Here is a 61078-nt window from a genome sequence, read left to right on the forward strand (position 1 = left end):
GCCTATATCTGAGCGTAATTATCTGCATTGTTTTCCGTTATTAATATGGAATCCTATAAAATATTGTACGACGCAAAAAACAAATATATATAGATCGTGATAGAACTAGAAATTCTTTGTGTCTATTTTAGCATTATTGAAAATATGAAACCGACTAATACAGAGAGTCTGCTCCGTGTATACATGTTCATGTGTAGGTGGCTTTTATGTCCCAGTGGGGGGTGGGGATGGGGATGGGGGAGGCAGGGTGGATTCCTTCCCTCCCCAGAAGGCTTGGATTGTTCGGATTTTCTGTCAGAACATTTAAGATTAATGGCTTACTCCGTTAATGACTGCCGGCGTCAAACGTAGGTGCTGCCATGATTTGTGAGGTGCGGAGAGCATTCTGATGTTCACGGACAATACAAGAAGCGCGGAGCTGCTGCACACAGAGTGATATCAAAATATTATGCAGAATGCAGAAATAAACAAATAGAGAGTGTAAATAAAACTCTCCCGTTGGAATTAGGCGTTTCATACGGACTTTTTGGATCGATCAAACAGACGGTGGCCTCTTTTGATTAAACCCCAAATTGTCATTGGGCAGAGGTAATCATGTGACGAGCATTTCGGTCTAATTTCAACCTTGTCTCCATCAATGCAATAGTTTAACAGCAGCACCATCCCAATTCAGCTGTAAACATCGAATTGGATAAATGAGGTTTTAAATATTTCTATTTCTGCAATAAATTTAAGGTAATTGGGGACTTTAAAAATCTGTAACGGTGAGGAGATGAATTACGAATTTGAGCAGGAGAGCGGTTTTATCAACAGTCAACCGTCGCTTGCTGAGTGCCTGACGTCTTTCCCCCCTGTCAGTGATTCATTTCAGAGTTCATCAATCAAGAGCTCGACGCTTTCACTCTCCACGCTCATTCCTCCTCCTTTTGAGCAGACCATTCCCAGCTTAAACGCCGGCAGTCATCCCGGCCACGACCGGCCCAAACACAGCCTCAATGGCTGCAGCCCCTTGCCGGCCGCATCCCTTCCCCCGGAGTATCCATGGATGAAAGAGAAAAAAACCACCAAGAAAAATCCCATTTCCGTCTCTGCTGCAGCGGCCGTCGAGTCCGGACCGGTTTGCTTTTCTCTAAAAGGTAGGAGAAGCGTTGTATACAGTGAATTCTATGACTGACACTATATGTTTAGAATGCTCGTGCAACTGTTACAATTAAATGGCTGTTCACCATTTTATGACAAATAATAAGAACACAATAAGAAAATCATGTTATCTTCTGTACAGTATTTCCTGGTAGTATAGTTCCAGAGGTTTGGCATGTGACGGTAATCTAGAGTCATAAATTTCTATCAGTGAAGCTGCCGCTGGCTGATTCATTAACTCTGTGTCCAGGCTGGTCAGCGTCTGTATCGGTTTTAGAATCTAGCTAAACAATACTATTTTAACTCCTGCCGGAATTTACCCTGCAATTGCAATCGGTGCCATTTCCCCATGGCAGTACATTGTAGCGTACATTGAGCTAGCATAATATATTTTTTTATACCAATAGTAATGTGTCACGGAAATATTTGTTTGTTCTTTAGATGCAAACGATATTGCCGAGAATAGCAGCGCGGCATCTCGCAGATTGAGGACCGCATACACCAACACGCAACTTCTGGAGCTGGAGAAAGAATTTCATTTCAACAAGTATTTATGCAGACCCAGGAGGGTAGAGATCGCAGCGTCTTTGGATTTAACTGAAAGGCAGGTTAAAGTCTGGTTTCAGAATAGGAGGATGAAACACAAGCGGCAGACGCAATGCAAGGAGAACCATAATCTGGATGGGAGACTCATTCGTGTAGAAGAGGCAGGAAACACTGAGAAGTCAGTACTGGAACAGACCATAAACAATGTGTCCGGGGCTCTTTTGGAAAGTGAGGACTACTTGTTTGATGAAAACAACGATTCTCCTGATGTTCCCCAAGATATGCACCCTGGAGATTACCAGAACTTTATCCACTCGCCTATAAACAGCAGTGACGAAAATCTGAAACATTTCTCGAACCAATCACCCTCCGGCCAAGTCTGTATCTCGACCATGGGATCAGGGAGCTCGTCCGACATGGACAACTGCAGCCCCCCGGCCCTGGATCTCTCTCCTTTTCAGGACTTGCAAATTTTCTCGCCAGATCCATGTCTACACCTTTCAAATTCCATGTCCCCCAGTTTGTCAAAATCTCTGGATGGCTCTGTGGACATATCCAAGGACAGCTTAGATTTTTTCTCAGACACACTTACAGCTATCAATATGCAACAAATGGATTATTAAATCACATAGAATCATTCCTGTCAATTCGAAAGTGCAAATTAAGTTGTTGGCTAGAAAAATTCTCTTGTAATTTTATTTATGACATTGTTTATTAATGAAAACGATATGAGGTAAGTTTGAATTAAAATCGTTACATCTGGAAAGGGTAGAGATACAAAACCACGATCGTATAATTTTGTATTAATATTTTTACAATAAAATTTCACAGCTTTCAAAACTTTGAAACAGTATATAGGCTCATCAGTCCTTTTTAAAACTACATATTAAAAGTACGTGTCTACACAGTAATATTTGTCGCGATCTTCTTGTTTTAGTAGTCTACATTTAATCTTTTAGTTAATGCCCTGACCAGCTGTTTTCATTTCTATCGGGTGCATAAGGATTGACTGTGCAAATTGTTTAAGAATATAATTTTAAGTAGTAGTCGGTCTGTTGTTAACGAAATAGGCCTACTTAGTTAAAAACACACGCCAAACACAACAGTATTTTAAAGTATCATCTTATTTGCAGAATTTAAAATTGTGCTGTAAAAATCCACTCAAGAAATTTTTATAACTTCTAAAATTTATTAATACTGTGTTCTATTATGGGCGACCAAACGTTCCGTTAAGAAACATTACGTTTCAGTTATACCAATTTGCACTAGAAAAATACTTTGACTAGTTGTAAAATTTTTACAGCAGCAAACCTCAAATACCCAGGGTTGTTATAGGAATTTACGATGGTATGACGTGTCAGTGTTACATCAATCTATTTAATATAGTATCACTGTAAATCTAAAGAAACTAAACATTGGAGGCATTATTGCGATTGCGTGCACCGAAGCCGAGAAAAAGTTTTATTTTCCATAATGCGTAAATCACACGTTTACATTAAATACACACACAGAAAGACACGTTACTTGCTTTGCTTACGGTTAAGTCTTAGGAGTTTGGCAGTTAATTTTAATGGCGCGTTAAATGGCCCGCAAAGTCTAGCTTAAAATCTGCTGTATCTGCAAACAGCCTGCAGCCTATAGTCCCTTTCTTATTGTAATTTACGTTCTTGAATTTCCCTCAAAAGCTTGATATGCACATATTTTAAAAAGTACATTTATGAATCAATCCATGACTAATTTTCGGCACCCGTTATATCCAAGTAGTGCTTCCCATACTTGTATTATTATAGACAATCAATTTATTTAGAACGCCGCGTGTTGATATGCATGCAGTTAAGCCTAAATAAGCCAGTTGCAACTAATTACTGTTCCAAATTTAATTACAGCATCAAAAAAGAAGCTATCTAAACTAACAGCAATACATATATGATCTCCACTCATCTGAAAATGATTTTTACAGAACGTCTGTATCATTCAATATAAAGATCAGAGACGCTATGTATTATTTTGCTGGAAGCGAGAGCTGTTTCTGACAATGACGCTCTTGGGTTGGCATGCATTCTTCTCAGAATAATTTGAATTTAGCTTCTTTATTAAGATCACGTTCGTTAAATATAAAACACTTTTTAAAAGCATTATAAGGTATCTAAACTTTTGCTGGTTTGGTATGAATGAATGTGCGCAAACTGTTTCATTTTGATATTAAGTTTTCATTCAACCGTTTGGCCATATTCGCTCACACGATCGTTTAGTCTATTTCCAAACTTGGGAACAGAAGGGCTGAAATAAAATTTTCATCGGTGTTTATTCGAAATATCCAAAGCAGCCAGACTTACGCTGGCATTGGCTTGAAAGCAGTACTTATAGGCCTGTATTATGATTAAGGTAAGGTTTTTACCTCATGTTTCGTTGATTGATGGATGAGAATTGTAGAGTGGAATTTGCATTGAATTAGTATCCGCCCGGAGAATATTCTATGGTATTGAACATTGGTTGTTTTGGTGTGTTTTTTTCTATTGTTTTCGAGCACTGCTTTAATCAAAGGAGCAAATTTAAATTCATAGGACCAAACGATTTTTCGTCGCCAGAGGATGAGAATTCACCCACGTGTCTTCACTTAGTGGCCAACTTACACCATGTGACTGCAACTGTGCGTGCTTATCTCTGTGTGCTGGGTAGACAGTGGATGCAAACAGGTTGGCTTCCTCATCACATCTCTCATCAGCCATTGCCCAAAGAAAATGCTGAAATGAGCTTAAACTCTTTATCAGCTCACCCTTTTACTGGTGGTGACTGGGGCTCCTGTAGACAGTCAAAACTCTCACCCCAGCCAAGGGTTAACACTTTTCAGCCCAGTTTTGTCAAGGCAGTATGCAGGGCAATAATGACTGTATTACTGTAAATAAGCTTTCAGTGAAAATCATTACACCCTGTGCACATCAATCAGAATTCTTCCCAAATCACACTGTTGTCATCACATGTGTGGCATGCCCTGATTGATGCTCAGGGCTTCGGGACAATTTATGCACCTTGTCAGTGGATGAGAGGCTACATTCCAGTGTGAGCCATCAACAATGTTTGCCCCCAGTAAGATTTCCAAATCCATTCTGGGATCTCTACAGTGTTACAATGGAGCGATTCTGGGACAGTTCCACAGCACTCATGCAGCCTGTGATAACAGCCCACACTGTCCCAAAGCGTAGGACATCTCAGCCAGCTGTTTGCTTCTGAGAGCAGAGAGATCAGCTCCAGCACACAATCGGCTGGATGACAGTGCTGAGGAGCCATTATTGTCAAACAAAGTAATTTGTGGGGAACAAATGAATGAAAGAGTAGCCTAAAATAATCTCTGGTCCCTTATTGATTATTGTATCAATTTTCACTAAGATTTATATGATCATTGTAGGTGATTCTGGCACAGTTTTTAGCAGGATATTTAAAATATGGTGGCAGAACTTTCAAATGAAACGGAACAAGCACAAAAAAGGGTTTAACTGTAAATCCTAAACAGTTACATGAAGCCATCTTGTAGTCTCATGTACAAGGAGAAAGATGGCAGTCAGCTGTAGTGCTATTTGTACAGTAGGCATGAATGTGAAAGATGCAGATGAATCAGACCTTGGCAGTAGACACTGACTTTGGAAATGTGGAATCTTACCCCTCTGGTGGAGAAGGAACCTGAGCTCTGGCGGGAGATGGAAAGATATGCACCACCATGCGTAGTGTGGATCCTGGCACCAAACTCACGATTGGGGGCTGAGGCTCTCCTGTTTTGGAGTTCCCCATGATGAAAGGCTTCGGTGGGGGGGGGGATGTGTGTGAGGATATTTATTAACCCCAGACTGAGGTCTATGCAGCTGGTGTTTTTGCCATTTGATAAGCGGGCTTCCAATACATGGCTACGCATTGTAGAGAGGAGAAGTGTGACCTGTGTGGAACAGCAGTCCAGGGTTCCCCGCCTTCTAGGAGAAAGTGGATGAGGTGCTTCCTGCACTGGTCTTACTGATGGAAATAACATATATGGATGAAAGTACTGGGACGTGCCTCCTAATCACTGAATTCAGGTGAATAAAACCGAGCAGCTAGCTATGCAGTCAGGTTTACGAACATGTATGGGTCATTGTGAATAGCTCTGTCATAGGATGCTACCTTTGCAATACATCAGTTTGTGAAATTTGTTCCCTGCTAGATATTCCATGGTCAACCACCGGTGGTATTATTGCAGAGTGGAAGCATTTAGGAATGACAGACTCTCATCCATGAAGCAGCAGACCACGTAAAGTAGCAGAGGTTGGTAAGTGTTGAGGCGCATAGTGCGTAACAGTCGGCAGCCCTCTGTGGACTCAGTGACTGCACAGCTCTGATCTTCCTCTGGCATTAACCACTGGGAGCTTCATGGAATGGGCTTCCATGGCCGAGCAACTGCATGCAAGCCTCACATCACCAAGCGCAATGCCAACAATGCAAACATGTTCTGTGGAGTGACAAATCATGCTTCCCTGACTGACAGTCTAATAGAGGAGTATGGGTTTGGAAAATATTACATGTCTGACTGCATTGTGCCAACTGTAAAGATTAATGGAAGAGGGATAATGGTATGTGGTTGTTTTTCAAGGGTTAGTCTAAGCCCCCTAGTTCCCCTAGCTTCAGCATGCCAAGACATTTTGGACAATTCTATACTTCCAACTTTGTGGGAACAGTCTGGGGAAGGCCCTGTTCTGTTCTAGTAAGACTGTACCTCAGTGTACAATGCAAGGTCCATAAAGACATGGTTGGGTGAGTTTGCTGTGGAAGCATTTGACTGGCCTGCACAGATCCTCGACCTCAATTCCATCAAACACCTTTTGGATGAACTAGAATAGAGATTGTGAGTCAGGCCTTCACGTCCAACATCAGTGCCTGACCTCACAAATGCTCTTCTGGATGAATGGGCAAAATTCAAACACACTCCAAAATCTTGTGGAAAGCCTTCCCAGAAGAGTGATAGCTGTTATAGGGGGGACGACTTCATATTCATGCCTATGGATTTAGAATGGGATGTCATAGAAGTTCCTGTAGGGGTAATGGTCAGTTCAGATCACAGCTCAAAAAAAATCTCAAGTGCTGAATGGAGGTCAGGGACTTTGAGTCAGAATATACTAAATTCAGGGCCTCGATTGTTTTGGCTGCAAGGAGCTGTGGCCTGAAGGCAGCCAGTGTCTGTCAGGGCAGTAACCTTAGGACCTGCTGGCAGACACCTGTGCTGAGGGAAGCTGTCAAGCAGGAAAATGAGGCCTTCAGGGCAGTGGGGTCTCCTGAGGCAGCTGAAAGATACGGACAGGCCAGAACGGCTGCAGTGAAGGCAGGGACGGAGGAGCGCGCTTGGGCATGGAGAGGCCATGGAGAGATCAGATGGCCCTTAAGATGTTTTGGCTAAATTCCTGATGTTTCAGAAGGGGGAGGTGGGACCTTGCTCAGGTTGTGTGCAGCAGTATATTGCTGATATTGCTGAGTGGCAGAAGAAACACCTTGAGGAACCTCCTTAATACATGGAAATGCCTTGTTGCCAGGAGGCAGTGTGGGAAACCTCCAGTGGATCAGTCTGTCTTTGCAGCTGATGTTGCTGTGGTGGTCAGGGCTCCGCTTGTTGTTGGACTGATGCTCCTCTTCTGTATTTCACTAAAGGCAGTTAACAGGGGTGATGGTGCCTGAACGGGCGTCCAGTGGCGTATTCCAGCTGTGGGACATTACAGTTCTAGCCTCGATGGGAAAGCCTCATGTCAGGCTAGTGCAGTGGAGACTCCCACTGATCACTGCAGTCAGGATTTAGGGGGAACAATGTGATTCTGGCCTGGATGAGTTCTCCTCCCTCACACACGTCTGTGTGGGTCCCTGCTTTGGAGATTGGAGAGACTGTATGCAGGCTTATGAATACATGAATACCCTGTCAGACATACAGGGCCCAGTACTTTCTGGGGGCCCTTGAATGTAAAAAATTATGAATTATACACAGGAAACATTATACCTCTATTCTGTCCCATGGGGGACCCCTCTGCCTTCCCAGCAAATTCTGTCAGGGACTAATATTTCTTCAGAGTAAAAGAGGCAGCCCGAGCGGGGGGGCCCAGGATTTCTCGGTCCCCCCCTGGGTATATGGGCTGGTGTGGTGGGAGGTGCCGCAGCCGTATGGGGTTCTGGGTTGGCCACCCCCTGCTGTGTGTTTCCTTTATGAACGTAGCAGGAGTTACGTCGACTTCTCTGTGAATTTCCGGGACAGGATATCAAAGCACAACCAAGCCTTAAACTGACATCCCTGCTATTTGGAGATGATGTTGTGCTTCTGGGTCTGATCCAGCCAGGACTTCCAGTGCGCAAAGTGTGAAAACAACAGGGATGAGAATTAGCACTAGTCAAATTCAATTATGGTCACTCCGAAGAGTGGGGAAGCTCCATACAGGTGAGGTGATCTGAGCATCTTTAAGCCACCCAGTCAGCCCATAGGAGCAGCTCCAGGCAAGTCACACTGGGTGGAGAACCTGGAGGACCTGGAGAAGATTCAGGACATGCTGGAGAAACTGTATATTCCAACTGTCTTGGGAACATCTGGGGATCCAGAAATTATATTAGAACAAGACTGAGCCTGTATCTTCAGAGAGGGAGGGTCAGGAAGCCACAGCCGTCACTAGCAGAAGATGTTTACCTCTTTATTTAAAATAAAGTATATAACTTGAAATTTGAAATGACTGAAAATTTTTCAACTTAAAAAATTGAAATTTTGAACCAGAAAGTACACTGTGCAGACCGAAATGACAAATTAGCCAAGACACTCACATGATTTGTACTGTATGTTACTCAGAGTATATAAAAATATTTGTGAAACAATAATTTACCAGTAATTTATTTTGTTGTACATTACCCTTCAATTGAAATTATTATTCAGTTAAAATTAACCCGTGAAACACATAAAGAAACTTCTCACCTTCAGTAAAAACCGTTTTAAGAAGAGATAGATGCCACTGATACGAGAAAAGACTCTGTCCCTGTTTCCGACTTTTGAAATTCTGTTCCTGGGTGAAAAAAGGCATCACTTAATATCTATTAAATCCTGATATTTAAAATTAAATACAAAAATTTTAACTTGAGCATTTCACCCATTTTTAAAGTACAACAAGTACAACTTAATGAATGAAAATATTAAGTTATTCAAGTTAATAAAACTATTGTGAGTTCTGATTGTTTTTTCCATAATTCTATAATAATAATCTGATTTCCTGTATATTAGCCATATAGCCTTAATAGCGGAGAAATTATTATTACTCATTTTTGGGGCATATTTTGAAAAGGGAAAATAGGATCAGCCTGAAAAATGATTGAGACCAACCCCAGTGGTCGGTTTGTCCTGATCACAAACGTCATCCTGTAGTTTTGCTTTGCTGAAACAGAGATCGATTCATGCAATGCAGTTGAATACATATCTGATAGCCAAATAGCTCTCCCCCGGTGAGGGGGCTGGCATTTAATAACCAATAACTTTAACACATAGGTTATATCTCTCCTGCCTGTGTCACAAGGAATTGCTGCCACTTCCAATAAATGACAGCATTATCTGAAAGCACTTAACACTCAGTTTTTGCTCGAATTAAACATGTGTTGCTGAAACAGATTAATTTCTCTTAAACAGGCCCCCATGCCAGTAAAAGAGAGGTGTAAACGGCTGTGTTAAGTGCCGTCTTAGGCTATCCAAAAATACTTCACGGGCTGATGGCATGGTTATTGGAACGGTCATGGAAGATACATGGCTAAGTTAGGGAGTCCCTCGAATCAGAAGCATGCAACACACGTCCTGTGAAGGCAGAGGGCGCTGCATTCAGGGAGGGGCCGTGTAACGTGATGCACATGACCTCCCACGGGGACGCAGAAGGGGTATAGACAGGCTGGCAGATTCAGGGGGCCCAGGGGGTATGCTGACATTTTGTGAGGGGGCCCAGAATTTTTAGCCCACAATGGTAATATACTGTGGTAAATTAAAACTACCTTCTGCTAGAAAACATGCTCTGGGGCCGACCGTCTCGGTGCTGCTCTGATCATAACGGAAGTGCCACAGTGCATAGTTACAGTGGGGTGGAGATTTCCAGTGCGGAGATTTCCAGTGCGGCTGACATACATGCATGTGACCTCATACCTCCAGAATACTGGGAGGAGCCCTGACTCAGATCATATCGCTCAGTTCCTTCGAAGCTCACGGAACCGGCCGGCAAACATGACATTCTGTCACCGGGAAATCCTTTGATCTATCTCCACACGGTGCTGTATGTACACGTAGCAAACAGGAATGCCAGGCAGAGATCTGCTAGTGGCGTTCACGAGAACACTAACTGATATGTCAGAAATATAAATGTAGGCATATACTTTCTACTAAGGAAGGTGATCTACTGTATTTGACTACTGCGAAGTCTTGCTGGACAGCTGCAACAATGTTGCTTTAAATTTTGTATTTCTGAATCGGAAAGTATCATGGTAAACCGAACAAGAACCTGAAAAGGTCAAACAGCTTCGTCTGTTGCAAAAAAAAATTTTCCCATTCTGTTTTAGAAGGCATAATCCATGGAATGCTATTTAAATTGCTAAAGATTCGTAAGGGTGACATGGTTCAATGACTGTCTGCTATTGCTGTTACTCTCACATTTGAATTTAAAGAGCTTAAGGCATGAGTCAGTCCTAATCAACATTAATTACTATCCCCGATGCCCAGGTACCTGCACACTCATACTTAGCTGGAGCAGCGATTACACGCTCCGTCAGGCCCCTGCATCCCACCACACATCTGCTTTATATGTAGGCCTGACTGCAGCATGCGCTGCTGGTGATGCAGCAGACTGCACCCCCCAGTCACGCCCCACCCACTCACACCTCACCATATGTATCACGTGGATACAGTATATGCACATATATATACATGTGTATACGACATGGGAATGATATTAAATTCTGATTTATAAGGTCAATTTTAATAACGAACTACAATGTGCCTTTAGATTCATGAGTGCATTTAATATAATTGCCTGGGACGCTCCAGTCGAAACCTAATCTTCCACAGGCATTTCGGGGCAATATTTCTGAGCTGCCCCACCCTTCATAATTTTAATGATAAGTTTGAAAGCTTGGTAGCTGGACTACAATGACATGCAATGCAGCTTGTAACACGACAAACAGGTTTAATGTCTCCCTTTCTATTTAGTTTTAAGTGTAACATTCTTGCGTGTGTTTTATGTGCTATGAAATGTGTTGTGTTCATTGCAATAATAAGAACATAAGAACATAAGAACATAAGAAATTTACAAACGAGAGGAGCCCATTCGGCCCATCAAGCTCGTTTGGGGAGACCTTAGCTAATAGCTCAGAGTTGTTAAAATCTTATCTAGCTCTGATTTAAAGGAACCCATGGTTTTAGCTTCCACTACAATAGCAGGAAGACTATTCCATACTCTGACTACACGCTGTGTAAAGAAGTGCTTCCTCAAATTTGTTTTAAAATGTTCTCCCGCTTATTTCCACTTATGGCCACGAGTTCTAGTATTTAGACTAATATTGAAATAGTCATTTGGCTAATAATCTGGGTCTTCATCCATCCATCCATGCATCCATCCATGTTCCCAAAAAGCGGCACACCATACAAATTTACATTAACTCAGTGTAATTATAATTTAAATTTCATTTAGTGAAGTAATGCATATATTAAATCATGTGTGAACCATCAGTTCATCAATGTTTACTTGTTTCTTATAGTTAAAAACACAGAACTACGCTGGATAACATTGAACTTCAACATAGAGTCATTGGTGTAACTTTAATTTAAAGTATAAGAAAGTTATTTTTATAGCATAAAGTCTTACACATATGTCCATTAAAAACTAAAGGTATGATATTCTGGCAGTAGCAAAAACTGACAGATATGACTTGCTATGGTAGCAAATTCTGGCAAGGCAGCAAAAAAAGGTAGAACATAGCTGTCTCAAATTGTACCAGGTGCCGTGCCGGCCGCCTCAGTTTGTGCCGGGTGCTGTGCGCCTCAGTTTGTGCCGGGTGCCGTGCCGTGCGCCTCAGTTTGTGCCGGGTGCCGTGCCGGCCGCCTCAGTTTGTGCCGGGTGCCGTGCCGTGCGCCTCAGTTTGTGCCGGGTGCCGTGCCGTGCGCCTCAGTTTGTGCCGGGTGCCGTGCCGTGCGCCTCAGTTTGTGCCGGGTGCCGTGCCGGCCGCCTCAGTTTGTGCCGGGTGCCGTGCCGTGCGCCTCAGTTTGTGCCGGGTGCCGTGCCGGCCGCCTCAGTTTGTGCCGGGTGCCGTGCCGGCCGCCTCAGTTTGTGCCGGGTGCCGTGCCGGCCGCCTCAGTTTGTGTTGGGTGCCTCATAAGACCCAGCATGCAAAGATCCAACCCCTACTGGGAAACCGAGAGGGAGGGTTGAAATACTCTGCCCCCCTCGCATAAACATACAAACATCTACAAAGAAGAACCATGGTTTCAGGTAACTGCATCCCCCTCCCCCCGCCAGACCTCGCTCTTGATCCCAAAAAGCACAGACTGAACACAAGTATCCCACTTTTACTGGTAGCTGCTGTACTGTCAGGCATTTATTATTACAATTGAATTACGGTGTAATATTAGCAATTCTAATTATATTTATAAGGTATTCTAATCTACAAATTCTATGGTACCAGAATAATCACCACAATTTACACAGTCTAATGTTTTTTTATTGAAACAAATCACCATATAACATAATCAGAATCTTAATAGTAATATCAAAAGGGATTTAATAATTTCATTTTTTAAATTTTATATCCATCCATCCATCCATCTACCCAAACATCCAGTTTCAGAAGGTCTTGCCCCGTACAGAGACACGGTGATATGTTTATTTATGAATAATACTACTTTATTGCTGTAATGTGTACTACTGTAAATACTGTGCAGTAGGGAGCAGTGAAGCCTCCTTTCTTATGTCTTATTTAAATAGGAAATTGCACTTTAGACACAATGAAGCAGCTTCCCCACTAGGGCCTCCCCTGATGTGGGTCTGCACTGCTCTCAAAGTGCTTCTGTGTGCTGGTGTCCCACTAGTCATACGCTCCCTTAGTGCCCCTGTTTAGTCAACGTCTGATCCTCTCCTGCCTGGCACAGACTGAATATCCATATAACAAAAATGACCTACTCCGGCGTCTAAGCGTGTTTAGGGACCAGTATGGTAGCTGGCATCGTCAGCATGGGACTTTTGGTCAAGTTGTCCCAAACGAGATACAATGGAAACACGAGGTCCACATGCCCTACCCGGTGTGCGCGATGGTGCTTGAGCTTGACAGAGCTTCAGGCATCCATCACCGGCATGACTTGTGACTTTGCTATGACCCCGGCTGTAAAGCTTTTGGAGGGCACTTCCAAAACCCAACCCCCATCTGCCATGAAAGGCTTTAGTGTCTGGTGGGGCTGGAAAGTATTTACGGGCCCAGCTTTCCTTTGTTAGCTGCTAAAGCAAACAGCAGCGTGTGGGTCGGGGTCCGCAGGAGAAGATTCTCTGCCAGCAAGCAAGGAGCTGTGCACCAGAGGCTCAGAGCCGATGTGAAAAAGCGGGAAGGAGGTGCAGGAGGGTACAACTGACAGGCTGCCGAAGCAACGGGAGAAGCACCGCGGTAAACATTTAAAGCAGAAGCAGAAATGATCATCCGAGAATTTAACAGAAAATAAGAAGAAATACTGAAAGCCTAATCAATTAGCCAATGAGGTTATTTATTTCACTGGACTTTTGCAATGAAGTTAATCCATCCATCCATCCATCCACTTTTCTGTAACCTCTTGTCCTGTTCAATGAAGGAGCAATGAAGTTAATATATATGTAATATCCAGTAAAAAAAAAATATGTTTGGGAAAGGAATTTCAAACAGAATAGGATAGAATAGAATAGTGAAGCTTTACTCATCCCAACTGGGCAATGGTTTTTGTGCCTAAAAATGCTTCAGCCCTGGTTTGAACCGGAAACCTTTTTTAGGCAAATATGATGACTACTAGAGAGTTTCTAGAGAAACTCAATAAACAGTTGCAAATGTAAGTGCAAAAAGCACACAGAAAGTATATCTGAATGCTGATTGATGTCAATCATGCTGTCTTGATTGTCGGGTGGACAAGTGGCTGAAGGCAAAGTGCTAATGAAGGATTTGATGAAGAAGGCTGGTTGAAGAGACTCAATTAAGCAAAGTTACCCTAAGGTAACAAATACTGCAACAATCACAAAAGACAGACTTCGGCTGCGATGTGGACACCCAAAAGGTATCCAGAGCTCCAAGATTCAACAGTTTATAAAGGTAAAAGCTCTTTTATGATAGCCAAGCTGCAGGTTCCCAGATAGGCCTTCTGTCGCTCAGGGGTAATTGGCTCTGTCTGCAGAGTGAGCAGCTACTCCTGTCAAACCTGAAGTCTCTTTCAGTCTGTCACTCACTGTCACGGCCCAGCTTAGTGCGCTATTGGAAAAGCCATTACCAGGAGAACGAGAGTGAAATCTAAGAATGAAGAACACAAACCTTCCGACAGAAGCCTAGCACGTCCTCAAGCCGACGGCCAAACAACATCAGCTTTAGAATGACACTGAGAGTGTGGTCTTGACTGGGCTCACTCTGCATCACATTTACCTCTGAAGAAAACTGAATTCAGGCATTAGAATAATACAAAGCATATTTCAAATGTATTCAGACTATCCTGCAGATGAATGAAGAAAAGTTTTGTAGGCAATTCAGATCAATTTGCAGGCTTTGAATGAAATATTTTGCTGTGTCTATGTGCAAGTAAAAAAATACAGGCAGTCCCTAGATTAGGTACAGATAACTAGTAGGCCTACTTATGAATGGACTGCCGTAAAGCCTATTGCTGTAAAGCCTATTGCCGTAAAGGCTATTACGTTAAAATTTGGGTTAATTACAATGGTTCGTAATAATGAACGCATGCACTACACTCGGGAACATTGCGCAGCCTCGGTGGTTTGTTGGCTTGCAGTATAGTACCAAATTTAGTTACTTGTATTATCACTGTATTGTTATTATGTCACCAAATAAGACCAATCCCATGATTCATTGCGTCCCAAGTTTGTTCTTGGGAGCGAAGTTAGCAAGACCGCTCCTGCCAAGACCACACGTACGATCTTTGCATTCTTGGTATTGAGAAACACCATATTTTTTCTTCATCACAAAATAAGTCGCACGGTGATGACAGAAGCATGATGCTTGGGCCAGGATCGTTAAGGGCAATGTGAGCGCGGAGCAGAAGGGGAGTTGGGGGGGGGGGGGGGGGGTAATAGTGCTTAGGCAGGGTACAAAGCGACCGGGCGAAGTTTGAGTACTCCCTAAGGTAACAAACTCTTTGATATGCTGACTCACCCAGGCAAGCGGACGCCATGACAGCGTTTGACATGCTTACAACATGCCAGCTGTGAAGCAACCACGGCGTCTCTTTTCAAGACCTATAACAGGAGCAATAAATCACGACGGCATCAGTGCTTAGTCACACTTTTCAGAGAAAGTTATGGCCCTGAACTTGAGTGACCACCGGCATTAATGTTACCATTAACATCTAAGGTAAAAGTTCTGCTCTAAATTGAAGAAAAAAAAAACCTGTTTTCTCTGTTGTCTAAGACAGTGTTTCCCAACACTATAGGCAGTCTACATTTTCCCCAGGAGCTGGGAGGGAGCAAAAATGTGTACTTTCTGGCAGGGAGCTGGGAGGGAGCAAAAACCTGGACCGACTGGGGTACCTGAGGACTGGGTTGGGAAACACTGTTCTAAGGGATTAAATGACAAGGGGTCATACACAGATCCTGGAAAGCCGAGGTCTTTTACATGCCAGTGTAGCTATAGTGTAGCTATAAGATATCATGAAAGGGAAGTGGAAGAGGGAAGGGTTCCCTAAGCTTGCTGCCCTGCCTCATGTGGACAGTGGCAGACTTGAGCTGGCTGTAAATCTGCATCACTGTCACTGTACCGCCTGGAAAAAATCAAGGTTCTCACTGCAGGACCCCGGTTCCTTTTGCATTAGCCGCGCTTTGCCTGACCCTTAACTAAGACATACACACTTATTACCACGGAACATACCTGAATCTGTGACTTTGACCATTAGAATATGGATTCAAAGATACCAAATTTGTTATTAATTAGACTCAATTAGACTGAAACTTGTTGTACTAACTGTAAGCTCAGTGACGACACTGTATGTACCCACACTTTAATGTACCGCACTGCAATTTAATGTTAGCTGTATATTATGTCCACGTACCGTATTGTCCTTGCCTAGCAGATAGTACATTTATAGAATTCCAAAGTACTTAACATTTAATAACAAAGGATTTTTCATCTCATCCTTGTCTCTGATTTTTGTCTTCTATTTCAATCACTTCATGAATTGAAAACACAAAGATTTCTGTCTTTAATGCAAAACCTTAATAATATTGTACTTAAGCTTTTAAAACATGACATAGCCATGACCCTAAACTTGAATGTGTGTGGTTATATAAGTATAGCAGAAAATCCCTTGTCTCTTGGTTTTTGCTTTAGCAGCATGTGAATTGATCAGTAACAATGACCCATTTGTCATTCAACATTTGGTGAGCTGTAGCTCCCCTAGTGGTGAACCTCCAGCTAGAATTTATTGTGATATTTTTTAAAAGCAATTTTACACAAAGATTATATATGAACTAGGGCTGTTTTCGACTAAGGATTTTCATAGTCGAATCTGATTCGTTCGATTTTGCCGTAGTCGACTGATAGTCGAACCTTTTTTTTTTTTTTTAGATAGCAGCTAGATTTTTTCCATTTCAAACAAAAGAGTTAAAAAAAACTAAAAGAAAAACATGGTGTGTAACAAATACCTTTTATTCATTTAAAGCCAAATTCACAATCAGAATCTAGTGATCCCGGAAAATAAAATAAAATAACTGTCGTATTGCACAGCCTTGTATGCAAGGACAACATAAGCCCCTAGTGATTGTGACGTTGTCTACGTATAAGCCCGTATAAAGGATAGACATGTTTAATGAGGAAACTAACTGCGCAAAGTCATGCACTTTTTATCTAGACGTCTGAAAAATTGTTTGAATCTCCGGTCTCAAATGAAAAAAAGTTGCACAGAAGGACCATTGTCAGCATCAGCTCAAGTAAATGGTAACCACGCTTTCGAACAAACACTTTTCTCCGCCATGCATTGTTCTTCGCAGCTCTGTGTCTCCGAGGACGGCGCTGTCTGTGATCAGGGCAGAGTAACGCAACTGTCACACACGCTGCAGTATTTGAGAGCTGCCTGCTCCGCCCCACACACACACAGAGTGAAACTCTCCGACACAAGAAAAAAAACATAACTGATAACATCGGGCTGATATGGTAATAATTAAAATGTTAACAATTAAAATGATTTTTAACGATTAAAAAACGTCTGTGAGCCCACCAATAAGCGCACAAAACGAACTCTATTAGAATCAATGATCCTTAATGTTACCTGTAAGCTACAGTTGGTTGAAGGCTCATTATCATTACCCCAGTTCCCAATAGCGTAATTCGCGTTTTCTTTTAAAGCAACATTTCATAGCAAACTACTTAAATAAACAGGTCATTGAAAGATCAGAATTTAAGCCTTACCGTTTTATCCCAGGACTCTTCCAAAACTTCTGGCTGTGGTCCTGCACAAGGCAGCATGGGTCACGTGTTCCACAGCAACAATAACACTGGGCTGCCCGCAGACGTGCCTATCTGAAAATCGGCGTAGTGCACTCGGATATCGGCCGATGCCGATACATTAAATAATGCTAAATATCGGCCCGATATATCGGCCGGCCGATATATCGGTCGACCTCTAGCTGCTTCTCATTGGTTACATAACACTTTCCTACTATTCGACTATGAGGTTCATAGTCGAATCAGACGTCTACGAATCGAATCGTCGAATCCTCGACTATTAGAAGTCAGCCCTAATATGAACCATTATATATGTATTTTATTAGTTATTAAATTATTAAATCTGTGGACCCCTTAGCATTTGGTATTGGTATGACCAGTTTGATTGTTTATTGTGGATATTCCCAGCAGTACTTGAAAAGGATCTACATTTTGAGGTCTTTTATCCTTAGGGGCTTGCATTCATCAATATATATTCACACAGAATGTTCTTATTCTCACCCCACTAGAGCAGTGGTTTTCAACCTGTGGGCCGCGGCCCCCTAGTGGGCCGCGACGGTATTGCAGGGGGGCCGCCAATTATTATTAATAGAAATTGTAATATTGTTAATATAATAAAAAATGTCTAGTCAAAATCAAATAAATCATAATTTTATATATAATTAAATAAATTACCAGTTTATTCAATAAAGACAATTAACAGCCTTGCTTCCGAGTACTTAGTTAACCCTACACAAAAAGCGGGATCGTTTAAATTCTTTTGCAGTGGGCCGCGGAAACATATGTGTTTGGCTGTGTGGGCCGTGAGTTAAAAAAGGTTGGGAACCACTGCACTAGAGGAAACACATCCTAATGCCTTATTGTTTTGCAATCTGTGTTGTCAAGGAGACGCCCAAGTCTAGGTCCAGGGGCAAGTTTAACAGTGATGTTTTAGTCTGTTTTCTCAAAGTGAAACTCATCTCTGGCAAAGAAGGCTCTGTGTTCTGTCTATGTCAGTGTTCGCTGGCATCAAAGTTCTCCGGGAACCCTTCTTCACTCATCCTCTTGGGCTGAGAATGAACAGATTATGTGTTTTTTTTTTTTTAAACTTTCCAGTCAGAAAACCAGCCACAGCGGTCACCGGCCTCTTTGGTCAGGTCTCTTCTGCTCATTGAGTAAACATTAAAATAAACAGACACAAAATGAGATAGTCCTCCATTTAAGGGGGTCATCAAACTGTCTTCATTTAGGTGAGTTAAACCAATTTACTACAAGAATGTGTTTTTTATTGTATAATTTGAAGACAGCTGCATCCTTGGTGATGCACTGAAAGCAAACTCACATCCCATTTCAACCCATTGCCTAAGCCAAGATAGGGAAGCCCACCCACAGCAAAGGGCCAGATTTTAGCTGTCTTTTTTCAGACGCTCATCTTCTGTCACAGATCACATCCTTTTGGACAGACCAAGCCAGCGCTCTCTCTGGCGGACAGTATCATTTTACATCATTTATATTATATAATGTGCTCCTGTTGTTAATTATTTGTTTAATTTTGGACTTCTGTCCTCTGGGTTACTGTTTAACTAATTGATCCATTTTTCATGGTTTGGCAACATTAGAAGTAGCTTTGCTTCTGCCAGTAAATCTCAATAGGAATTTGTGGTACAAACACCAAAATGAAGTGGAACGATTAATGACATTCAAAAGGACCAGTGGTGAAATTAAACATTAATGTCAATCGATTATGATAAAATGATTCAGGAATGACATTACAAATAAAAGGGATAGTTTATCATTTGTGTAGCTGCTTAACCAGGGCCGTGGGGGGGCAGCACGAGGCTGGGGTGGGATGCCAGTCTCTCACAGGGCACAAACACGCACACACACACACACACACACAAACACACACACACACACACACAAACACGCACACACACACACAAACACGCACACACACACACTCCATGGGGATTTTAGGGAAAACAATTAGTCTAATTGCTTGTTTTTGGGCTGGAGTAGGAAACAGGAGTTACCCAGGGGACACCCAGACAACACAGGGAGGGTATGTACACTTCACACTCACAGAGCAGAGGTGTGATTCGAACCCAGACCCTGGAGATGTGAGTCTCTGAGCCATCCAATGAGATGTCAAGGTAGCAGAAAAGTATTTCCACAACAGATAAGTCTGAAAGATGACTACATCTAATGTAATTGCATTACAACACAATTAATAGCTAATATGACATCAAATTACACATTAGGGACATAATCACGTATAGGATCACACACATATACACACAATATATGCGTCAAATTCATCCAAACAAGTTACAGAACAACAAATCAGAACTATCAAATCCAACTTCAGAATCAATGATGACGAACAGAAAAGCATTTATTCGAGTTTCGCTTAAAATCTGTTATTCTATTTACCAAAAATAGATGTAAGAATTGGAGAAGTAGATAGTCCAAATTGACAGTCCTCTTTTGCCGTCACAGAAATAGGGCTGATAATGGGAAGGGAAGCAGGTTAAGTCGAGCGACAGGGAGAGAGAAGATAAACAGAGAAGTAAAAGGCGAACGAGGCGCCGACTTCCTGAGGTCTAGACTACCTCAAAACAGACTGCAGCTTTACTAATATACCACTAACAGGACAATGTCAATGACCCGCCCATTTACTAATATACCACTAACAGGGCAATGTCAATGACCCGCCCACACACTGGGTTAATAAACTCTTTATTCCTGATCCTGCTTAGTGAAACTCACCATTGCACCAAAAATAAAGTTATGTTACCTTTGATCTGATCCCATGTCACATAGTTCCGTGTGCCATCCCGGCTGGAGGAAATCCTACATAAACGTAAATTAAGTATAAGACCATTAAACACAGCTGTAAACTCAGCTCTAAACTCTTTGCAGATAATATTACTGACGGGGAGCACAAATGTAGTGGCTATAATTAAGGAGCTGGGCTCACCGAAGCAACCACTTATTTAGCCAGAGTCAGGGACGGATTATGGGTTGTGTGGGCCCCTGGGCAAAACGTTCATGAGGCCCCCCCCCCACCACCACCACCACCAGCACCACCACCACAACCACCACAATTCAAGGGCCCTTGGCAGCCAAACGCCCTCCCTCCATGTTTCCATCAGAGGCCCTATAGGGTCAGGGGCCCTTGTAGGCAGAGGATCAAAGAATGTAGGCCCTCTAAAATAGACAAACGAAAATACATTGTTGATAAGCGTTGCAAATTGTTTTGGGCTAGGGGTCCCACGGGCCCCCTGCACCCCAAGGGCCCCTGGGCAGCGGCCCCGCTGGCCCCGGTCCATAATCCGTCCCTGGCCAGAGTGATAGTAATCAGGAGCCGATCCTGGCATTAAAGTATAATAAAGAAAATGTTCGCCTTGCACTGCCACTCTATCACATTGCGCGTATATAAGCAGATTCACTAGCACATATCAACAGCGGGTTTCCATTGTGGAAAAGGCATCATTGCTCCCTAAAGACAAGAGTCCTTCCAACAAAACCAACATGCTGAGTTAGTGTTGGGGTTCGGCTGTGATCCTTACCTGAGCAAGCATTCATAAAAATGCGTGCATAATGGGTGACGTTTTACCTGCAGGACCTTAAAGTTTATGGTGCTTCCCATATGGTTCCCATATGTGTGTGTATGTATGTATATATATATATATATATAGAGAGAGAGAGAGAGCGAGAGAGAGAGCCTAAACAGTATATAGTATACATAGCATATATATAAAACATGAGTCTATTAGACCTTACAGTTACTGTCGTGTCACTCACTCTCTAACAGCTTAATGGTCGGTTCGGCCCCGGCTTGGCCAATGGGAAGGCGAGTCGCTTCCGCACGATTTGCAAACAGTTGAGCGCAAATTGCCTAAGAGGAAGTCCGACCCTGTTAGATGTAGCTCAATGTATGCAAGTTTTCCGAAAGCCTTTTCACCTAATCAGTGAAATGTTTCACTCAACTTCCGTATATCTAACTTGCCTGAACTTCCGTATCGAGCAAAGCGGCGATAGCAGCGGCAATGCAACCAATTCCCGACGATTTAACGACACTCATTTCAGGTATTTTTCGGAATTAAATGCATCATTATATAACCATGTGTCATGTAGGGTGCACTTGTGGGTTAGTTTTTTAACAGCCTGTTAAAAACTGATGATTTCAGCGTTGTTTGGTAATAGGGAGAAGTTTTATTGCGTTTTAGTCGTAAAAACTTTATACGACTAATTTATAATTTACACCAAACAGCAGTCGAAACAAAGTCATAAATTGTTACGGATATAATCATACTATGAAATTAGCAAAATTACCGTTATTCGTTGGGGAGTGTAGCGGTACGTGAGGTAGGTTGCGGCTCCGGTAAACATTATTTTGTGCAATTACTCCAAAGTTATCTACTGGTAAAACCGGAGTGAACGGAGTCAGTGTTTCATAACACCACTGAACATCGACACAGCACTGACTGTGATATTTAACTTGAAAATGACAGCACACTGAAGTACTAATTTGTTCCAACCTGCAGAAGTTTTTTTTTTAATATTACCTACGTTCCTTCCACTGACCCGTATTTCAGCTTGCAGATTAATAATACAAATTAACTTGCTGTAATAAAAGCCCCAATTTCACCTGAAGACGCGTATTTCACTCCCAGACATCATCCCCGCTTCTGCGCCAGTATAATGTTGATGTATATATCACACACACGTTTGTTGTGTTGTATCATTTTCTGTCACTTGTATTACATTTATTTCCAGACCTAGAGTTTTTCCTCTCCGATGGTCTGAAAGGAGAAAATTTAAGCAAGAAGGCAAAAGAGAAAAGAGATGCCTTCCTCAAACGGATCAAGGAGATCAGAGCAAGGTAAAACTAAAAGTTGACGCCATCATTGTCTTTACAAAAGGAAAAAAAAATGTAACAGTACGGTTAGGAATTGCTAAACAGCCATCTCGAAATTATTTCCGAGAGAAAGGCCAAGTGATCATGTTTTAATTTAAATATGAGCTATTGTGCTGTATGTGTATCATACGAACCTTTAAATTATTTGTATATGCCTCTATAATGTATGAGTTTTAATATGTATCCTTAAAAATGATTTTTATTTTTTGTAGTTATCCTCAGGATTTTATTGAAAAACGTGAGTATTCTCGTATTTTCAACTCAGACCCGAATTCATTCATGATAACAGGATGAACACTTTTCCCACAATAAATTAATGAATACCATTCAGATTGACCATTCTCATATTCCAGGCAGCTGGTCTTATGTCGGGTTTTAAGTCATAAACAGTGTGCAAATTTTGGTGAGTTGTACGTGTGGGCAAGATAGGGGAAGCTCTGCCAAAGGAACTAATGTTTACTGCTGTTTGTGTTGCCTGGTATCGTATTGGAATGAAGGGCAAAGATCAGGGTTTTGGCACAAATGGGCGATTAAAAACGGCACACAACGTCGTCTGTGTAAATGTGGCATGTTCAATTCTCCATAATCATCTGTAGGCCTGTAGAAGGAGATGAGTAGCATTTATCAGGAAGTTACAGAGTGCGGAACTGAAAATGGCAGTGTTTAGTCAAGTTCCTGAGCTGAAGGCTACTGATTGGTCACATTTAAGGTTTTCTGCTGCCCATTTGGCTTGTTTGATTAGCAATATGTGTGTATGTTTTCTTATCTATAATACAGTATGAAATTGTATAATTGGGCCAAGACAAAGTACTGATCATAACTGCTTAGATGAATGTTTCATCAGAGATAATTAAGGTATTTTAGCTTAATTACCTAACACCAGTTTTCTAGATCAGCGCTCCTCCAGGGACTTAAGCTAACAGCTATCTGGTGCCAGTCCATGTCTGTAACCGGCACAATCCCTGCTGCTATGCCCTGACCTAGGAAATGTGGAAATTAACTAGCCTGTGAAACAATACTCTTAAATGGTATAAACTAGCGTAAGATAATTAGGGAGAATGATATCTGGAAGTGTTTCATGCATTTCTTTTGTTCCTCGTGTCACTTAGGGGATGCTGAGGACTCTGATGAGGTAGATGACACAGACAGCTTCAACGACGGAGGATCTCTGCACTCAGAGCGCGCCGACAAGGATGATGAGGCGGGCCTTGATGGTAGGTGATATTTTCCGATAGTCGCTTTCGCTACCTGATGCATATTCTGCCTGCCCTTGTATTTCCCTGTCTGAGGAGCCACCTTACGAAGAGCCTGCTGTCTTCCAGCGAGTCGGATTAAGGGTGTGGATTTGAGTGTGGGTGGTAGGACCACGTCCCTATTGATAATGTGGTGGCACAGTCTCTCCCCAGGTTACGATGAGGTTATGTTCTGATAAACCGAAAATGCATTTTAATGCGGTACACCTAACCTAACAAACATCATAGCCTAGCCTACCTTAAGCATGCTTAGAACAATTATCCTACAGTTGGGTAAACTCATTAACACAAAGCATATTTTATAATACAGTGGTTAATGTCCCATGTAATTTACTGAATAATGTACTGAAAGTGAACATTTTTTATCCATTGTAAAGTCTAAATAAAACTGACCATTATAATCTGAGGAGCGTCTGTATCTTGTGTGTTTCGGTGAAGCTGATTTGGTCCCTACCAAGCAAATCTATGCCTTTGAGTCAGTTTGTGTGATGCCAGAATGGAGTTCGGATTGAAGCGACAATCCAGGCTTTGTACAGTATGCCACGCTTCTGAAAACCTGCTAAATGCACATGGTTTAAATGCCTGTGTTAACTTGGGTATGCTGAGGTCCAAGAAGTGAGCAGCGCTTGGCTGGAGTGAAGGGCAGTATAAAGTGAAAAATAAAAGGTAACTAGCAAGCTCTGCTTTTACCTGCTGAGGTTAACAATCCTCCCTGAAGCTGAGTTTGAAAGACGTGTCTAAATGAAGAGGTGAGGTGTGGCTGTAGGGATGTCTTCTGCAGACGTTTAATTTCAGATGGATTCTGCTGCATTGTCTTCATTTGCAGAATCCTTTTGAGGGGCTTTCAAAGGGTAACATTTGTTGCAGGCGTGTAAAGTTTGATAGCTAATAAGAATAGCAAATGTTTTTTGTTTTTTCTTTTCAAAGCAGCTCTGCCTGCAATTGAAAGTTTTGCTGATTCAGACTTTAGATAACAAACATTCATTATTTTCTCAAGATGACCAAAACACATGATTAATTTAAAAAGTATATAAATTACCTGAGTCTGTTCCCTATGTCTATAACAGTATACATTTGGTCCTTAGGCACATTTTCTCATGCTAAATGCTAAAGCAGCCTAATAGCTATATGCCTGTCAAACAGGAAGACCATCTTCTTAATACAGACTTTTATCTTAATCATCTTGATGTATTTCTGCAAGTACTGAGTACAGCACTTAGGTGATTTGAAGGAACCATGGTTGTGAATGACCATCTGCATATGACTAAATTATTCATTCAGAGAGATTTGGCCACACATCAAGATGCGGAAACTTTCTCCCTCTCCCTCTCCGTCTCCCTCTCCCTCTCCCTCTCCCTCTCCACCAGAGTGTACAGCTTGCCTTGAACGTGCGTTTTACCTGGTCAGCATGTGCAACATTCAGCTGACGTTCAGTAACTAGGTGTAAGTGACTAGTGACTCTCTTGGGCTGTTAGCTGATTCTGCAGTTATTTGCATAATCAAACACAGTATTTGTCTTTTTATTCCATTTTGCAAATCATTAACCCCGCTAAGCTGGTGTAGGTAGGTATGTTGTTTTTCCATGTATTTTTATTATTATTATTATTAACTTTTGTCTAAATTAAATGGGACAGAATTATTATCACTTGAATGTCTTCTTGAGGACATTGGCTTTACTGTTACTTAGTTTCCTTACTGTGGATCCATGTTTATTTGAGGGTAATGTCAGTTTACGGTTTGTATGTTTGCTATTAATGAATGTGTCAAATATAAAGTTTTGACTTAAGAAGAAACATACATTCAGCATGTGTATAATGAGGTGTAAGCCTGCACAGATAACAAAAGGAATTTAGGTATGTAATGAAAGGTCCAAGCGGCTGTGTGCTACTGGCTGATAAGGGGGAAATGAGAGAAAAGGGAAGTAAAGAAAGAATTATTATGGCTTTTTATTCCTGTCTCCAAAGCAGCCGCCTAATCTGTGCACGTTGGCTGTGTGGACGGCTCCCGTCCTGATCTGCTTTCTGATATGAAAGCCTGGGCAGGACAGTCGCCAGTAGCCAGTCCTGCGGGGGCTATCAGGCCAGACTGGAGCCTTTGTGCTGGCGTCTGTCCTACCAGTCGAGCCGCTCCATTAGATTTATGGGGGGGTTGGGCCTCTGTCCCTGCTCATTATGGGACTCTTGCTCCCAGAGCAGTAGTGGAAGGGGTGGGGGGGGGTTCCCCCATATACCTCCCTCTCTCCTCCTCTCTTGAGTTGAAAGGTTGTTTCTGTCCCAGCCAGATGGCCTCTCCTCAGGCCTGAATGTCTCCAGCTCAGGCGGATGAGGCCATTGAAGTGAAGGACCGGTCCATCTCCAGGATCGGGGGAGATCATGGCTTGGTCGGGCCACAGATTCGTGCAATGAGCCGTGTCCCACTGGAAGGTCCTGTGCCGTATCTCAGCCTGGGAGCCCAAACTCATCCATAGCTGCAATGAAAGCTATCACCTAATTCATGTGGTTCCTGTTTATTACATATTTATGAATCGGAAAGTTATGGGCTTTCCGTTCTATATAAGTACATTTTCCCCGTCATGCCTGGTGTGTTTAAAATGACCTCCTACTCCTGGAAAGAAATTCCCGGGATATTTGGGTATGGAGTCCATGTGTTATTCCTGGTTGCTGGAACACCACGTGTGTGCGGAACGTTGGCGGGTGTAGATAGCAGTGCGTAAGTATTTATGAGCTAGAAACTGTGTCGGTCTGCAGTTATCAGTCCTCCTGGGGGGTCCCATCCAGCGCGGGAGTGGCGGTCGAGAGCTTGCCATGGGTCTGCAGCCCCCGTATCTCCTGCGTTCCTCGTGGGATGTTACTGGCACACCCACCCTCACAAACAGCCACCTGCAGGGAGCGATTCTTGCCGTAAAGCCTCGTCTCCACAGCCCTGGCCGTGCTCCGGCCCAGCTCTGTCTTGCTAATGCTCTTTCCATTTGAGTTTCCCGCTTGTTTAGCTTGGAAGGAGAGGCCGCGCTGGCCCGTCTTTACCGTTTATGGAGCCATATGAGCTCAAATGGCCCAATAAGGGCTCCTGGGCCCCACCAGAGCCGACAGCTGAGAACTCTGGCATTGAGCAAGGACAGGAGCTGTGCGTCTGTGCTGCACGTCAGCCGCAGCTTCGGTAGGCTGTCTTCTGACCCCATGGGTCGGCTGGGCGAGCCGACGTGCGTCAGGACCTCCGCCTGTGCTGGTGACATGTCGGAGGAATCTGCCCCATCTTCCCAGCTGTGTGGAAATGGGGATGATTTTATCCACATGTTGATGCCAGACTCATTTTCAGCAAGATCAGTAGTGGCTGTGATATCATCCTCTTAGTCTGGGGCTGGTTAACTCTGCAGACATCTTCCAAACACACAAACTGGTACAGAGACTGGTTGATTGGAGGGAAAGCAAGTTCAGCTACAAAGAGCACGGAATTTTTATTTATTTAGTAGATATTTTCACTCAATGTGATATACAGGTGAGGATCAGAGAGCACGGTCAGCCAGTGTTAGCATTAAGGGCTAAAGGTGATAGAATTCATTTCCTGGCGATGAGATTCCAAGCCATGACCTTCTGGACATGAGATCAAGGGTGTAGGTTTGGTTTTAATATTGGTGGGGACCAAATCACCCTATTGTCCATACCCAAATCTATACCCTTGGGAAAAATCCTCACACACCACAATGAACAGTGAGACTGGCATCCCAAACCTTGTAGATAGATGCAACTAATGGCATTTCTGCGCTGGCATTCAGGAATCAAGCCGTACCCAACTTGTACCACGAAGAGAGACTATTTACTTCAGTTGTCCACTGCGGAAGGGTCTGCTCGTTAAAGGCCTTACCAGGTTTGGAGAGTGACAGTGACATAAAACCAGAGAGACGCTTATTTACTGCTCACACGGAGTACATTAGTGTACATCATGATTTACTCTGTGCTGATTTTCACTGGCACGTGTGTGAGAATTGCCAGGTTATGTTAGCACCAAATGCTAGTGGAATTAGCATTTACTTGCATAAAATTGGATTATGAATCAATTCCATTCGGCTATTCTATAATACTTTTTTAAGTAGGGAATGCATCAGTACATCACGATGAGCAACACTACTAATAAGGAGTAATGTATACAATATGCCCTTTTTCCGTCAGATGGTTCATGCATTTCAACACAGTCATCAGTATCTCCATGCATTTCGACCTATCAGATGGTGGTGATGCAACCAGCTTGGTATTGTCACACTTTTGGCCCCAGCAGTAGACGACAAGGGTGTTGGTCAGGCACAGTTTGTGGAATGGCTTGATTCTTGGTGGAAGTGGAACCCTGACTTTACTCGGATGACACAACACATGCCTCTTATCTTAGGCTAGAAGCTGAGACCAATGCATTATGCGGATTGCTGCCCATAATGATCCCCAACCAGTCCAAGTAGACTGAGCACCTCTGATTCATATTGTGCTATGAGACATTCAACCAGCATGCAGTCATGGGAAAAATGAAGCGTCCTCAGTGTTTTTTCATCCACTAGGAGTTTGACTGAAGTCTCATTGTTTTGTTTGGTTTTGGTTAAACTGCAGTTAGTGAAGTGGGCCGGACACATCCCGCTAGAGGTGTTTGTTGAGGGAAATGGGAGTAATGGGTTTGCTGTCAAGACTGACCTGTTTCTATCTAATTTATAGCTTGTGCAAAGTAAGCCGTAGTCTGCAGTTGTTAGTTTGACTGATGGGTAGTTTGACAAATCGCGGAAATCTGAAGAATGTAAATGGCAACATAAGATGAAGTTTCTGTGAAGATTTGTTTGTGTAGTTGCTGAATTTCTAATTGTGGTTGGTGGTTCAGTTGGCAGCACTGTCACACTGTTATCTCACACCTCCTGAGTTGCAAATCATGATTCTCCCCCCCCCCCCTTGTGGGTGGAGTCTCCGGGTATTTGAGTTTCCGCGTGCTTGCATGCGTGTGCGTGTGTGTGTGTGTGTCTGTGCGTGCCCTGACATTGACTGCCATCCCATCCAGGGTGTTCCCCTGCTAGGTACTGACTGGGACTGGCTCCAGGTCCCTGTCCAGGATACGCACCTAGATGGATGGGTTACTGCTCAGCACACATCTTATTATTAACGTGTATATATATCACTGTAGTATTGTTTTATATTTATTGCACAGCAAGGGCTACTTCATACCTTTGATTTCCTAATAAAAATTTAATTTCCTAATAAAATTTAACGTCATTTTTTTCGATAATTGTAATTTATATATCGTAGGTCAGTGACTCTAAACCTGGGGGACCGCAGTGTGACGGCATGGTGACATTTGTTACTGCTGACCTCTTAATTATGTATATATGTGTATAATTAAGTATAATACAGATAATGCAAATTGCTACAAGCTAGAGGTCACTCAAATTTGCATTATGATTGTGCAAATAAGTCAAATGTCTTACTTTGCCTTTGTTCAGTTATAGAGCACAAACAATGGTTTAAAAAATGTGTGTGTGCATTTATACTATTTTAGTTTAATTACAGCAATCAGATTTTCAATTACTTAATTATCCCAGGGCATGAAACTAGTGGTCCACTTTAAAATATTAGTCATGATTTGTTCCATATAATTAACTTAAGAGACGAGAAGGGCATTTTTAATGTTTTATTATAAATAGACACCTAAAAAAAATAGACATAAATTAGACTCTGAAAAGGGTGTTCTGTATTCTGTCCTAATTAAGAGCTCAGTTTGAGGACATACAGTAACCCCCCCTCCCCAGGATGCAGTTTGAGGACATACAGTAACCCCCCCTCCCCAGGATGCAGTTTGAGGACATACAGTAACCCCCCCTCCCCAGGATGCAGTTTGAGGACATACAGTAACCCCCCCTCCCCCAGGATGCAGTTTGAGGACATACAGTAACCCCCCCTCCCCAGGATGCAGTTTGAGGACATACAGTAACCCCCCCTCCCCAGGATGCAGTTTGAGGACTGCTGTTCACTGTTGAAGTAGCGGCATGTTCTGAGATCTGTGATTCTTTGTAAAGTCGCAGCCGTGTTCCGCCTGAGCCCAGTTTTGGCAGGAAGTCTTCAGCACGGCTGTGCACAGCAGGATCGGGTCCCTGAAGAATGTTCCAGTAACATCAGAGCATCAGTATAGATACTGACTGAAATCTGGAGTTCATCTGCCGTCCTGTCTTTCCATAATGCACCCTGCACCCTTCTTCTAGCAGTCTTGCACTTTAATGCACGTTTAATGTGGCCCAACAGCATAAAGAGGATCATATAACTAGGGCTGGGTTATACGGCCAAAAATGTTTTCAAAAATGTTTTCACAATAAAAATGTTCATATCAGTTGATATCGATAATTAATCATTATTTCTTTCAGGGTTAATGGCTGATTTTTGTTCCCCAGTGAAAGTTGAAGAAAGCAGATGGTTACTTGTGGTTTGATTCTTGACAAATTTGCCAAACAGCATTTCACAAATCTGAGGTAGAAGTTGAACAGGTTATTTTAGTCAGTGGCAACAACACGCCACCACTCGCATTCTTCCTAGGGTTTCTGTATTCTCTGTGGATTATTACTGGGTGGATTTCTCATGGACTGAATTTTACTGTGGACTTGGGTTTCACTGACTTGCCCTTATTGGACGGGCTGCTTTGGACTTGCTCGCTCTGATGGTGAGTTGCCCCGTTGTTCTGCCTGCCTGTCCTATTGCATTCTCTTATTTGTTCAGTAAACCCCCCATTTGTGTTTTCGGGGCTGTGTCTGTGCCGTTGCCCCATTGCCAGTTCTGACAGGCAGTCACAGAGGAAGTGACATCATTCCATGGTGACGCCAAACGTGTTGTCAACACGCCGAATCTTAAATTATATCAACCGTTTATCAAGCACTTGTCATATTGCAAAGGAGGAAAATTATATCACGATAATTATCGTCTTAATTGCCCAGCTTTACCTGTAATGGGTGTATATTTGATGCTGCAGTTAAGGGAGCACCTCACGAGCTCTGGATGTGGGCGCCGTGCCGCAGGGGGCCCAGATCTGACGGGACCCCCCTGTCTCTGACGGGACTTTGACTGATTCCTGTCACTTTCAGTTTCTCCCTCGCAGCTCCCTCGCAGCTCCCTCGCATCATTGAATTGTTCCCGACACTTAACCCTAATGAAGATGCACAGTTGCAGTATCAGTTCCCACTAATAATGCTAAAGGCCGGAATCTTGTGCTACACAAACCCTGGTTTATGGATATGTGTGTCTAACGTGTCAGTGAACGTGTAAATGAGGATTTGGTTATGGGCGTGAACCAGGGTCATTCGAGGAGCATGAGAAAATGACTGTTATTCTTCCAGACTGAAGTTGTAATGCAGATAGTTGCCTTGGTAGTTTCATATATGTACATGTGGTTGTGTGTGTGATTTTAGTGAATCATTTGAGAATTCCACTAATGGTTGGTGTCCTTCACATTACCTGTTTCGTTGATTACATTAGATTTGATTTTTTTTGTCATTGCACAAGTAATGAAATACAGTTGCCTCCGTGTACTGCTGGATGCTGTTTTGTTTGATAAAGAACTTCATCGACCAACCAAAATCATGTCCTGTTTTATCAGAATTTGTATGGATGCTTGGATAGGTGGAGTTTCCGATGTGCCCCGTTTCTCTATCTCTGATTGGCTGCTGACTGGTCCTCCCAGGTGCTCAGCAGTCCCCTCCGGTCGCCGCCCAGGACCTTCCGTCCGTCTTCAAGGCGGGATACCTGGAGAAGCGTAGGAAAGGTGGGTCACTTGGCCTTATGGGATGCGGTCAGGCCAGCTGGCCGATCCGCAGGCAGGCGACAGGCGTTCCGGCGGCACTGCCCTTGATTGGACCTCTGAAGTGATGTCATTGTCTTACAGATCACAGCTTCTTTGGCACGGAGTGGCAGAAGAGATGGTGTGCCCTTAGTTACCGCACGTTCTACTACTATGGGAGTGACAAAGGTAGGTGTGTGTGTGTGTGTGTGTGCGCGTGTGTGTGCGTGTGCGTGTGTGTGCGGTGGGGGGCACGGAAGGAGACGTTCCATGGGGACATCTGCTGTCAGGATTTTTTATATATTTATATATTTTCTTTTTATATTGTCATTTAATTTCTGAGAGAAGCTGCACTTAAAATGTGCATCTGGCTTTTCCTGGAGAGAAATGTATTGCTGAGGCTGCTGTTTTTTCTTTTTTCTTTTTTTCTGATTCCCTCTCCTAAGGCGATGGGGTCCATGAAGCCAGCTCTTTGCTTTTTTGCATTTTTACTGCTGCCTTATTTCGCTTCCCCCTGGGGAGAATTCCTCCTCATTCCTCATCCCTGAACAGTACGCCTACAGCCAGCTGCTGAAGATCATATGAACTTCTCTACGCAGCCGGTGCAGCAAGCGATCGCTGGCGCCGGGGTGCATAATTTGCATGATATTGCAAAAGGAGCTTCCATAATGTATTGGCTCACCTTTATAACAGGATCCAAAATGCAAAACTGGCACAAGTATGTCATGATATTATTTGGCATGAGAGCCATGCCAAAAACCACAGAACTTGAATGGAGAACAAATTTTTTCTCTCCGTATTTATGACACCAGAACATGTGTCAGCACTCTGTCACCCCCCTGGCGGTTCGTCTCTCCCCCCCTCCTTCGCCTTCGGCAAATAGACAATCTCACCTTAACTAGTCCACACACGCTCTCAATACTCATGAGTGCAGCCTCTAGGAAATGTTGCCTGTCTGCCTCACCTGTGCAGATAAGCAGCAGAAGGGTGAGTTCTGCATCGATGGCTACGCCGTGAAGATAAACAAGGCGCTACGGAAGGACGCCAAGAAGGACTGCTGCTTCCAGATCTCCGCCCCCGACAGGCGCGTCTACCAGGTTGGTCCCGGCTGCGTCGAACGCACTTCGCAGTTAAAGGTGTAGTTGGAAGGCGCCTCAGGCGCATGTGGAAAGTTGACGTTGACGTTGACGTCGCTCCTCTGCAGTTCTGCGCCGCGACCCAGAAGGACGCGGAAGAATGGGTCGAGCAGATCCAGTTCGTGCTGAGGGGTGAGGAGACCAGCCGGTCCTTTTTTTATTAGTGTTGTGTGTTTCAGCTCACTAAGTGTGCGGGTGTTTATGCCTGTTCTTTTATGAAAAGATATTGAATCGGGGATCATCCCAGAGGATGACGAGGAGCAGCAGACGTACGACGACGTCGCAAACACTGCCCCCGCTGCGTCTGAGCCGATTGACGAGGACATCTACGAGGAGCTCCCCGGTAAGACGATGGGCCTGGTGCTGGGTTTCCATGGAGACGTGTGTCATGGATGGATGCTGACTGTCACCCTCTGCCCACCTGCCCTGTACAAGCCTGGATCCTGTTGGTCGGTACAGTTGGTCTCCTGAGCGACAGAGGGCCTTCCGTTAATGTCCAAGAGGCCGCTGCTATTAACGCGAGTGCAGCACTGACCCAGTGATCATTGGCAGCAGTCGGGGGATGGGAACAGGACGCCATGACGACGGGGTTCCTCTCGCTTACGGCACCAGTGCAGCATCTGCAAACACACTGGCTCGTTCCCCTTTGAGACTCCAGCGTAGGGCAGTCATGTCAAGGCAGGCCAAGTTGAGGCGCTGTGTTAGCAGCCATGGACTGGGAGCACTGGGAAAAGCTTTTCCCCAGCCACATAAAGACTGGTTGAGCGGCCATAGTACGCCACTGGATTACTCCTGCAGGATGTGGGTGTTACTCATGAACGATGATGCTTGCTTTCACAGGGTACTATCTTAACATGACCTGCCATAATAGTCTATAGTTTCTAAAATACTTTACCCAGAACCCTGTTTTTTAAACCGTATTTTATTTTGACGGGAAACTGTGTGACTAATGCATCCCTGCCAGGCTACACAACTTTTAAAGTCATTAGCGTATTCGTGAATAAGCACTGGGCAGCCTTTATCTTCGTTTATGCCTCAGCCTACATACAGTCCGCTGGCTAATTTATTTCCCTCAGTTGAAAGATGTTTCATTAAGTCCTGATGGCGCAGGTCCCCCCCCCCCCGCCTGCCTGTGACGTTTGGCAGCGTCCCGAGTTGCTCCCGCCTGCCAGCTGAGGTTAGCGGGGTGATTTCAGTGCTTTCGTGTCTCTTTCTTGCTGCCTGGTGGGCCGCCGGAATGCGGGGAGCTCAGCATTTCCCGCTCGGGCCTCGCTGCCTCGACCGAGGCCGTTTCCTGTGCCTCGGCCCCTTGGCCCTCGATGCCAAGCCTTGAAAGGGCCGCGGGGAATGTACTTTATGTCTCCCTGCTGATTGCATCTTAATTAAAAACGATGCCAAGCTCCCTAAGCCTAACCCTGCCAAAGAATCCGAGCATTCAGCAGTTTACGGTTTCCATGAACCTTCTGGAAGGCCGTCACTCCCTGAGTAGGTGCCTGTTGTTGGGGACCATTAGCTGTAATTGTAGCTGTTGGGTCTCTGCAGATCACCTTGCTTAGCTCATGCCTGCTTCTAGAAGTTAGTCAACAATTGTGACCACTTCCTGTTTTCATGAGAGATGAACAGACCCCTAATTTGGGGTGGGGGTGGTGAAGCACAGGCCCAGAATTTTTACATCAATCTCAATCCCTCTCCCGTTCAGTGGGTGTGATGCAATAATAAGTTGCAGCCCTGGGTTTTAAACATCTTGCCTAAAACCATGATTTGTTGTGGCTCCTTTCATCATAGTGGCTATGGTTTGGGTACAGGAATAGAGAGTTGGCCTTCTCTGTAGTGCTTATACTGATGTATTCATTTTTATAGAGAAATAATGTTGTGACTTTCTGCAAGTTTAGGAATATCATAGGATGCTAGACATTTACAAAGCCTGAGCCCCCAGGACCACATTCACCGTCTGCAGCATTGCGAGGTCCTTTGACCCAGAGAGCCAAATACAGCTTGTGACTTCCTGTTTTCTTGAGCCGGTCTTGACGTACGTCTAGTTTGTGGTCATCCGCTGCGAGAGATCGCAGGCTGTTATTTTAAACTGGGGACATCAGAATGGACCAAAGCTGTTTTCCTTGTGCATGAGATTAGCTGGTGTGTAACAGTATCGTTTTTTCGTTACTTTCAAGTTTGCCCTCCTCTTACTTCCTACACTTTTTTGTCCGTATTAAACTTGTTCATATTTTCTATTCTTCTGTTTTTCTCTTCCAATATTTCAACATGGTGGATTTGCTGTACAGATTGATTAGAATGATTTTGACCCAAAAAAAACCCTTACTTTTTAAGAAAACCATCCTAGTGTCAAGGCTGTGAAACTGGGATCTGAATTATTTTGTCTTTCATATTTTTTACTTTGTTTTACTTTATGCCTGTCAATGGCAGCCCTACGCCAGTCATAGTACATTTAGAATTATGGAAAATTTCAGTCCAGTGTAGAAATTCACGTTGACGTCTCTTAATATAGTATGAAGGCAGGAAGACGAATCGTTCTTCCCCAGATCTAAGCCCATCTCTGTTTTATGAAATACTGTTCATTTATGGCTCAAGCAATCAGTCTTTATAAAGATTTCATGGAATCCTTGATTTGGTGACAATAAATCTAAATGGTTTGTCGCATAACAAAAAATCCACAGACAAGCCAGCAAAGTGTCTCATTGCGATTCAGAGATTTTGGTGAATAAGCATTTTGAATATCTTTAATTCAGTCTAATGTTTTTAACGCATCCATCAGCTTCTTTGTTTAACGTTCTTGCAAAAATGTTTTCCATCTTGTCTGAGGCATGACTAATGGGCCCCTGGGGGGGGGGTTTCTTTCCCCCATTTTATGATGAGAGGAGCAGAACCTGCCTCTAAGACGAGCTGTTTGCCTTGGACCGGCACTCATCAGTTGCTGGTTCTGAACTGGGGTGGCCTGGGACTCTAGATGAACCTTCGTTTGATAGTATTTCCCCCCCCCCCCCCTCAGATGAAGAGGTCCCTCATCCTCCGAAGGCCAAGGTGGAGATCCTGAGCAAACCAGCACCCCCTGCTGCACCTGCACCTGCTGCACCGGGTAACTGCACCAACCCCCCCCCCCCCACACACACCCGAAACAGTCACTCACTCACTCCTGTCTGTGTGTCTTTTATATGGGTCAGCTTGCAGCTTGTGTGCTCACTGGCAGGAATGTAGCCCTCTGCTACAGAGATCAGCAGCGACCTGCAGAGGATGATGATCTTTAAGGGAGCTGCGGGCTTCAGTTGATGCTATTTATGCATTTTTTATGAATGGGGGAGGTATGGCTGCATTAAGTATGCTGTGTGTGTCACTGCGCATTTTAGTGTCACGCCTTTGGCTGTATCGTATAGGCATATTGGAGTTGTTTATGTTGTTGCAGGGCAAACCAGTGGATTATGGGTAGCCGGTGTATTCTAATCTCAGGTGTGGGTGTTTGAAAAGCTTTCCTCAGCATGCTGGGGTATATATAGGGGCGGGTCCCAAGTTCTTGGCCCCAGCTGAAAGCTGATTGGTTCCTGGAGTGTCCTCTCTCCTGTCACTCAACAATCCAAGACGAATCATTGGCTAATAAAAAAGATTAGCTCCTCTATGAATTATGGTCCCTAGAATCGCCCCTACTGGCATGGCTGCTGGCTATTATTCCCCCCCCCCCCCCCCGACCTCCATTGAGATGGAGAGGAATCCTACGGGACCTTGAGCTGAGGTTCTGCAGGAGGTCGTCAGCGTGGATCCTCCACTTTTACTACCACAGTGTGTCTTGGACTTAAGGGAGGGTCCTGCTTTCTCCGTCCCCCCGTCCCAGGTGTCACAGTGGCTCTGTGACAGATCTCGATGTCCCCTCAGGCACGGGAAGCTGGGTGACAAATTGGACAGCCGGGGGTGGGTGGGGAAGGCTGTGTGTGGGGGGTGGGGGCCCCGATTGGTGACACTGTGCCTCTCCTGCTCACGGCACACTGAAGCGCTGTGTGGTCCTTCTGTTCAGTGTAACGGGAACGTGAACTGAAAGTAATTCTCTGTACTTCTGAGTGGGCTTTCAGTGAGCACACTAAGTTAGTGTTTCAGTCAGAATCCAGGTGTACGGGGGCCACGGCAGCTCCTAAGCCCCCGCCCCCTGTTGTCTGCATGCGTGACCAGGGTTATAGCAGAGCAGAAACCTGCGTCCTGCTGATCGGGAGCAATCTGCAATTACATAGACGCTGTGATCTATCTCCCTTCCTTTTTTCTGTCGCTCCTTAAGTGCCCTCTGGAAAAAGTCATCCCTGAGTAATGCGCTTTAATTGTTGGAATTAATGAATCGATTTTGCGAAATCCCATAAAACTGGCCTACTGACAGGAGTAAGGTGAGTGTAACATAACGCAGACAGCATGTCTGCCTTTTTGGTGGGCTTTTGCAATCTAGTTTAACTCTTTCAGGTCTGTGCTTAGATTGTAGAAGTAGTTTAGATAGACCGTAGCCATGGGAAGGAGCACTCACTAGCGCCCCCTGTTGGCATGCGGTGGTTTCCTGTTTCCCCCCCACCCCTCTAGCTGGCTCCTTTAGGCCTGAGTCAGTCCTCTGCTGCCTCCTGCTGCTGCTCCTCCGTCTCTGCACCCTTTCATTTCCGCGTTCTCTGCTCACAGATCACCTCCTGTTTTACAGATCCGTGTCACACATGCACAAATGCATGTAACTATACAGCTCAATAATTTTTGTTAAATGGTTTTATTAGGAAGTTTTAATGAACTATTGATTTGGCTTTCAAAAAGTATGCGTTTGCATTATGTCAAGGATATGTAGTCATCAGAATTTAATTGAAATCTTTTAAATGCTAGGATTGCTAGGCATTATGATTTATAATTGTTTCCATTTATGGTTTGACCTAAGAGTTACATCAATCTCTCAGGTACTAGAAGGTCCCAGCGACCCTAGAACAGGGGTCTCCAACTCCTGTCCTGGAGAACTACTATCCAGTAGGTTTTCTATCTTAGCTGGCTTCTGATGAGTTACACCTGCTCCTGGTACTTACCTGAGGACAGGTGTGGCCCGTCCGAAGTCAGGTAGGATAGAAAACCAGCTAGATGGTAGCTGCCCTCAAGCCAACCACAGGAAGCACAATCCGCGAGGCAGCAGATCATCTGGAAAGGGATGCCAGTCCAAATTAGCTCCGTGTTAAAATGACAACCAACTGCAGCTGGCGAATCAGCTGTATTGCAGTGAATGTCTGTCTCTCTGATTGCTGCCTAACTGTAAGCCTGTGTTCCCATTTTCAGTTCCCCCAGTGAATAAGAGCACAGATTATAAGAACTACTTCCAGGGCAAGTGGGACTGCTCTGCGGACCATCCAGACGAGCTCTCCTTCAAGCGCGGCGACGCAATCTATATCCTGAGCAAGGTAAAGCAAAGCAGCCCTTCCTTTGCTCCGCGGCCGGGCAGGAACACAGCAGTGGGATTATTGCGGGCAGCTTTTAATATCCTGCAAACTTTTATATGCCCTATAAAAGTGAGCCTGGAAGGCTGGCCAGCTCCGTGGCTTGGAGCAGGGATTACATTCGGCTTTCCGACGGCCTTCGTGAGAAGAGCAGTGCTTCAGCGTGAACCCCAGCCGGCCCCCCCTCCCCCACATCTTTCTCCAGCCCCGCCTTTTGTCCTACGTGCTTTTCTGCGCTGAGACAGCATGACATCGGGGGGGTCTGTCCAGGCGGTGATGGGCGTTTGATCGTAATGCACAGCCACACGTACATGACTCGGGGACTGGGAGGCGCGCCGGTATGTAACTGGGTCTCAGCCATCTCCGAACCGGATTTGTGTTCTGTGACTGGAGGGGCGTGAGCCGTGTCTCTGCTAAGCGCTGGCACCGTGTAGCCCGAGTGCCTCAGACTGTTACCGATGGCAACACCGATGTGCAAGATGATTTCCTTCATCAGGTCACTAAACGCCCGCACTACAAGACTTTCCAACAGTTTTTTTCCCTGGGCCATACGTTCACTTAACAAAAGCAATGTCCCTCTGCAGACATTGGTCACCCCCCCCTCCCTCCACCGTCTGCAATGATTAACTATGTCTCTGGAAATTGTATTTGATCACTTTATCCTCATCACCTTCGCACTTTAACAACAGGCATTTGATAGTCTGATGCTGTTACGTTTACTATGATGTTATACCTTTGTGCAGGGGAGTGTCTTGTTTTGGTTGGAAGGTGGGGACTAATGTTTTGGGTGAGAGGAGTGAATAGGTTTGGGGGGAGTGTATGAGTGAGTGTGGGTAGGCTGCCTTGGGGCAGATTTGTTAATTCTTAACTATATTGGTTTTAAAACACTGACTAAGAGTGGCAACTCTAAATTTCGTTGTGTTTAATACTACGTATTTTATGCAATGACAAATAAAGCTTCTAATCTAATCTAATCTACAAATGAGTTCTCCCCAAACGAGCTTGATGGGCCGAATGGCCCCCTCTCGTTTGTAAATTTATGTTCTTATGTAAAAAAAAATAATGGAATGTTAAAATAGTGATGTGGGGATGGGGGGGTGGGGCGTGTACCCCTCAATATTTAATTTGGCTTTATCCATCACTCCAAAATAACTTTATATTATAAATATTAAGTTGTGCCCTTTCCATATCAAACTGTCTCCTACGCTTGTGGATGTAATTAGAAGGAATTTCTTAATTTCATTTTAATTAGCAGACACATTTATCCAAAGCAGCGTGAAAGAAGGGGAGTGATTTGGCTTACAGACCTTCCTCATCTGTGAAATCACTCTAGCACTGATGGGATTCTAACCAACAACCTTGGTTGCATGGTCATGGGCTCCCAGTCCTGCAGAGCTGCTCACTGCGCCCTTATTGGCTCGCACAAGTTTCTGTGTTTATGGTGACCCTGAGGCTGCCTCGTGCCGTCGCTCTGACAAGGCCGCCGGCTCTGGGCCGCCCAGCGGGCCGGACGCTGCCGTTCCTGGTGTAGCCCCGGTGCTGTCAGCGGGAGGCACATTGTCGTGCTGCTCCGGGGCATAAAACGACAGCGCCGTAGTAATCGTCGCCCGTTTTCGCTCGCATCAGGTTTCCTCACGCCCCCACGGCGCCCCCTGCAGCACATCAGGCAGCTCGGTTCGATTCGTTCCGGCTCGGTGCCGCCCGGGCCGCCGGCCGGCCCGTTTTAGCCCCGCACTAAACGTTAACGATTCGAGTTATCGCTCCGGCCGCGCTCCCCACCAGCAGCTGTGGCTGCATGCCGTTTTACGAGCGGCCCGGCCGGCTCCGCCCCCGGCTCTCATTTCTGTCCTGCTCTGTTGCTTCCCGGCAACCGCAGACGGACGAGCGCATGTGGCCGGGGGGTGGGCCGGTGGCGCAGGAACGGCTGGAGGCATCTCCCCCGTAACCCCATCTGTCTCATTAGCGCCACACCTCATCAAACCCCCCCCACCCCCACCACTTAGGCCCAGATAACGACGTGTAGCCAGTCAACAGGAAGCCATCAGCTGTTCTGGCCTCCTCCAGCTCCTTTTCTTCCTGACTTTCAGAGGCTCCGTTCCTCAGAAGACAGGCGCGGGAATTTAGCGGTGCGGTTGCGCGCGCGGTCGTTTATAATCGCTCGTTCTTCAGAAGTGCGTATTTCAGCCAGAGCAGATGTGTGCTGTCGTAGAGGCCCAGAGCTGGCCGCTGTGTGTCATTCTGAAGCCTTTCTGTTTTCCCGTCTCCTGCACTGAAATATATCATCTTTAGTTTTTATTTGCAGTTCCCACATATATAAATACCCCGAATATTGCTCCCTGTGCCATAAATATCGTAAATAAGCTCTCCCATTAGGATTAAGCCTTTCAAAACCGTAATGGAGAATGGTGATAAAACTGCATTTCGGCTCGGATTCCATGCAGCCGCACTCGGGTTAAGGTTTTATTTATGCACTGTAAATTTCATGCACAAAAACCGCTGAGTTATAGACGCTGACCGTTTGACTAGACGCTAATGTCCTGCTTCTCTGCGTTTGGCTGCTCTCAGCCATCAGCCCCCACCGCTAACTTCCTCTGCAGCCCCCCCCCCCCCCCCGTGTCTCTGTTTTTGTCCATCATGTGTCTGTCCGGTCAGGGTCACTGGGCGACACTGCCCAGTGTGTCAGGCAGGTGTCGGTGTCACTGACCTCCTGCCAGTGTACGGAGACGTGCTGCTCCTCATCCAGCAGGAGGAGAAGATGGCTGCAGGCTTTTATAGCATGTGGGGGGTGGGGTGCGAGGAGGGCAGGCCAGCGACAGGGCGGAGGGGGGGGGTTTATTTGGCCCACCGCTCCGACAGGCCTGTTTTTATCTCTCAGGCGCAGAGGTGCTAGTTCACAGCTGTTTAAAGCGGAGACTTTATAGTGTTCGGTTTTATTGTCGAGCTCTTCGCGGGGCGAGCGGCACAAAGGCTCCGGCGATGCCTTCAGCTGCTCAAATAAAGGGGGGGGGAGGGCGAGGGGAGGGGGGGCCTGCAGTAATAAAAGCAGATCAAAGCGAACTGGAGTCGGGGCCCTATAGCATTAGTGGTGGCCCTTGTCCGGAACCAGCACCGAAGCGGCCGGTGTTTAGCCCGGCCTGCCTCTCTTTGACGGGTCGTCAAGCCTGTGCTGCTGTTGCTATGTTTGAACCCGTGATGCACTTCACGCTTCTCTCCTGCAGGGGGAGCTCATTCTCATTCGCGTCTCTGCTAGCCAGTGCCGCAGTGTCAGCAGAGGGGCACTGGCGAGACTGTTGGCTGTATCACCTGCTTGGGGGGCGCTTCACCACGCCCTGGACTGCAGTACACTGCACTTGCGTGCCGATAGTCAGGGATGCTGGGGGTGGAATGCTTGTTAGCGCTTTAGTGAGGTTCTGACTCCTCAGTTGACTTTAAGTTTTAAAAAACAAACTGGAGTCTGGAAATCGGCAGGAACTCGAGAGACGCAGATTTCCTGCTGAGCCAGCCGGTGCCGGCGCCGCCGTGGCCCAATCTGCTGGACGTCGACCCGGTTCTTCCCCGGTATCCCCACTGCCATCCCTTCGCTGGCGCTTCTTGTCAGAGTTCCCACTGGACTGGATGAGCATACGATGGATTTACCGGAGGTCCCCAGTGTGGTGGGAGGCGGGTGTGTGTGTGGGGGGGGGTGGGGTTCTGAATCGGGAGGCTGGCATTAGATCTGCTCCTCATTAGAGCAGGAATGAACGTAGAGCACGATCATCTGGTCTTCATCAGCTGCAGCACTGCGCAGTGGGGAAGCGGGTGGTTTAGCGTGCCTAGGACTCGTACAGGGGGGCGGGGCGGGGGGGGCTGTAGCTAAACACTGATATCTCTATTGCTCGAGAGCTCATTTATATAAAAAAAAAATAAAAAATTGATAGGTTTCAAGATACTGTTTTCGTGATTGTGTGACGCTTTCCCCCAAAATGTGATTTGGGGAGGGGGGGGGGGCGTCTCCCAGGATGTCATGGTGCTCAGACCTCCTCCCCCCCTTCCCCCATTAGGAGTATGAGAACTTCGGCTGGTGGGTCGGCGAGCTGAAGGGCTCCATCGGCATCGTGCCCAAAGATTACCTCATGGAGCTGTACGCTATATGAGGCACTGAGGTAAGTGTGCATCAGTGTGGCGCCTGCTGTGCCCCCCAGGCAGGTGGAGGTGCCGAAAATAACACCCCTGTCTGCCCCACTTCCTGTTTGTGTACATCTGGCATGCGGCACTTTCACGCTAGTTACTCTTCTCATTTTTTTTTTAGGTCTTCATGAAGCCCCGCCCCTCTGCAGCATGGAGTGATGTGAACTGGGCCTCCTGTGCGATTCCTTCATGGCGTTCGCTTGCACATCAGGATGTTTGAAATCAGTTACCCTGCTTTAAAAAAAAAAAAAAGGAAAAAAGAGAGAACCTGCATTGGTTTGTGCCTTAACTGCGGGCAGAAAACAAACCAACCTGTACAAAGTTATTTATATAAACCAAAGGAAAGCAAGAGTATATCACTGCATATTCCCAGATTTGGTTTAATGATATCTGCTCTGTCCAAAATACTGAAACTGCGTGGAGAATCTGTGTGAAGCAGTTTGCTACTTGGTAATAGCTATTAGCACACTTCTTTTCCGCTCCCCCACTTAATATGGTGCCTACAGTCTGAGTGTTGGCCCTTGTAATCACCACGAGCTCCGTGTGTTTCTGTAAGGCAGCTTTGCTGTTGACCTGAAAGCAATAACTACTAGCTTGAATAAAAGAGTGAACGTTACATGCCCTGCATGTTGTTACAGTTGGTGTTATGACACTTGTACACTAGATGGCAGGATTGTTCAATATGTTTCCCCCCCCCCCCCCCTTTACCAGCTGTGTTCAATTGTAGCTTCCTGTTGCAATTGAAGTGGAATTTGTTAGGCTGAACTGGACTCTTTCATCTGCACATATTGGGAATGCAGATATTTTTATGGCTTATATTCAGAACTCCTTTACCAGCTTTTAAAGGAAAAGATACCATTTGTGTGTGTGTGTGTGTGTGTGTGTGTGTGTGTGTGTCTGAATTTTTGTTGCATTAACTAAGGGGTGAAGAATTCAGTTTGCAGAGGCATGTTTGTGTTTAACATTTACATGGCCGTAGTTTGGTCATTACAAAGTCTGCAGAGTTTGGAATTGATGAAACGGTAGGTATGCTGTTCAGAGATATGTGATGAAAGCAAAAACCAGCTATGTGAATGACAGATGGCAAATGGAGGGCTGCTGCTGAGGTTTGGAAGGAAGTAGGATTAAGGAGGAGGCTGCTTTAGCCCGAGGAGCTGCATGTGTGAGCCTAAGCGCTGCCTGTGTGAGCCTAAGCGCTGCCTGTGTGAGCCTAAGCGCTGCCTGTGTGAGCCTAAGCCCTGCCTGTGGCACTTCAGCAGAGAAATGGGCTGAAACGGGCCCCACACATGCCATCGCTGAGGAGGGCATAGGCTACGGGGCCCGGCATAGGCTACGGGGCCCGGCATAGGATACGGGGGCCCTGCATAGGATACGGGGGCCCTGCATAGGATACGGGGGCCCTGCATAGGCTACGGGGGCCCGGCATAGGCTACGGGGGCCCGGCATAGGCTACGGGGCCCGGCATAGGCTACGGGGGCCCGGCATAGGATACGGGGGCCCGGCATAGGCTACGGGGCCCGGCATAGGCTACGGGGCCCGGCATAGGCTACGGGGACCCGGCATAGGCTACGGGGGCCCTGCATAGGATACGGGGGCCCGGCATAGGCTACGGGGCCCGGCATAGGCTACGGGGGCCGGCATAGGCTACGGGGGCCGGCATAGGGGTCTTACCCTATTTGCATGTTTTTTTTGTTATTTTATGGGGGTGAGGGGATACAGAAAATACTTCAAGCTGCTCATGTTATGGAGGATAAGGAGCCACCATCTACTTAATGTCAGAGAAGTTGACTGCGGCGACGTCCTGTGTTCTGCCCTGGCTGGGTCAAGGGGAACTGGGCCAGGAGACGCAGGTCCAGGGTCGGGAACTTAAAGAAAGCAGCTGAAATTCTAATGCTGGGGGGTGGGGTGTGTGGGTTTCTGCAGCAGATGGGGCACCCCTGCGGTCGAGAATATTCACGGGCCTTTCATCCCGCCGTTGATCAAAAGTGAATATTGCTCTCAGAGGACTTGGAGGGGGCGGGGCAGAGTTCCGTCTCCAGGCAACGGCCCACCTGGCCTGAGTGTTGGGTAAGGGTCCGTCTTCGGGCTACGGCCCACCTGGCCTGAGCGTTTGGTAAGGGTCCGTCTTCGGGCTAAGGCCCACCTGGCCCGAGCGTTGGGTCAAAGGGCGGCGTTACGTTGTTGGTACATCGTATCACATTAAACTGTAATCATTTTGAATGCACAGTTTAAGCCAGATATTTAATAACAATCTTTAATCTTCTACTTGTTATTCTGACGTTCATGCTAAGGCTGTAATAGCTGTTAGAGGGTAATGGAGCTCGCAGCTTTTTTTGAGTGTGGATATCTGAGCTGAGGTGTTGACATGGTGCTGGGGGAGGCTTTTGGGTGGGGGCTGATACCATGGCAACGGCAGCCGCCAGCGCTCTGGGTGATATTCAAACTATATAAATCCTGTCATGAGTCTGCCAGCAGAAAACATCACGCACCCAGATTTTAGCTGTTGTGCAATTGGTGATAATTAGTCACTGGCTGATCTGCATGGCAGGGTGAGGCGCGGGGGGAATGTGGCAACGCAGAGTTTATTATGGGGTGCAGCGTGTATTTATGGGAGGCACTGTGAAGTGAGTGGACCAGGATGAAGGCCTGCTGGGATACGAAGAAGCTGCTGTCAGGCAGGCCTGCCTGAAGGCCTCCCTTTCGTGGCCACGCCCTGCAGACAAACTTCCCATCAGTGGTGGGAAAAGTCAGCGCTCAGAAGCCTTGTAGTGGGTGGGGTTATTATGCCCTGTCAATCTTCAGCCATTCTGCAAACAACCAATGGGAAGCAGGCCAACCCATTTGGTGATTGATGACAGATCATAATGTAGGATTTCTCCCCATTTACTATGATTCACACCCACTGTGGAGTTACGTTCACTTTTATCATTGGGTCTGGGGTGGGGAATGGGGGTTGGGGGGCTCTCTGGAACATTCCACTGCTGGCAGCGGGAGTCGTATTTAGTGGGGCCGCTGAAATCCTGGACGTACCGTTCATCATTTCTAGCATTTAAATAGTTCTAACATGCTATTCGCTCATCCATGTGTCAACACCTTGTGGGTTTCGCCAGAGACACCTTTTTTACTTCTATGGAAGCGCGTTTAGAGAGCTTGGATGATCCGCCGATCCAAACCATGAATTTGGTTTTAACGGGCTGTCCTGAACCTGTGTGGGCTGCTTGCCACAGCCTGTAGGGGGCAGTCTTTCCCGTAAGTTTCCTGGGACTCAAACCTTCAACATCTGTGTGTGTTTTGGATGCTTTGATATAATCATAATAAAAAATTATGATCGACTGCCACAATTTCAAACCGTTTTGGCATTTGACTTTTCGGGATGCAATATTAAAAATATTACACCTCAGTTTTATGAGTATTATTAATTATTCTGTTAATGGATCTCAACCTGTCCCTTTCCTCTGCCCCGTGAGGCCTCAATATTTAGAATATATGGCCTCTTTTTATTGCAATTCGTTGGGAGAATGTACATTTTTGTAGATAAATGTCCGCGTACCATTTGTCTAACGGACACTAAAATTTGATGGCGATAAAATCAGAGCTCAGATCCGTAACCTTACATGTAGTTGGCGGAAATGATGGGGGGGGGCGCTGAGGTGCTGGGTTCTAAGAGGGTCTGTCTGTAGAGGACGTGGGGTCATTCTGGTGAGGGAGATGATGTCAGCAGGTCCACGTGATCCTGAGATCTGGCAGCAGGTCCCAAAAAACAAGGCCGTAAGGTTCCTGCTTTGGCGTGTGTCCCGTGGCCCTTATTTGTTTTTATTTGTGTTAAATGTCTAATTCGGTTCAGAGAGATATTTGGGTTTATTCAAGGTGCTCCAATGGAAATAAACATGCAGCTGTACTCAGTCCCTGAGGGTCTCCAGTCTTCCCGCAGGAATTTCATGTTGGATCATATGGCCGCACCTGTGTCTACCACCCAGACTTCAACATATCCTGCAGTACCTACAGCAATGTGCCCCAAGCCTCTGACATGATCACTTTTCATTTACCCCACTGAATGCACAAATACGTTTTGCTACCCGCATTGATCCATTGGGTCTTTTGAATCGTTAACTGAGCTTAAAATTTAGGTTACGGTTTTTGCTGTCGTGCCAGAGAAACACCTGCACCTGTCGGCTTCTGCTCTACCTGTCTGTCCCTGACTTAGTCTGTGTGTGTTTTCTGTTGGTGTAGCGTTCATGGAGAACCTGAGATTGAATGGAGTTATTTCATATCAGGGGTCTTTATCAGGAATCCAGGTGGATTTTAATGTTCTCTCTCTCTCTCTCTTCCCCTCCCCCTCTCTCTCGCTCTCTCTCTCTCACGCACATACACACTCTCTCAGATTAATTACCCCTGTCTGTCTGCACTGTTCATTGTCCTTAAGGTAGGCTTGGGTGGGGGTAGGATAGGGGGTCACAAATCACTGTGAACACCCATATTAGCATTCCAGATAGGGGGTGAACAATCCGGTTAGGGCACTACGACTTGAGTGCAGCCCCTCTAGCTGTCTTTGTGGAGAAGCCTAAGGTCACCGTGCTCCCCCCGCCCCCCACGTCCACATCCCACACTGTAATTGTTCTCCAGGATGGCATTGTGGCAGAGAGGGTCCGTCAGAGCCGGTGCACCCAGCAGAAACGGCTTCAATCAGTGTATCATGCTAATGGCCGACCGCGGCTGCGTGCTGTGCAGGGGCACGGTGGATGGGCCGGTTTCTTCCGGCATGGCTCACTCTCCAGGACTTAAATCTGTGCCACAGAAATGAAAGTACAAGGAGACGTGCAATTAGCTCCCTGGCTCTGGAGCCTGAAGAGTCAGAGTGTCGGCAGAGCTCTCTCAACTGAGACACAAACGAGAGGAACCTCTACAAGCGGGAAATCTCTGCACACAAAGTGTTACTATGCTTGTGTGTGTCTGTGTGTGTGTGTGTGTGTGGTGTCCAGGTATACATTACGTTGTGGGAACCAAATGCCAGAACCAAATGTCCCCACAATGTGATAATATCCTGTTATTTTGACGTTATGGGGACATTTTTTTTAAGTCCCCACAAAGGGAAACTTGATTTTATAAAAATCTGTGACTGCAATCAAAAAACTAAAAATGTTTTGTTTGGTTACTCATAGTTAAGGTTAGGGCTGGTTAGGGGTTAAGGCTGTTATGTTGGGATTAGAGTTTTCCCCATAGGGAAAACAAGTGTGTGTGTGCGTGTTTGTGTACGCACAAGGAAACGAACAGAACCACATCGATGCTATCTGAAATTTTTTGAGTTTGATTAGATTAGTTTCAACTTTATGGACATTGTACTGAGTACAGGTACAGAGCCAGTCAAATGCAGTCAGCATGGAACCAGCTGCAAATAAATTATGTACAAATAGATGCAATTATTAATTATGGTTGTGTGCAGAATTTTACAAACTGACATATACAACATGCAAATGAATTTACTAGAAATGCTGATTTCGAATCAAAATGTATTCCTTTGTCTAGCTGTTGGTGATGGAGTTATTTAAAGCTCTTGTTTTAAAAGAATTGACTGGACATGTTGGCCAGATGTCGCCCAAAAAAACAACAGATAGTTTTCATTAAATTTTTTTCAAATTTACCTGCTGCTCTTATCCAAAGTGACATAAGGTACAGACTAGGGTTACAATTTATGTGTGCTATCTGGGATTTAAACCTACAACCTTTGCATTATTGGCACTACAGGCAGAAAGTAAAAATCCAGACCAAGATGTCGTTTCAACCAACCAGTTGCACACTCGGTGAATGTGACTCTTTATATACAGGTGGTTAGTTGAATCAAAACCTTGGTCTGGATTTGTACTTTCTGGACCTGAACTTTCCACCTCTAGCTTCAGGAACCTTCAAGGCTGACATCCTCAGGAACTGGAAATAGAAAATACTGGCAGTCCGTACTCCTGTCCATTAAGAATAGCCAGCAGCTCATGCAGGCTGAGGCGGTGAGGATCTTCACTGAACTGCATGCGGTCTTCTGGCAGAAGCAATAAAGCTCCTCTAGCAGAAATGGGCCGCATAGAAACCCAGGGTGCTTTTTGTTCATCCAGCTGCAAAATGACAGACACATTTCCTCATGTTGGCTCCCATTGACCATTTCTCAGTAAGGAGCCCATCTTTGTGGCTTTGCTGGGGGATGGGCCAAGAGCACGGCGATGGAATTTACTAGAAGGATAAGCCTAATTAGCAGCTCCTTTGTGGTTATTAGAGCTTAATCCATCTATTAATACCCTCTAATTACATACCGTGTTATACCTCTCATCTTTAAGTGGATACAAAATACTGTATTCAGCTGGCGTTGGACAGAATTAGCACCTTAAAACCCTTAAACACACATCAGTGGACCAACAAAGCATCCATTTGTGCTGTAAAATATATGAAACACTGATGTCAGCCCATAATTAGTGTAAATCTTCCATGTAAACCTGGAGGTTTTCGTTAGAGCAACAGGGTCAAAGGCTGATGCTAAGAAATAAAATGGAAAGTTTATTTATGATGCCGATCATTATTAATATTACCTTCTGTAGACAATTAATCTGTTATGGGAATAATGGAGGGGGGGGGGGGTGCATGGGGCAGATTTACCGTCCCTGACCCAGATGTGGAGTTTCACCACCTCGGAGGTGAGGGCTGGCATCTGGAAGGGGGGAGCACGACCTCCCGGCGATCCACACCTGCCTCTCAGCTGGTCGATATATCGGTCGGCTGATATTAAGGGTTGGTGAGTTTACTGACACTGATAATGTCTCTTTAAACATTTATGAAGAGAAGAGGAGCTCTCACTGGAGGAGGACTGGAGGAGCTGGGTTGCCTGCCAGCCGATGATTCCATGTCTCCTCCAGTGGTCAAGCTCTCTGCCTGGAGACCCTCCCCATTGGTCAGTACTTGCAACTGCTGAGTAAATTAATAAAATTTGTTAATAGGTTGTTAATGATAGTTTTTTTTTGGGGGGAGGGTGACAAAATAAAATTAAACACTTTTTTTTCTTCCATATTCAGAAAATCATCTTTTAAATCCTCCCAATTATTTGGTGACTGGAAAACTAAGGCAAATTATTTCAACACAACCAAGAAATGATGGAAACCAGGAATACAATGCGATGCAAATACAGAAACGCAGTTATACACAAAGTCAGTGTGTGGCTCTGCAGGTTTGGACCCCGTGCGGGTTTGGACCCAGTGCGGGTTTGGACCCCATGCGGGTTTGGACCCCATGCGGGTTAGGACCCCATGCTTGGGATTGCTGGGCTGGCGGTTTACATCCTGTGGTCGCAGAAAAATGCGATACTTGGCCCCTTAACCTGAATTGCTCCAGGGGCTGGATGATCCTTACTTGTATGTTGCTTCAGACAAAAACGTCTGCAAATTATGGGAATATATCAAAGTCATACATAATACAAAGCATTTGTTAGTGACTGATTGGGAATGGAATTATTGCAGTAAACCATCTAATACTTTTAGGATAACAGTGATTGTATTTTGTCTGTGTGTGAACACAGTTCATTTGTAAGGTGCTTTTGTTAAGTTTGAGCAGACAGCATAGCTTAAATTTGCTCCTGTCTGAGAGAGTAATAATTGTGAGAGTTCATGTTACTTATTTTAAGGTTAAGCTATATCTTGTTTTATATTTCTATTACTTTAGGACTGTGAGGTTCTCCTGCTTGAGAAATTGTAAAATTGATTTGGCCCCATGGCCCCGCCCCAATGACCACGCCCCCATAGCTCCGCCCCCTTTGACTCCACCCCTGTGACCCCACCCCCTTTCTGCACTTCCGTTACACTGATGATAGCATTAATCTAGTGCTGCTCTCTTACTAAACGGTTACTGGTTGTTTCGTCCCACAGCTGGAACCTTCAGTACTCTGTTGGTACTGTGGCTCTCCTGAGGAGTGTGGCTTTTCAGTGCACACTCATATAGGAGGCTTCTCCGCAGCTCCAGCACCTCTCAGATGTCTTTCTTGTAACATCCTACGTCAAATAAATAGATTTATTATAGGAATAAAAGTATGAATAAAGCCAGTTTCTCAAGGTCACTGTGTGGTGATCTACAGAGTCACTTAGCGGGTAACAGTGGACTTGGCAGGTTCTTGATCATCAGGATTTATGAATAGAGATGTTTAATGAATAGCCTTCTGTGTTCACTTGAATAGGCTGTTTGAGGAGCAGGGACTCACTTGCATAGTAATTGATACTTAAGTCTGTCTTGTTGATGACAGGGTATACTTATAACTGAAGTGGAAGGAGCGGATTGGCTGAGAGAGCATCGCACTGTCCTGGGGTGATTAATTTAGTTAAATATGACAGTGGATAGATTCCTCGAGCGGCATGGCGTATGCCGGACTGGTCGTCTTTTCCCGTCGGCATGGAGACAAACGTCCTGATGGCCTGCCTGTAGTAAAGCAGGCTGTATGAGGGCTGTCAAAGTGACAGCTGTTTGTCCACCTGCCATAAACCTGTCCGGGGCGTTTTCTACCTGCGCTGCCGCCTTCGGCCTTATTTACTGCACCCTGACCGCCGGCCCACAGCCTCGCAACTGCTGACTAGTTATCGGGTGATGGATGGCCGTGTGCAGTGTCTCTCGGAGGTGAGAGACAGGGTATTGGCCAACTGGGAACCATAGCAATTTTACTGGGGGTGCAAGGGTGCAATTGCAATTGCATCCCCTGCTGGTCAGATGATTTGAACATATTAAGTTCAATGAAATTTTAGATTGCAAAGTTATAGGGCATCATGGGGCTGCAGTGCTTAGCGGCTTTGCGACCAGGGTTCAAGTCTCCGTCGTGGGGTTTCCTCTGGTTTCCTCCCACCCATCCTGGGTTGTTCCCCGCCTTGCACTGCAACCCTGAATAGGGTAAGTGGTTACAGAAAATGGATGGATGGATGTAAAGTTATATTTGAAAATGTGGCTTGTGATACTTGTATCAATGTCTAATAATAATTTATTGTAAATGTATGTACTTTTCTTTAAGTGTACCTTAGTTTAGCATAGCTTGTAATGAATAACTGGTTGGGCTCTCCCACTCTGCACCCCCTGGGAGAAAAGCCTAGAGGCGCATAAGCCATGACCCGAACCATGGCGACCCCCCAGGAGTGCCATATCATGGAGGCAGGTATCCGGTAGCCAATGAAATTTGCTGGCTGTTCGGCGGTCACTCAGAAGCTATCCCCCCCAGAAAGCCACCCGCGTGCACGTCGACGCAGCCGGCCTCCGACGGGGCAGCGGTGTGGCCTGTGGGTTTGCCGGCCTGCAATGCGCACGTGGACGCGGCCGGCCTCCGACGGGGCAGCGGTGTGGCCTGTGGGTTTGCCGGCCTGCAATGCGCACGTCGACGCGGCCGGCCTCCGACGGGGCAGCGGGGTGGCCTGTGGGTTTGCCGGCCTGCAATGCGCACGTCGACGCGGCCGGCCTCCGACGGGGCAGCGGGGTGGCCTGTGGGTTTGCCGGCCTGCAATGCGCACGTCGACGCGGCCGGCCTCCGACAGGGCAGCGGTGTCGCTTTCCCCATTAGTGCTGAGATGTGCGGTAGGGGGCTACAGGGGGGTTCACTGGCATCCATCCCAAGCTTGCCAGGCGTGCTGGATTGCGGCCCACATGATCATAATTTTTCCTGGAAGCGGGGGGGGCTTAGAAAGAAAATCCTGACCCTTCGAAGCTTCAGCAGCCGAGAGGAATTCCAAGCCCGCTGAACTCGGGTCCGGTGACACGGGCTCTGCTGATCCAAGTTCATCTGCTACCCAGCGGTGGTGAGGGAGGGGGGCAGAGAAACATGGGGCTGGGGGGTCCTGGGGGTCACACTGCAGTCATATTAGAAGCAAACCGACGTAGCGGCTGCATAAATCTGCCCGCTTCCCTGACAGATCCCGGGTAATCTTTGGTTCAAAGCCCTTTTGGATTCCCCTCCTTAACCTATTCATAACCCTGATAAACAAGAAAAAAAGACAAAACCATGAACAACTGATGGCTTACTCAGCGGACTGATTTACGGTAACACATGCCTTTCTAACATTAACGACATAGCCTGCAACAATGGTGACTTTTGCTACATAAATCTAAATACTATTTTAAAACGTATTTCGAGATTTTCTCCACTGGTTCTTTGTTGAAACAAAGTATATGCCTTGATCATCATGTGACTCAAAGTTTTTGTGTTAGTCTGGCAAAAGCCTTTTCTTTTGCTGGGTGCTCAGAAACCACTGGTGCTGCTTTTAAACACATGATTCACTGCAATGGTCTGATAGTGACCAAGGAGGAAAGAAAAACAAAAGGGAAAAGGAAAGAACTATTCTGACCATTTGAAGTCAATAAGTTGCAGATGCTTGACCAGGGATCAACATGCCAAACCAATCTATCATCGTGTGGACAGGTATGTCAGATACAGAATTATAGAGGCTCGCCTGAAAGACTGCAGTATATCTAGTAGGATGTGAATGAGATAAAAGAAATGTCTGCTTTTTAAAGAATTAATTCCAGTGAAACAATACATTGAAATATTCAGGTAGCCCTTTAGTTAAAAACTAAATAGCATGAGAATTTGCCCATTGACCAATATCAGCCGTGTAAAGATTATCTTGTAGTGATTATAACAGGTCTGCAGGTATAAGTAATTGTTTATATAATTATTTGACAGCAGTCTTGGTCAGGCATTGCAGTTCTGGCCTCAGCCCAGTATGGACAGGGGTTAGATACACCACCCCATTTACCCTCCATTAGCTGGGGCAGATTACCTATTTTTGGGGCCTCACAGGCACTAAATTCTGATAAACAATTCAAACCAGGATAATTCTCATGCCTAAACCCTGAGTTGATCCATAACTCCCATATTACTTTGCTGCTCATCTCAGCAGACGTCAAAAATAACATGTCAAACCAGTTAGACTCATGAGTGGGATCCCTTCTGAGGTTCCAGTTTGGGAGTTTTCTCTCTACGTGAAGAAGTCTATTGACTTCTTATCCATCCATCCATCTTCTAGTCAATTTTCCTGACATTGTAGGTATGGGTTTTTGGGCAGAGTTCTCAGTCAGCCAATAATAAGCAGTGGTCCAGTCCTGCTAACCCACTGTGATTGGCTGACCGAGAAGCCATCATAAAACCCCCCACCGGCCCTCCATGGATCAGCTTCCCCTCCCCTCTACTAGATAATCTTGAAAAGAAACACTCATTACAATTGCAAAGGTTGCCAAGTTTTGTTTCTTATGACAGAGTAAAAATGTTTCAGCAAAATATTACCCCCCCCCCACCAGCACACAAATATTTATGCTGTCAATGGTGTAGGCCTCAGAGTAAGCTTCTTGTAGGCTCAATGCAGAAGTATAATCAACCTTAAGGTTTAAGGAATGCACTTGCAGGGTCTATCCTCAACATAGTTTTAGCAAAATTATTTATTATACAGCAAAAAAATTCATGTTATATAGTGTAGACAGGTCAGGTCTTTAGCTCCTTTTACACTCTGAAAGACCCCCCCCCCCAACAAGAATGCTATGAGTGAATTTAGAGATAAAGGGTGATCTTCTGACTGGTAATGAGTCTGATACAGGGGAGGATACTGACATCCCATAAAGATGCTGAGTCAATCACTTCCTTATGACCTTAGTGGTGCCAGATTAAACCCTACTGCCTCGATGGCTTCCCCTATAATCATTACCCAGTCTATCGAATCATCATCCCAGAACACTGGCCTATCCTTAGTAATTTCCCTTACAATGTGTCCCAGAACCACCATGCAGTGTTTAACAGCTACTCCCAGTGAGGACTGAGCGTCAAGGGACAATGTTAGAGCTGCGATCTCATTCTCGCGAGCTGTTACAGTTTTCCTCATGATCATAGTTTTATTGTTCATGAAATGATTGAACAATGGTGAGAGGGGGAAATTGAATTTACTGAGGTTATTTCTTTGTTTTTACATCACTAGTTATATATAAGATCTAAGTCTTACCTTTCCATCTAGGCCTAGACTTTATTATATTCAACCTTATATTCGTCTAAGCATTTTCATTTTTTGTAGCTTATAATAATCTTTACTTGAAAATGATTTTAAAATTATATGTAAGGCAATGCTGATATTTCCATTGACTGTATGATGTTGTGAGACATAAAACCCTTCCATGTTCAGGCATACAACAACGTCCGGGTCAAATTGGAATGTTTAAAATCAAAAGATGCAGTGGCTATGTATGTCAGGGATACATTTTTCTTTTTTGACAAATCGTCGCCTAAATCCTGACGGCCCCTAACGTTCGCTGTTTAACAGTGTATCACTGGTATAACATTTGGAAGTGCAGTCAGAGGCCAAGGTACTGTTGCTAACTTTAGCCGAGTGCCTTTAACGTTTATGGCATAATGTCAGATTCGTCCTTAACGGTCCGATAACCATCTGCGAATAACCATCAGTGGGCCGGTCTGGGATCCATTGACATCCATATTCCCTTTTCCCTCCCTGACATGAATCCACAGAGCCATCTGCACCCCCCCCCCCCCCTCCCGCCACGCCCACCCGCCCCCTCCGCCCTGCGTGTATGCGCATACGTATCGGCACATTTTAAGCTGCCCTCTCCTTCTTGTTTAATATCACGCTAACTCGATAATGGGCAATAGAATGGGGCAGCTAGGCTGATGGGCTAAGCTGGGGGTAGTAAAATAAACAGGGAAAAAAATGTGTGTGTGTGTGGGGGGGGGGGGGGGCGGTGTGTGTGGAACAAGCAGCAGCAGTGGAAGTGCAAACAGGAGGCACTTTCTGGACAAGATGGCCTCCGGACCGCCATGCAAAGTAAAGAGAATTTAGCCTCATCATAAAAGAATCCTCCCCAGCGCCGTAGCTCACTCTGGCACTTTTATGGCTTTTTATTTTCTAGCCCATTGGAGCCACGAACTGCATGCTGATTTATAAGCCCGGCTCGTGAGACACAGGGGGCTTGTAAGACCTACTTCCTTCTTGTGTTGAGTTAGCCCAGAACAGTCTACACCCCCCCCTCCCTCCGCACGCCCCCCCCCCCCCGCCGGCCTGGTCTGTCCCCATCTCCAGTGAGATATTGGACTGTACGCGGAGAGTGATAGTATTTCTCACATCGGGGTTCCTGCTGTTCTAAATCACTGCATTGCGATAGCTGGAGTACAAGGCCCATTTGAAGGGAGTTAAATATTCATGGAGGCCTATTGATTCGGGCACTCGTTATTAGGAAGCTGTTTGGAGTGTTTGGGATTAATCTAGGCAGCTTTCTCTGTGAAGGAGATCTCCGATACGTCAGAGGCGCCTGAGGGGGCGGGGAGGGGGGGGGGGGCGGAGGGAAAGTTCAGGGTTAGAAATGGAAATCTTGAGGAGGGGTTGTGGTTAGCGTTTAATGGGGGGATGGGGGACTGCGGGGACGGAGGCCGCGGCGCACAGTGCGGATTAAGGCCCCCGCGACCCGGGGCTGCTTGTGTTAGCTGGCCGCTCCGCAGTTGGCCAGGATCTCCTTCCTGTCAGCTGTGTAAATAAGCAGTGGGACAGGAGCCGCCAGTCTGTTCGTACCCAGCTGTGCGTACGTCTTGTCTGGCCGGCCGGTCGCTCAGCGCCAGGCTCCTCAGCTTCATCCACCATCTCGGCCACACTGTGTCCAACACGGTTTGTACTCCCCCAGTTAAAGCTGTTGGTGGGGCGGGGGGGGGGGTCAGGTACGATTTAAAATATCAGGCAAATCTACTGAGTGTCACATACACAAAGATACACATACAAACATATGTCCCACTTTGTCAGGGTACCCAGAATTCCATGGTAGTCCCCTACATTTGGGTGCTGGGGGAGGGGGCGCGTAATCAAGCAGACAGCAAAACAGCACAGGTAGCTTGTTGACTATACAACAGACAGCGGTGTCTGACAGCTGAGGGGAGGAACAAGCGAGGGCCCGTGATGGCAGAGTAACACCCCACAAATTGAGAGTGGTGTTTGACACGGCGGTACATGAGCCCCCCCCCCGCACGGAGAGGCATGTGGTGACGTCCTGATTAGGCTCCCCTCCCTCCCCTTCTGACAGAAAGCAGGCGTCTGTAAATCATCCCTCAGCAGTGGCATGGAGCCGAAAGCTCAGGACTGCCAGGCGGAATTGAATTCATCCTTAAACAGGCCGGGAGTAATTCACCAGGCTGACAAATCGCCCCTATAGCTACATCATTCTCCGGCATTCGGTTTCTCTTCGACAGTATAACACTGAAATCTTTGGGCCCAGTCTATTATATGGTATGGCCTTCTGCCTTTAGCCATGGGTAATCGCTGTGTCCATGGCGGAAAGGGGATGCAACCTGTCTGGCTCAATTTGCAGCCTGGCATTCTGTCTGTGGTCCTCCTTTGCCATTATGTGACATCAGCCTGTCAGTTCTGGTCTTCAGACTCCTTGGAATGATATGTTTGTCATACTCTATAGGCCAACTGAGAGTAATGGAATGAAGGATCTAATATAGAAAGGAAGTGTAACTGACTGTGGAAAAATTCCAGACCTCCAGACCCTACTGACAACCACTTTGAAGATCGATCTATGGCCACCTGAGGACAGGGGAAATATACAAGAACCCCATTTTTAACACCTTCATGATTAACTGGCTTTTAGTTGCCTCGGATTAAGCCATATAAATTACATATAATTGCATTACAATTTACCTCCTACTTTAATTTCTATGAAACTGCAAGTTGGCAGGCAGTAATATGCACAGTTTTGGGTGTATCTGATTTTTTTTGTTGCAAAACTGTCATTAAAAGCACTCAGACCAAATAAAGCAGGCCCAGTGATTATATGAGCGTAATGAATGGTGGTGGGAAGAGGGGGATGTGGTGCATTCAAAATGAAGGCCACACATATACAAAAACAGTTTAAGAGTCAGTAACATTCGTTGTCATGCAGAACAGGCTGTTGTGTTTATTGCATCCCTGTACGTGAAGCTCTTTGCTCTTTCTGTTGATCCTCTTGTAGCACAATACAGGGAAGTGATCAAGCTGGACCACAGTATGATATGGATATCTGTCAGATGTCCTTTCTGTGGCTTGCTGGGAACATACTATATGTATACTACAGAGCTTCACCACTGAAAAACATAAAACAAATAAATATCCTATGAGCTACTGAGAGATGATGAATACTTGCCCCAGTTCTGATAATATTTATCCATTTTCTCCCATCAGCTAGAAGGTCATTTTTTCCCTGTGAATCCCAGTGTATGTTTGTGTATGTGACAAATGAGACTTGAAGATGTATGACAGGAATGTGAATCATGTGATCATGTGACGTGCCCAGAATGTATTGCCCATTTCAGCCGGCATCTCTCACTCTCGCTCAAACCGATACTCAAACACGACTTCTGTCTCGCTCCCTTCGCCCCATTCCTGCAATGCTCACTTATTTTACTTGTTTAGTTTTGGAACAATATGCTGGGAAGTGTGTAATCTGGGTGTGCTTTGTGCGCTGCCCCTCCTCTGTCACTCTGGAGGTTTATGGGGGGCCTGGGGGGGTCCGTGCATTGATGTATGACTCCTCCAGAGAACTAATGAAGGAACATGTAATTACCCCATTAAATGACGGCCTCAGGAAAAGAGTCATAAGCCATAACTTACCATTTTAGTATTTATTTTACTGCATATTTTATATTAGGGTGACAGGTTGGCCCAGTGGAGAGCACTGTTGCCTCAAACCTCCAGCGCTGGGGGTTTTGAATCATACCTCTATTTAGTGTTTGAGGACTTTTGAATGTTCTCCCTGTAGCTGTGTGGGTCCCCTCTGGTTTCCTCCTGAAGTCTTAACACACGCTGTTAGGCTGACCAGTGTCTGTAAATTGCCCATCGTGTGTGACTGGGTGCCTGGTGATGGACGGGCATCCTGTCTCCATGCTGCCTGGGATCAGCTCCCCGCAACGCTGACCAGGATAATCAGCTAGAAGGCGGATGGATTAATATTTCATGATATCTAGAAGAGTGTTTTTCAGTCTGGACCTCTGGGATCCACAGACAGTCCATATTTTTACTGGGAGCTGGAGGGGAGCAAACATGTGGGCTGTCTGTGGGTGCCTGAGGACTGGGTTGAGAAATGTTGATGTAGAGCAGTGGTTCACTACTGGTCTAGCCTCAGGACCCACGTTTTTCCTTGGTCATTGAGTCATGACCCAGATATTTTTAAGTTGCTGTTGATGTGGTTAGCAATGGTAAAAGCTTTTGACCAGGGGCCTGTATCACAAAGTGAGATTTGTTGGTTAGCTAGATAACTACCCCAGTTTAAATTGACTTTGTCTTCGTTCATTTATATTTAGCCTGGATTACCACAAATCTGAGAAGTTATCCTGCTAACTCAAAAATACGGCTTCGTGATACAGACCCCAAGAGGTGGCGGTAACTGTTTATAACCACACACTCTGTGAAGTACTGAACTAGAGTCCTGATTCCCTGCTCCCCTAAGCTGACTGTGACTGAATCTGTGTAGCGGGGGCTGCTCGTTGGGCCTGTATGTGAAAAGACTGAGCATCTGTGGAATCCCTGAGGAAGCAACGGCCAGTGGGGGTGGTGAAGAGAGAGTAGCAGTGTTAGCGGCACCAGTCGTTAGCACGCGCTTGTTAGGGTGGGTGAAGCTCCACCTTCTCATATCCTCCATCACTGGTCCATGTTTTGTGTGTGTAGCACTTGGTAGCTTTCAATACCTGTAAGGGATACTGTCACAGACAGATTATACCCTACTACTCAGCTCATCTGTGAAGTCTAAGGGACACTGTCACAGACGGAGTATAACCTACTACTCAGCTCATCTGTGAAGTCTAAGGGACACTGTCACAGACAGAGTATAACCTACTACTCAGCTCATCTGTGAAGTCTAAGGGACACTGTCACAGACGGAGTATAACCTACTACTCAGCTCATCTGTGAAGTCTAAGGGACACTGTCACAGACAGAGTATAACCTACTACTCAGCTCATCTGTGAAGTCTAAGGGACACTGTCACAGACGGAGTATAACCTACTACTCAGCTCATCTGTGAAGTCTAAGGGACACTGTCACAGACGGAGTATAACCTACTACTCAGCTCATCTGTGAAGTCTAAGGGACACTGTCACAGACGGAGTATAACCTACTACTCAGCTCATCTGTGAAGTCTAAGGGACACTGTCACAGACGGAGTATAACCTACTACTCAGCTCATCTGTGAAGTCTAAGGGACACTGTCACAGACAGAGTATAACCTACTACTCAGCTCATCTGTGAATTGTAAGGGATTCTGTCACAGACGGAGTATAACCTACTACTCAGCTCATCTGTGAAGTCTAAGGGACACTGTCACAGACAGAGTATAACCTACTACTCAGCTCATCTGTGAATTGTAAGGGACACTGTCACAGACAGAGTATAACCTACTACTCAGCTCATCTGTGAATTGTAAGGGACACTGTCACAGACAGAGTATAACCTACTACTCAGCTCATCTGTGAAGTGTAAGGGACACTGTCACAGACAGAGTATAACCTACTACTCAGCTCATCTGTGAAGTCTAAGGGACACTGTCACAGACAGAGTATAACCTACTACTCAGCTCCTCTGTGAAGTGTAAGGGACACTGTCACAGCCTGAATATGCCTGTAGGGATCTTCTCCTTCTGTTTCTTGAGACACTTCTGTGCTCTACCTCATATCCAGCACGTTGTGTCAGGTGTTGAATTGTAGGTCTGATCCTCAATCGGTGCTACAGATGTTTGGCCAGCCCAAACCCTGGGGTGAGGAAGGAGATATCTTTCATGTCATAAAACATAAGGGAGAAGTTAAACGAGAACCTTGAATCATGCACGCAGTCTTGAATCTACAGTAATCAGATTCTGGAGACGCTACCCAGTTGATGTCTGAGGACGTTTTGATGAAGGAGGAATTTCTAATTTTGTTACCATTGAAAACTACAAGAGAGTAGACTGACATTTATAAGGTGACTTAAAACAAGCTGAAGAAACTTGGTATCTGTGACGAAATCCCAGCCACAGCACGCAGCTGGTGATTCCCACAGCTTTTAAACTGAGCATTGCGACATCCACCAACTGAAAATCCGTGCTAAACTTTTGGGATTTTTATCATGTTGTGGAACCTGTCATTAAGATAGTAAATTCACTTTAAGCAAAAGGCCAAACGACATATGTGCTTCAAGCTGTTTCTGGTGGACCTGTCAGCCGAGTGTGATGATCTGCTGTTGCACGCTGAAATATGACAGTGCAGGGGAGGAATGTGACGTTTCCTCTCATTTCCAAGACAAATCAAGACATTCCCGGACTCCCAGGGGACGCCACTCTAGCGTCTATTACTGACCCCGTGCTTCTTGCAGATGTGACAGTCTGGCTAAATGCAAAACTCTGTCTTTGCGCTGTAATGTCTGTGGTGTAATGAGTGTTGCACCGTGGCTTCAGCAGGAATGTTAATTCGTTTTACTGTCTTGTACATGGCTGAGATGACTGAAAAGCTTCACTTGACTTGAGATGAACTGCAAGAACAAGAAAACAAAATGCCTGATATACCATGCAAGTCTCTAATGTGCAGAAGATAATGATAGAAAATGAAGGTGCATTACAGGTCATGAACAGACAGAAGAACTCTGAGCTGTTGCCCAGGGTTGGCCAAGGTTGGAGAAACGATTCAATTATTGTTTGTGTTTTCTTTCAAACCAATGCAACTATGAATGGATATTTCAACAAGTGAATTGCTAAATTGGAACAGTCCATGACACGAAACTAGCATCTTAAGTACTGATCTGATATTCTGCTGCCCCTCAGCCTTGAGGGTGCGGGCAAGAACTTAAACCTCATACAAGCTGTACTGGGGGCAAGAACTTAAACCTCCTACAAGCTGTACTGGGGGCAAGAACAAAAACCTCATACAAGCTGTACTGGGGGCAAGAACAAAAACCTCATACAAGCTGTACTGGGGGCAAGAACAAAAACCTCATACAAGCTGTACTGGGGGCAAGAACAAAAACCTCATACAAGCTGTACTGGGGG

At 45.5% G+C, this 61078-nt stretch overlaps 2 protein-coding genes across 2 annotated transcripts; both read left to right on the forward strand.

The window, feature by feature from the left end:
* Positions 1-233: 233 nt before the first annotated feature.
* hoxa2b (homeobox A2b) lies at positions 234-2597 on the forward strand. Its single transcript, XM_023802590.2, has 2 exons — positions 234-1136; positions 1582-2597. Exons 1-2 carry the CDS (start codon positions 773-775, stop codon positions 2307-2309), a joined length of 1092 nt encoding a protein of 363 aa, XP_023658358.1. The 5' UTR covers positions 234-772; the 3' UTR covers positions 2310-2597.
* Positions 2598-21239: 18642 nt separating this feature from the next.
* Positions 21240-42668, forward strand: skap2 (src kinase associated phosphoprotein 2). The gene is made up of 13 exons (XM_023802714.2): positions 21240-21432; positions 22123-22228; positions 22477-22502; positions 23374-23478; positions 31207-31287; positions 31408-31491; positions 32275-32399; positions 32507-32570; positions 32662-32781; positions 35446-35532; positions 37728-37849; positions 41926-42027; positions 42174-42668. The coding sequence occupies exons 1-12, from the start codon at positions 21393-21395 to the stop codon at positions 42016-42018; spliced, it is 1053 nt and encodes a 350-aa protein (XP_023658482.1). The 5' UTR covers positions 21240-21392; the 3' UTR covers positions 42019-42027; positions 42174-42668.
* Positions 42669-61078: the final 18410 nt, after the last annotated feature.

Source organism: Paramormyrops kingsleyae, chromosome 9 (assembly GCF_048594095.1).
Source record: "Paramormyrops kingsleyae isolate MSU_618 chromosome 9, PKINGS_0.4, whole genome shotgun sequence".
Classification (NCBI taxonomy): domain Eukaryota; kingdom Metazoa; phylum Chordata; class Actinopteri; order Osteoglossiformes; family Mormyridae; genus Paramormyrops; species Paramormyrops kingsleyae.

What these genes read in the sequence shown, in the direction of transcription:
- hoxa2b (XM_023802590.2), top strand. Translation starts at nt 773, where the DNA reads ATGAATTACGAATTTGAGCAGGAGAGCGGTTTTATCAACAGTCAACCG. An exon ending in GGTTTGCTTTTCTCTAAAAG is followed by an intron (nt 1,137 to 1,581) that starts GTAGGAGAAGCG and finishes TTTGTTCTTTAG; the next exon opens with ATGCAAACGATATTGCCGAG.
- skap2 (XM_023802714.2), top strand. Translation starts at nt 21,393, where the DNA reads ATGCAACCAATTCCCGACGATTTAACGACACTCATTTCAG. An exon ending in CTACTATGGGAGTGACAAAG is followed by an intron (nt 31,492 to 32,274) that starts GTAGGTGTGTGT and finishes TCACCTGTGCAG; the next exon opens with ATAAGCAGCAGAAGGGTGAG. An exon ending in GATCCAGTTCGTGCTGAGGG is followed by an intron (nt 32,571 to 32,661) that starts GTGAGGAGACCA and finishes TTTTATGAAAAG; the next exon opens with ATATTGAATCGGGGATCATC.